Here is a 72,089-nt window from a genome sequence, read left to right as displayed (position 1 = left end):
AGTCTTAAAATGTGTCTTTTTTATGCTAAATTATATCCAACAGACACCACTATTCCAAACTCACTGCAGGAGGTGAAGATACCAGTCGTCAGCAACAGTGATTGTGAAAATGCTTATGAGCGATTAATTCCAGACAACATTCTGTGTGCTGGACCAGCCGAGGGGGGGAAAGGCCCATGTCAGGTAAGACATCAGTCAAGGTCTGTTTACAGATGCTTAGCATATTGGCATGATGTAAATGTGAAGTGCTTGTCTATGCAGGGAGATGGTGGAGGTCCACTGGTCATTAATGGCTCCAGGTGGATTCAGTCTGGAATTTCGATTTTCGGTGTAAACTGTACAGCACCCAAGTTCCCTGGTGGTTACACCAGAGTGTCTTACTACCAGGACTGGATCAGCTCTCAGATTAAGAGTAACCTGCCTGGATTTATTAAATGCAGTGGATTCAGAAGCTCACCTAGCCTCCCCTTATTTTCCCTTTCACTTACATTTTCCATCTTTTCTCTCATCATCTTCTCTCTGTTTTGTTAAAGATTTAGTCACAATAATCATTGATATTAATTGTTACGCTTAAATGATGAACAAGATATTTTTATTTCCTTTTCAATGTATTTTTCACTAATAGAAACATGAATGAAGGAAAACACAACACTCGTAGGAATGTTATTAAAACATAATTTTGACAGATTCAGAGACAGAAGATTTTATGTGTATTATGTGGACTTATAGTAGCATAGAGGACAACACCTGTACTTGATTTGATCAGTTTTAATTTTATATTAACGAAATAAACTAGAAAAAAAAAGTTTTTCTGCTTTATTCCCTGCAAAGAGCTACTCTCTTCTTCCCTCTGTGTGGCTTTCACCACTATCTGAGTCAACCCTGACAAATATAAATGTATAAATACACAAAGTTCACTGTGGGTTTGTGTCCCCAGTTTGCTCAAAGGCTGCATAGTTAGTATATATAAAAGTGTTAATTGTATAGTGTGAGTTTTTTCTGCTAAATGATTTGAGTGGTAAACTGCATAAAGTGGCAGTAAAAGTAAGTTCCTTGATTATTACGCCGGAATGAGAGAATAGTTCCTAGCAATATCAGCCTAGAAAATTGCAACTTTTAATTTTCCGTCGGACATAGTACACAATGTAACTACAGAAGAGTCAAGTTTTAATTAAGAAAAATATAGACCAACTTTTTGGTCATTTTTGAGTGAGATGCTAACGGTCTTATCAGATTCAATGATCTATGCTAATCTTTGGGAAGTCGTGGCCTAGTGGTTAAAGAGTTTGACTCCTAACCCTAGGGTTGTGTCTTTGAGTCTCGGGCCGGCAATACCATGACCGAGGTGCCCTTGAGCAAGCATAAATGGCTGCCCACTGCTCTGGGTGTGTGTTCATAGTGTGTTTGTGTTCACTGTGTGTGTGCACTTTGGATGGGTTAAATGCAGACCACAAATTCTGAGTATGGGTCACCATACTTGGCTGAATGTCACGTCACTTTCCCTTATTAAGCTAAAAGTGCTACTGCCAGACCCGGAGATCAACTCGGTAAAACTCAACTGTTTAACTCTAGGGGTTGTAAAATTGTAAAGTTGTAAAATGAGCCTTTTTTATTTTTTTAAAGTGGAGTGTTCCTTTAAGACAAGTCAGGTCACTCGGCGGCCATCTTTGAAATGCCTCTCGGGCATCCAAGTGCAGCTCCTATCTATTTGAATGGGGAAACATACAATTCTCCAAAACTGTTCACTAAGTTTAGGATTACATTTCATATTTGAAACCAACAAAGAAATCTGACAACAACTGTGTAATAAATGTTTTTTTTGTTCAAATAGTGTTATAAAAAGCTTATTTCTCAGGCTAGATCAGCCAGTGTGTATTCCTGAAAGCACGTCTCAGAGAGCTTCTAACGGCAGCCGCAGTGACAAGCTTACTTTACCGATTAGCGATTGGCTCTTTCATTCAGAAGGCGGGGCTTCCTGCGATTCAGCGGCCATATTGAGCCTTGCATTTTTCCCCATTCAAAATTATACGAGTGACATGTCTTCGGTATTCTATAGTCTTTGGGTAGACACACCTCTCACAGCAGAACAGAATTCTTAAGAAGTTTTCAGTCTTTTTCATAATGTAAGTGAGTGCTGTGGAATTGAGAAACATAAAATTATACTAAAAATGAAAAGGTTAAAATCATAGAGTCTTAAGACATAACAACAACCACAGTATGCGAGTATAGTAACTTAAGTTCTTACATCTTTCAGTGGCCAGGGCCATATGCCCAGGAAAGAAGGAGGGGCTTAAGGACGGTTGAAAGGACTTTTCTTTGAGATCTTCTCTTCAGATTAGAAACTTTATTGTTTTGTTGCATGGCATCTCTTTTGTAAGAGTTATCATTTCAGGTCTTAAACAGATTCTACTGTTTTACTCAACTTTCAATTGCAAAATGTGAACATTGGTCATAAATATAATAATCATTCCATAAAAGCATGACAAAGAGCTAAATAAACAGAATCATAAACATTTGAGTATTTACTTTGCAAAGATTACTTGTAAACATTTTCACACAAAAATAACATTTGTTCCTCAACTGTGGCAACATTCCCACCAGGCAAAACAACAATTTTCTCCCTACATAGAGCTCCTCTTTAAAATGTGGTACTTGATTACCGAAAGGAACATCAATGAGTATGCTAATATGAATGATGAGATGTGTAAAGAAATAAACACTTTTTTTTTAAAGACACATTGAATTTTAGTGGCTATTTGATACCCACTTCTTCTCCCCAGAAAAGTGAAGTGCTTTTTGTGGAATGTGTTATCTTCCTTCACTAAAAAACATTCACATGCCTAGGAGTGAACAGTTAAAAAAAATCATCCTTCTTCGGATACAGTGTAAAGTTGAAAGAAAGTTTTACAATTATACCGTTATTGTCCCGTTACGATTACAGTTCAGAGGCGAGTGTGTGTATCAGTGTCATGGCAACACACCAAATACAAGACCACACTTGAGTCATTGGCAACTACATTTTTATATTTTATAATCCTTTATCTTCTATGCTATCACCAGAGCTGATGATGATGATGATGATGTCAATGACAGACACAAATGAAAATCTAAGTCGTAAAATATCTCTCTGCATCAACTGAATATATGAATAAGTTAACCGTCTCTCTGACATGTTTTGCCACTGTGCATCCAGGACACATTAGAGAGGGTAAGACAAGAGGAAGAGATTTAAATAATTGACCTAAAAATTGTATCATTTACCTATCCCCTTCTCAATCCAATCTCACAGGCCTTTTAGCTATAAAATAATAAAACATCTTCATAAAAGTATCAAACAGTCCATGTGACTCGTATGCTATATTCCAACATTCTAGAAGTCATACAAAGGCTTTGTGTGAAGAATAGCCCACAATAATGATAATAATAATAATTAAACTATTTTGACCTTAAAAAAAGAAATGGCACATTCAGTCCTGTCATTGACATCAAGCAAGGTTCTCACTGTAGATCAATACTGTAATAATAAAAAATCCATAATCATCGGGAAGAAGGAGGCGGGAACCGGCGGACAATCAAACAAAGACTTTAATAACAAAATAAACACAAAACAGCGCATCACGGGGACCGCTCACGGGGACCTACGGGAACCTGGGGGTAGGACAGACGAGGCGAGAGAAAAGGAGATGGAAGGAAGAGCAACAGAGACGAGAGAGGGGAGAGTTGAGTGTCAGTCCAAAATGATACAAGTTATTGTTTTGTGTTCTTTGTGTGCATATAGTTTACTTTGACTACTACTACACACACACAAAATGTTTGAAATGTTAATGTTTCCATATTTACCATTTTATGTAGAATCAGATCAATATGGTTCAACAGGTGGAGCCTGGCATTTACCATTATTATTACCCACCTTTGAAAATTCTCTGTTGCCCAGATTTGATGCTGTTTCCTCATTCCTTGACTTAGGGGCAAGTTGTGGCCTAGTGGTTAGAGAGTTCGACTCCTAACCCTAGGGTTGCGGGTTCGAGTCTTGGGCTGGCAGTACCGTGACTAAAGTGCCCTTGAGCAAGGCACTGAACCCCCAACTGCTCCCTGGATGCCGCAGCATAAATGGCTGCCCACTGCTCTGGGTGTGTGTTCACTGCTGTGTGTGTGCACTTTGGATGGGTTAAAGACCCCAAGGGTGCCTTGGGGTGGACTCTGAGTACTCTTGGACTGGACTGGAGTGGACCCTGATCTCTCCTGGATCAGAGCCCACTCTGGAGGGGACTCTGGTCGCACCTGGACTGGAATGGGCTATGGAGTGGATTTTGAAAACTTTTCGACTGAAGCAGACTCGAGTAGTCTCAGCCTCAGACATCACACCCACGGACCGTTGACTGAATGTCTGATGCATATGGCACACAAAAGTGGAAACCCTTCTAGAGTGTCGAAGTTGTCATCAGATTGGTTGTTGATTGCAGTCGTGATTACACCTATGACGACAAGCACTTAAAAGGATCAGCTAAACACTGAATCTCCAAAGTATGTGAAATATTGATGCTGAACGAAACAAACTGTGATTGGTTGTTTGACATGTTGGTCAAATGGCCTCATGGGCATTCCTTGGCCAATGAAAGCTGCCATGGACACCAGACCTTCAGCCATCAGTCTGCAGGTCTGGCTATGAGAGAATAACTCTAGATTGGACTCTTGACTAGAGCAGTTTCTGTAGTGATCTGAGACCACCCACGTCGGGTCCACCAGGACCACTGGACTTGAGTTCAGTGTCGGATCCTCCTGAACCACGAATTAGGAACCACTAGAGTCAGGTCCTCCAGGACCACCAGACTTGACTTTACCTACCTCTTCCTTCTAACCCTCCTCTTCTCAGTAGCTGTAGGAGGGGCAAGACTGGTGGTAAAATCCCTGCGAAAGGGTTCTTGTTGACCTGGTTTAACCCACTGAACTCGCTGAACAAGATACCAGGTGCAGTCATAAAAATTCAAGGTCTCAAGTCCCTTCTTCTCCCAATGGGACAAGGGATTGTCAAGGCATCCATTAAAGAAATCCTTAAGTGCCCCGTCATTGAATCCCAGTCTCACCAAGTAAGTCCAGAAGAGTTAGGTAAAGAGAGAGAGAGAGAGAGAGAGAGAGAGAGAGAGAGAGAGAAGAAACAAAAAAAAAAAAAACGCAGCTGGATCGTGAAGTGGCGTCAGTATTCTGTCACTGAATGCTCACACAAAAGATCCATTAGCAGTTTGAGGCTAATGAGTCAATGATAAACAGCTGGCAGTAATGAGCCAGTAATGAGTGCAAAGGGTTATGGGAAACGCAGTCCAGAACACACAATGACACAAAAAGAGTGCCCTCTGGTGGCTAAGCTGCGACAACGGCACTCTGACAACTGGCTGTGACAACATTAGTTCTAGTCTATTGTTGTTTATATTTTGACAAATATATTCCCCACCTATTATATTGTTTCAGATGATTTATATAGAATAAAATCATAATATTACTAAGATACTCTGTGTGTTTGTGTTGTTGCAGCTTTACAGCTCATTCAGAGTGCTTCAGTCTGGTTTTTGATTCTACTTCATCCTTCGATATTCTACTTCATCATTTAAAGTAAGATTAAATAGTTCAAAACATTATTTAGCCAACTAGTTTGTCAGTTACTGACAATGATCCACACATTAGCTTTTAACATGTATTAATTTGCTCCGGAGTCATTTTGCTATCTGGGTATAATTTCACTTCCTTTCAGCTGCGAAGCTCACTGTAATATGTAGAGGAGAGTATTATGAGACATGGACCGAGCGAGAGTGATAATGTTTTATTTATTATATTTTTTTTTATTGGGGTGAATGGGTGTCCCTTATTTTGCCTCGATTGCTCGATGGCAACCCTACTACAGCACCTAATAAAGTCACATAACTCGGCATGCCGTGAGAGGTTTGGGGTGACATTCATGTCGGGTGTACCGATGAAACATGCTACCTATCAGATTGTGCTACCAAAAATATATAGTTAAGGGTAAGTTTAGGGTAAGGGTAGGTGTGGACGGGTAGGTTTATGGTAAGGGTAGGTATGGACATTAAAAAAGGACTCAAAACACATGATAAAACAGATGCTAGCACAATCTGATAGCTAGCATTTTTCACTATCGATTTGTGTCACCTATCTTTTTAATGGGAGGAAGCACAAACCGAGCGGGTAGCACAAATCATCAGAATTAAAGTACAATTCATATTTCTTTATTGAATAACTTACAAAGTAAGTTGAAAAACTTTATGTCAGACATAATTTTACAAACAGCGTGAGTGAATCACAGCGCTCTCTCTCTCTTTTCGTCTTACAATGCCAAATGGCTTCAGATCACCAGATCGCATCTGCACTAATTAAGTAAATGTAGAAATAAATACATAAATAAATACATAAATGTGGAATTAAATAAAAGTGGAAATAAATAAATAAATAAAATACAAATATTTATAATTTTGTCAGGTTTGGCATTCCATAGGTAATATCCACCACGGTAACTCAATACAATGATTATAGACAATGGTCCATATCACAATGCTTAACTTTGTGTGTGTGTGTGTGTGTGTGTGTGTGTGTGTGTGTGCGTGTGTGTGATGACCAGCAAGCTATAAACAATTTTATATCCATTACATCCATTATAAATATATAAATATTAACATACACATAATTAAATGTGATTACAGTTTAGATGTTGCTGTGTATAGAGAAACTGTTGTGTAGAAATACATACACTTACCACAGAAGGGTGTGTGTTACTCGAAGTTCACTCATCTACAAACCGCTTTTAACTCTCAGTCACATGTCTTATGTGTCTGTTAGAAGAACGTGTGTTTTGTAATATAGTCTTTGCCCTTCACTTGCAGAAATTGTGCACTGTCATCACTTAGACCCGTGCCCTGTGTATACAGACACACACTCTAACAGTAATGTAGAAGCGCTTGAGCAGTGGTGTGGATTACAGGCTCTGTGTGTCTGTGCAGCCTGTTGCTGTGATGACTGATATATCTCAGATAGATCAGATCTGCCCTCTTATGCAATATAATTCTCCACACCACATCATTTAAACGTGCACTTTTCCATTTGGAGTTAAAAGCACGTGGAACTTTAATTTAAAGAAACAGAAGTCATGTTGTTTATCTCACTAGCTCTCTAAGGAAAATGAAAATCAGTTTTAAACAGATGCACTTGTACTCTGGATTTTTAAAATGCACTATGCAGGAAACATCACAACAACACTCAATCTCTAAATAAGTGTTTATCTGTGTGCGTTGCCATGCACTGACTCATAACACCTACTGGTTTTGTGGATTATCTTAGAGCTCAAGCACATTAATGATACTGGCACATAATGGTGAAGATAGTTCATACCAATAAGCCTCCAGGAGACAGGCGGGGGTCAAAATAAGATCAGCTGACAACCCACCCACCACAACTGCACATGGACACACATGCTCTTCAAGCTGATGATTAAAACAGGATGAACATGATGTTCCAATCATTCTTCTGTTTCCTAGAATTGTGTTGTGTAAATTTATATAGACTTGGCCAAATTCTAATTAATTTTATTAATTTTGTTTTTAACTCTGCTTAAAATGTGTTGAGGCCTCAAAGCATCAGCTCCTATTATTATTTTTTCTGGCATGCAGCTAAAAAAAAGAGAAAGTCTTTGCACTATAAATTGCACATACTGTATGCAACTTTACTTGCAATTTGTAATTAGAATTTTGAATTTCTTATAATTTCTTCTTAATCTCACAAATTACACCTGAAAAAACTAAGAATTTCTAGAATACAATGTACAATATCATGCCAATATAATCATCAATTGCAAGACATAATGTTCCAATACTCAGAAATAAACTCAAAGAGTCTCCAAAGCTGATATACAGGGAAGAAATGTGGTGACATTTGCAGCAGCTGAAAAAACCAACAGGAAAAATAACGAGAACAGGCAGGATTAAAGGATCAGTGGAGGGGTGCAGAAGCCCCCCGTCACCACCACCAGCGCCTCTCCTCCCTCTCGTCCTGATAGTCTCTCGCCCTTTTGCTCTGTTTGTTTAACTATAAATATCTAACAGCCTTCAGCGTGACACCAGCACATACAGAAAAGTTACCTTGATTATGACTGGAATAAAAGGATCGATTTTAATTAGTCCGAGGAAGAGACGTCAGTAAGAGAGAGATAGAAAAGAAGCAAAGATATTGATGTGTTCGAACAAGACAGTGTGTCCTCTTGATGATGACATTTTTGGCACAAAGTCACAGAATGCTGAAGCAGGCAGCATGTACCAGACTCACAGCACAGCTTCACCCTTCTGTCCTTTCTGAAGCACTCTGTTCTACTACCGAATGATTCTAATGTGGTTTCTTATAGACTAGATTTGTTTTTCATCAAACAATCCCAGATACCTTTTTTTGTTTATTTCAGAACTCAATTATTTAGTTGTTGTTTTCTCAAGTTGAAAATACTGCACCTTTTAACAATGTAAAAATGGCCAGGGTTTTTTTTTACAATAAAATAATGAAATCAGTGCATTTTCTGTCATAATATACTACTGTAAAAAACAAAAACATCCAGACTGATAAAGTTGAAACATCCATAAACTGAAGCTGAAGACTTTTAAGTGTTGCTATAACAAACTTTGAGTGTAGAGATGCCAAATCTGTTCTGACCACTGACTGACTGCCTCTTCACATTCCAATCCATACCTCAGAAAACATGTTACGGGCCCCCTCTCCCTCGTTGGGCCCTTGGAATCAACCTACCTTTCACAGGTGAGAATGAAAGAGAGAGCAAGAACTATAGATATAAGGATTGTGGCATCTTCAAATATTCTTTCTTTCTTTCTCATTAACATTAATAAAAGCAAAAAATAAATAAATAAATAAATAAAACAAAACTGATTTTATACTAATAAAACTTTATTGAAGTGATGTAGGTAAATAGCAAATATCAATTATAATTCCGACAACAAATACCAGCTGTCAGTAAATAGTGCAAATCTTTTTAGCTTTAACAACAATAAAAGTTTTTCTGTTTTACTAAACAATTATTTTGCATGGCAAGCCTTGGTGGCATGTTAAAAACACTAACATGAGCTCAAAAAATGAACCTGTGCACATCCAATCAATGGCAACCAAACAAAATGTGCTGCATTTTAAACATGCTCAATACAAAACAAGCAAAAACTACAGTATTTACAATTCAAATTCACTATACATAGCATTATCCTTGTTGACAAGATCATTATCGGTATCATCAGCTTTCTTTTTCCCATCATGAACATCATTTCAATCAATCATTTCAATCAATTGAGAATTCACTATCCCTAAAACCTGTTTCTACTTGCTCACCCCCTCTGTTTCATTCTACCTTTTGTCTCATTATTCAAAATAGTCCATACAGTCTTTGACTCATATTTGTCTTTCTGCTTTTCAGCCCCTCTGGGCTTCCTGAGACATAGATCGGCCCAGGGCTCTGGGTGCTTTGGCAAACTCCATTCGCATGGGTTTGACGGGCGGCAGGTCCCTGGTGATCTGTGCCAGTGGTCTCTTGTCTGGACAGGCTCCGTCGAGAACCCGGGCGGGAGGGAGATCTTCCAGGGTGTGTGGGGCTCCGCGGCCCAGGCAGACACCCAGCTCAGCAGGCTTGAAGATGGGCAGGGGCAGGGTGTTCCTGTAGGGTAAGAGCTGGTGCTCCCTTACACCTGTGTCCACAGTGCCCATCCTGACAACACCCGATGGGCAGGCCTGATTGAGAGGACGCGCCTGCCAATAACGGGACAGGGACTCCCGGCGAGAGTCGTCTGACATCAGCATCGATTGACTGCAGAGAGAAAAACAGAGAATTCAGAATGAATGTTTTGACATTTATTGGTGTGTTTAAAATTATTTTATGGAAGATGCACTGCAAAAACCCATATTATTATAACAATAAATATTAATCATAACATTATTATTGGTTAAGCATTTTTGTCTGTAAAAACATCAATGATGAAGCCATACAGATGAAGACATATTAATTAAATTGCATAAGATATAAAGATATTAAGACTTGTTTTCTGAGTAAATATCTTGATTTAAGTTTATTTATTTTCTTACTTCATTCCCTCCCCTCCCTTCTTTCTTTTTTTTGTGTGATAAATTTACAACATTTTGTGAAATTATGCTTTAAACAAAAAACACATTTGCCAAATGTAATTCAAGATATGTTATCTGAAAACAGTCAGTTTTTTTTTTTTTTTGTTGCAGTTTTGCATTTCGCTGCTCAGGTAAATTGACTATATAAAATCAACACAAAATGAATTATTTAAATCATAAGGAAAGCTATTTGCAGATGCAGAACGCTTTAAAATAGATTCTTTACATTCAATTCAAAATGAATAATTAAATAAACGCTTAAAAGCATACATAAAAATCTAGCTTCCATCTAGCTTTAAGTGAATGTCTATGCACTCACCGATCCTCAGGTCGAGTCTTCATATTGATGCTGCGCCAGTTAGCGGTGTAACTCTCTTTCTTAGTTGGATTTTCCTCCTTCACACTGCAGCTGAGCTCGGCTCCAACCACACATCCTCCTTTCTTCTCCAGGACTGTGCACATCTGCATCTTTAACTTCTGTTTGTGAGCGGCTTCAAAACTCAAATGACAGTCAATGGTCTTACCAGGATTCTTTAGTCAATACAGTTTCGAAGATTTGTAATTGTCTTTTCTTGGTTGAGTTCGAGGGAGGACTCGTTTGTCTCTTGCTCTGCCTGCCAGTGTGTGCCAGACATTTATACGGCTCTGCTGCTATTTCTGTCCGATGGAATCACTCCGTACTTTGTCTACAATGACACCTGACACTCACACAGCCACATATCAAAACAGTCTGTCTATTCAATTGTATAAGCTTAAAATCTCGAGGTATTATCTAAATAGATTCTGCTGCTGAAGCTCAAATGCTTGATCACATTGTATCAGCATGACATTGTTCCTCCCCGGGTTTATTAACAGACATCAAAAGGCTATGAATGGAAACTAAACAGTGTTTAAATCTGGAACCAGACGGGAGATTATAATCATGTGGCACCAACTGTTTTGTACTGGTAATCTTCTTCTACACACAATCTCATTGGGTAACATTGTTTCACAACATTGTTCAAATTAATTATTACATTAAAAAAAAAACTACTATGCTGCTGTTTTTAAATTTGTTTATTTATTGCTGCAGATTAAACAGATGTAGCTGGAAAGTTGCAGAAAAATAACACTGGTAATTAATCAATTACTTAAAATATTTCAATAAGTAACTTTTTATATTGTGTTTTTTCAACAAACAACCACTATAAAATATAGTTCATATGGAAAAGCATGGTCATTGCATGTGGTCAGTGACAAACCAAGTGAGCGCTGGCGCTGTATTCACTCATCAGTTGTGTGGACAGAGGTTATGGACAGTCATATTCTTGTGTTACACATACATTCCGTCCCCTGTCTGTCACTGACTGCTCTCTCAGTGACGCACTGAGCGATTACAGGAACTGATCTCCCTCTTGTGCCGTCCCTCTCCTGCAATGTGGCCACTCAGCAGAGTATGGTATGGAAATGTAACGCCATGTAGTGTTACACAAGCATGAGAACCAGGAAATGTCACATCACTCCAGTAATGAAGCTGCTCCTAGATTATGGCATGCACACAAAATTTGTTTCCTTATTCATACAGTAGCCACAAAATGTATTTGGATGCAAGACTGAAATATAAATAAATTACAAATGATAGAAATTACATTTTTATTTTAAAGCAAAGTGCTTTATGGTTCAAGAAAAAAATAAAGATTTTGTAGTTTTATATGGTAGTATACAGTGTCACTGAAAAGTAGTGTATATACTTTTCAGAAACACTGCATACTGCCCTATTAAAATGTTCACAGAATCAAACTTTTAATTCATAAATTGCAATAATTTCGGGTTTATGTATTATTCTATTTTTGTATATTAATAAATAAAAATTATTATAATATTACACTATTAATAGGCAAATATAGGCATATATATATATATATATATATATATATATACACACACACACACACACACACACACACGCACACACACACACACACACACACACACATTACAAACAAGAATAGGTAACTATGTCCATCAGTCAATTTCTTTTATTGTCAGCTATATCAGACATCTTACCAGACAAGCAACATTCAAGACAGGACAAAATACACTGAGCCATTTTAACCTATGATTCAGTTAATGGACAGTCACCACATCAAAATTTTATTTTTATTTTACAATATTTTGTATCCCAGTTCCATAATTGTACATTAAAGAAGAACACATCTGATACATCACCTATATAATATGTTGATTGTATAGTAGCTTTCCTTTTTTAGGAGTTTCAACAAGAAATAAAATAAGAGAGAAAAGTTTCCTGACTCAGAAAACAATGTCACTTCCTAAACAGAGAAAGGATGAACATCTTTAAATGCAAAGTACACATTTACTATTATTATTTTTTAGATTTATTTTCATAATAAATTTATAGAGATATTTTGTGTACTTGATTATATTACATCTTTGTCATTAAATAAAAATATGCTGGTTTTATATATTTAGGTACATAACATTGTTTTTAGAATTTAATAATAATAATTAAAGAAGTTAAGAATTTGCTGAGCAAGAGTTATTACAGTAACTGATCAAAATTTAAAAAAAAAATTGAATTGAAATGATAAAAAACTCATTAGCATACAGAATTATGAATAATATTTTCACAAGTGACATACTGGCATACTATGTATAATCTACATAATGTAACACAGTCTGTACATTGAGCACTGCTGTTCAGTTGGCTCGTTTGGGGCCAAATTTATTTTTTAAATAAATAAAACTATGTATTTTATTTGGATGATTTTTTTAAATCAGATTTACTAATGACCAATTATCTTTGATCACAGGCAAGTGATTTCTTCTTGGAATTGTAAAAAAAATAAAAAATAAATAAAAATAAAGAATAAATAAAAAACAGGGGCTACCTACAGCATTCATTGGATCTTGACTGGATCAATTTACTCTCTGAGGGTGTGTGCATCCATGTTGGGACAACAAAATTCGCATTTCTGATTGGCATTTAACTCTGTATAACTTGAGAGTGCCATGAACTTTATTTGTCAATTAATTGTATATAGCGGGACAAATGAACCCCCGTACGTCTTACAGCATGAGAAATACAAGCTGTGGCATGTGAAGTGGTTGAAATGAGTGTCTCACAGGGAAAGCGTGAGGCTTGAGAGCCCTGTATGCTATACAAGCTGTGCATAAGAGTCCAAATACTGTATATATGGAATGTTGCCTTTCTGTAAAGAAACAGACCTTAAACCTTAAATAACACAATCACAGCTGCACATAATCATAGCTGCACAAAAATAAATCAATTCAAAAATTCACTTTAAGTATTTTCAAAAAAATTTCATTCTCTGTATTACCATTCAGTTTCTCTCTTGGTACGCTCTATGCCAACAATGCAGAGACTGATCTAATCCCAGACATGATATTTTTCAAAATGATCTTTTAAGATCCTTGGACACTGACAAAATGGCAGCAGAGAGCTATCAATGCAGTATCTGCTCTAGGTTAAGGGTTAACGAAATCTTCTGTAGCACCTACACTTTACGAACATAGACACTGTGGTCTTCAGAAGCATTTAGTTACATTAATATTGGCCAATATTAAGCTAATTTCTATGACTGATTTAGGGAAGGTTCCATCAGTTTAGTTTAGATTTATTTTCACAAAAAAACCATCCAGGGTTTGCTCAGGATGGACACACATCTGTAGACCAATCAGTTTGATCATCCCCAAACCCATAAACCCAAAAACTGAAGGCAAAAATCCAGGTGGCAGACAAAAAAAACAAAAACTACACCAACAAGGGGTTCTTATAGCACCAAACAAACCCCTGAATTCCTGTCAGCCTGCTTTGGCCCCCATATTCTATCCCAAGTGCCCAAAATAAGTTCCTGTTTGTCCTTTTCAAATACCCCCCCCCCCCCCCCCATGTTACCCAGTCAGCCTTGCTGGTTAAGGCTGTTGTGTACATTCCTATACCTGATCTTATTAGTCTTGGTTCTGGTATCCACCAGAGCCGTCATAGTTAGCCTCCATGTCAGCGTTGTATCCAGTGTACTCTGTGGCTGCAGCAGGTGCTCCTGCAGGATCGTGGCTGGGATCAGTATAGTCCTGAGAGAAGAGAGATGAACTAGCGCCTAACTTGTACCTCTGGAATGCGAAAAAAGCTTGACCAGCCTTTAGGAAAATGAAGATGCCAGGAGGAGGTTTAGAGCGTGGGATCAGGGGGAATTGCAATCAATATTAAAGGATTATGGCAACAGGAGAGGAGGACATTTCAGTTTTGATGGTGAATAAAATGGTATCAGTTAAGGGAATCAAGTAAGAATTAAATGAAAGGAGTTGATGAGAATGACATGAAGGGACAGAGAGAGAGAGAGAGAGAGAGAGAGAGAGAGAGAGAGAAAAAAACAGAAAAGCATTAGTTTGATTAAGATAAAAGATTTAAATGGTTAGTCAGCTTTAAGCTTAACTGAGTCCTGAATACATTTGTAGCTATAACCTTTTAAACCAAACTATTTAAACATAGACTTAGAAGCCTAAAACAAAAACAAAACATAAAACCAGAACTTGAGACAAACTTAAGACAATTTAATCAAACAACATCTGCCAGTATACATTATAAGATCTATCACAGGATAAATATTCAACAAAGATTTTAAGCAACAAGCTAAACTCAGCTCAACTGTAAACAAACGTTTTAGAAGAAGATCATGAAATGCCAAGACAATAACAGAAGTGAATGAACGAGTAACGCAAGTCAAGGTCAACGTATCCAGCCATGGATCCTGTAGACAATCTTGCATAATGTTACACAACAATTCTGTGAAGAGCTCAGCTGAACGAAAACATGTGCAACTGGTGCCCCCTAGTCAATTAACACTGTAACTGCAATTTAAAAACTATCATTTAGTCAGGAAAACATTGATTTTCTGGCACACCAAGAACAGAAGTTTGGGGTTGGGAAGATTTGTTAATGTTTTTGAAAGAAGTCTCTTATGCTCAACAAGGCTGCATTTATTTGGTCTATTTAAAAGAACTGTTTTCTATCTTATATATATATAATTTGTTTTGGCATGCAAAGCTAAATTTTCAGCATCATTACTCCAGTCTTCAGTGTCAAATGATCTTTTAGAAATCAGTCTGATATGCTCATGTGCTGCTCAATAAATATGTTTTATTATTATTTTGTTGAAAACTGTGATGCCTTTTATTCAGCATTATTTGATGTATAGAAAGTTCAAATTGACAGCATTTATTTGTAATATTAATATTTTCTAACTTTATAAACACATTCACTTCTATGTTTGGTATGTAATTCAATGCATACTTTCTGAAAAGAGTATTAATTTCTTCCAAAAAGTCTCAATGAACCCACATTTTTGAAAAATAGTGTACCTTTAACCCCACTCTTTATGACAAATGGCGGAAAAGACTGAAAGGTGAAAATCATATCATCTTACTGTAGATCATGTTGTCATAATTTCATAATTCCAAGTAGATATGTGTTTAAAACTCTTTCCAGTTCATACAAGGAAGTTCAGGGCTTGATATGGCACTGTAATAAAAAAAAACCCATCCTGTCTTTATTGGTATCTATGAATGTAAGATTTTTGAAGGAGTGCTTCTGTAGTTGATGTCTATGGCATAGTTAACAAATAAGAATGTGTGGGGTAAGTGTTAGACAAATGGAGGTGGAGTATGAGGGGTGAAAAGTTTGTCGTATTCCTCTTGAAATGAGACTTTCTTTAGGCGCTCCAGGGCCAGCAGCGCAAGAACACCCTGAAGAAAAACAGATTGACCAGAGCCAACGATCAACAGAAGGAATGATGGGAAAAAAAAAACATTTCAACAAAACTGGGTTAATCTTATCAATGCAGCTGGGTGGTTTCTGTAAGAGAAGTGATTTGAGGAATTATAGGTTAGAAGGAAAATCTGCAAACAGAGAAAAACAAACGATTACTGGGCTAAATAAGTCAATTCTCTGGAAAAGAAGCTAGAGAGCAAAGTACAGAAAGCAGATTAGTGAATGAAGCCATGTGGATCAGAAGCACAGGCCATGTACAGCGGCTGATGTTCACAGGTCAGTTATTGAGAAGAAAGCATGACATGCATGTATTCTAATAAAATTTAATTATTAGATGAAAAACTTAAAATGCTTTAATGAAGATTAGAAATATTACCTTGTCAACTAACTCAAATACATAAGTTAAAGTACAAAAAAAATTAAAACTATAAATGAATAAAACCTTAAAATATAAGAAAGCTCATTTGAAATATTAATAAATAATATTTAAGTACTGGTTCATCATCACCAATGCAATCTGGTGTAATAAAAGGCCTTGGGAAGATCATTAATTTCTGACTGAGAAGAAAATGTAGATATTGAATCTCGCAAATCAAATATGAGTCAGATCAATTCGATTTTGTAGCAAGCATTTACTTTGGATGAAAAATTACAGAAGCATTATAAATAATTAAGTCAGTACAGACCCAAGTAAATATGGAGAAGAAGGCAAAGGTGATGGCTGCTCTGGCTGCGTCTCCACCCGCTTTGAGAGGGTTATCTTCTGGTTTAGCCACCTGCCACTGATTAGCCAGGAAACAGAATCCCACAAACCACACGAAAGACCAGAAAGCTGGGAGAAAAATGGGAAAGGTGCAGAATTTCAGGTCAATAAACAAAGAAATCAAAAGCAGAGTGATAGCATAATCTAACGGTGCTCTGATTAAAACAGTCAATTTATATTTACAGGCATAGATGGTTCAACTGCACCACAAATTCAGCACAGCACTGTAGTAAGTCTACATTTGACCAACAGAGGGCAGTGTAGGTTAAAGTAATGCTGTGGTAGCAGCTCTATAGATCAGACTTTAGAAGTGCTTTTGAGTCAAAAAGACCTTAAAACCAATTGTATATGGGAAACATCACCTTCTTAAAGTCATATAAAACCATTCATAGGTATTCAAATAAATAAGACATAGTGTGTGGTTTGTAGAAAGAGTGAGGCTGATTCAGCAGGAGGCTTGCAATTAATCTATCATCTTAGGGATATAAAATATTGATGTACAGTAATGTATGCATTCTATCAGCAGTTTACCTGAAATGCCAATATCAGCTAAAACAGCCTTCTTGCGGTCTTTAACACTGCTTATCTGAGGAAAGTAGACGTCCAGTGCCATGAAAGCGGCACAGCAGAGGAAGGCCAGGGTTCCCATACCCACAGCATAGTTACAGGCATTCTGGTTACGGTTAAAGATGCAATGCTCCTCCACCTCGTCCGGACGGTTCACATAGCCCTCATTAGCAATGCATCCAAAGATCACAATGGAAAAGATCTGAGAAGGGGAATAAAAAGGAGAACATAAGAGTTTGTGTAAAGGTGATATGGACATACCACACTTTTATTTATAACCATGGGTTATTTTTGGTCATACTTTACCCTGGATAAGTCAACACACTTAGGTAGTCAGGTTTTGGGATTTCGTACTTTACATGTGTTACAATTATACACTTACAAGTCACTTTTATCCAAAGTGACTAGGAAATGATGAACATTTCCTAAAAAAGTATCTATAGTACACAATACCAATTTTAAGTGTAAGCTAGATTAGTACACAGGTTGGAGAAGAGGTGAGATGCAAGGTACCAGGTTAATACAAGCGTTCAGCTTTCCTAATAAACAAACTAGCATTTTCCTGCCATCAAATTAAATTGTTTCTTTGCAGCCAAAATGTTTTCGGCAGATGCATTCTATCATCACAGAAAGCACTGAGCATGTGTATGTCTCACTTTGTTGATTGTTGTTACAGGGTTTGTTTTCTTATAAGGAAGATTTGAGACTTCCATAATAATAAGTGCCTTTTTGTTTTCAGATGAGCCCATGTTCTCTTTTTGGCTCCAGAGGAATAGTCAATCAGGAGAATGGAGGCAATTTTTTTGCAAAGGATGGTGTTTTTAACAGCTGTGCATCTGTCCAGTATGTCTGAATGTGTGAGAGTGAGAGAAAGAGAGAGAGAGAGAGACACTTCATTACTCCACTCATGCAACTACGTTAAAATGCTCTTGGCTACCAGAAAACTGTTCCATAGTCATTCCCTAATTGCCAGCTACAAGCCCATGATTTAATCCAGAGAATCAGCTTTATATTAAAACTTACACTCTTAAAAATAAAGGTGCTTCAAAAGGTTCTTCAAGCGATGCCATAGAAGAACCATTTTTGGTTCCACAAAGAACCATTCAGTCAAAGGTTCTTAAAAAGAACCATCTCTTTCTAACCTTTTTATAATCTGAGGAACCTTCTTTCACCAAAAAGAAGCTTTTGTGAAACAGAAAGATGCTTATGTTAAAGGTTCTTTATGGAACTATTTAGACAAAAAGTTTCTTCTATGGTCTCGCGAAGCACCTTTATTTTTAAGAGTGTATGTCAAGGGGTTTGGCAACATCAAATCAAATAAACACTGAATCTCTGAGATACAGGTTCAATGGCTCATTCAAACCTTTAACTTTATCTTATTAAGCACATATAAACAAGATATCATCATGGCTGACTTATGGTTAACTTAAGGTATAAGCAAGCCCTATAGTATAATATAATAATATAGGACTTTCAGCTCTGTTTATCTTATTTTAATGTTTAAATCCATTGCATGGGATTTACCTCCAAAATTTCCTGCATTGCATTTTAGAAGTAAAATTTAGAAGAAGAAAATAGAGTTATGAATTGTGAATGTAGAATAAAAAAAAAAAAACTTCAAAAAAATGGCAAAAAATGTCTTTCTATTGAGTTGTTTTTACCAGATGAATGCAAAAAGAACATTATGCAAACAATGGTGCCAGATTCACAAACTAAGGACACAATGTCTTTTTTTTTTTTTTTTTTTTTAGTTTATCAGAATCATAAAGTATACCCAATGTATTCCAATTCATGAATAACTGACTCTTTTGAACAACTTATTTTTAGTGAATCAAAAATATATACAGCATGAACAGTGTAGTCTGATTCATGAACAAATGACTCTTAAGAGCCTGGTTCTTTTTTAGTGAATCAAAAACAGGTGGACAATGCAGTCTGATTCATGAAAGAATGACAATTAATCAACATCTGATTTCAACATATAGCCTTCAATATCTTCATTTAGTTTTTTATTTTGCCCTCCCAATCATCTAAGTGAACATGAATATGACTGTAAACACATGATTGTTATGTTAGAGATGATAAAGCAGTATCATTGCATACTGACTGTCCACTTGACGTGTTGCTAAAGACATGCAAGACTACAATACATTTCTCTCTCTCTCGTATGGTCAAATGATCTGCCTGCCGTTAATTAGCTGCCCTGATCACAAGGCCCCATGGCTAAGAGCATGAAAGCAGGCATTGTAACAGGCAGCACGCAGGATCTGGATCTTGTGATCGTCAAGAGCAAGGCTTCACGTGCTCCGTTTCAACCTGACTGGAGTGTTTTAGGCACATGTCTGTGAAATTAGCAATATTAATGTTTAACACTTTGTTTTTTAACCGTGGGAAAAAAAATATTAAAGTGTATTGGTAAAAAATAGTATAAAACGGTTCTTTGTCCTAGTTGTCATCTTGTTTATACTGTGACAACCAGGTTCTCTAATGTCTTTAAATGAAAGCATAAGCTGACAAACCCATTCTTGTACATTTTCTATAGCTAACATATATTCCATCATACACCCAAGCACATTTCTTACTTTTCGCCTGCTAATTCTGTACATTATTTTGTACAAGCCTTGTCATGTTGCACATTAATATTACAAAAATATTTGACTATATTTTTGTATCGATTTATATTGTGCTGTATTATGCTGCATTTACTTTTATTTTCCATTATGTGATTTTTGATTAACGTTTTGTGTAACACCTCAATTCCCCTCAGTGGCTTAATAAAGTGCCACCCTATCCAAATTATTACACATAAGTCACATTTTGTAGAGTTTAGCACATCCCACAAGGTCAGTGTGTCATATTATATTGATTTTAATTGGTCTTCACTGTAATTTTTGGTCCTTCAATCATTCAGACATATCAGCTGGGGCTGGTTTGTGCTTGTACCATTTTAGAGCCAGCAACTATGGCTCACCTACCATATAAATCAATCAACACCTTGAAAGAAAGAGAAATCCAGCTATTCAACAGGGCTCTTTACACAAAGCACTGAGTCCGCTTGTGTAATGTTAGACAGAGGGCAGGACAAAAATGACAGGTTCAAATTAACCTACTATAAAAAAAGAGCAATCATTCTACTTCACTGATAGTCTGGATACTGGTCGTTTTTCGTATACTGGTCTTCATTTCTCTCTTTTTTTCTCAGTCCGTTACATGCCTGCCTCTCTTTGCCTCTCTCCCCACCTCCCCCTCCCCCTCCCCCTCCCCCTCCAATCCCTCGCTTTTAATCTCCCTGACCTTGTGCTCACTATGGGGGAAAGAGAGATCACGAGAGAGGGAGAAAGACTGAGTCATAAGACTACAGATGAAGACCACCTATATACATCTGAAGTGCTCCCCCACAGAGCCAACCTGACCACTGCTTCACAGCATTCAGAAATCATGTGTCTATGACTGGAGTCATATGTAGAGCAATAGATCTGCTGTGGTATAAACGGGGAAATTAAATTAAACTGCTCTGGTACATTGGTAAATAGCATATTTCATGTCATATATATATATATATATATATATATATATATATATATATTCTAAAACAACTGATTCCAGACTCAGTGACTCTATTATATGTTTTATCACTCTAAATGTTAACTTTAGCCTCCCTGTTGAGTGTTCATGTGATAAAATATTTTAATAAAAATAAATGATAGTCAACACTATTTGTATATATTTCTGTGTATTATAATATTGGTGCATATGAATGAACATTATTCCTTTTTTTCCCGCTTTAGAACATTTATGTTTACCTATTTTACCTATTAGGCTTTTGAATCTAAAATAAGAGTGCAAGACAAAATGCTGATTAGATATGAGACACAGTGCATGATTAAACACTGAAACACTGCCACAATATCACAACCGAACAATGGAAGATCCTGCCAGGAAATAAATCAATCACAGCCTGTATTATTCAAGGGATAAAGAGGCTCCGCAAACAATATTTTCACTCTTGACATAATGACTGTGCAGGAAAAAAGGTGGACATAATGGAGAGAGATGGAGAGTATGTCACCCTGCAGCAGAATACAGCTGTGCCATTAGTCCAAGAACGGACTACAGTAAAATGACCGTGCTATATTTAAAGTGTTACATACACATTGTAGAGGACAGAACAGGAAAATTATGTGATACTCTAATACGGTTACAGAGAAACAGACTGCAGATAGATGCTGGATGAATACAGTGTGGCAGCTTGGGAGAGTAAATGAATGAACTATTTTTTAACGCCCATGTTTTCAAATTCTGTCTGTGAACTATGTGTCAGTGAGGGTTCCTGTGGGAAAGAGACTACTTATGCAATTCAAAAATCCAAAAGATCATCAATTTTAAAGCGAGAAACTGTTTATAAACAAGAAATGTGGAAAGACTCTGAGTCGGAATCAGACACTATGCATCATGGTATCTACCAGAACTGAATCATGACTAAGTAGTTCACTTCACTCATGTTGTAGTTCATAGAAAGAGGAAATAGAAAATGTCAAATGACACAGGTTCAAATCCAGAAATATTCTAGTGGCAATCCCATTAATGCCTTTTACGGTTCATTATTATTATTTTTTTACTCAAAGTGAGCCTGTTAGTATCCAGCCTGAAGTCTCCGATAGTTGTCATGCCAACGCAGAAGCAGCGCTCATTCAGCCAATCAGATTATGAATCAGACGAACACACCTACAATCCACCCTGAAGATTCCACACAACACTAACATGCAGGCAAATCAACAGTTGGATGCCTCTTGAAGCTGAAGGGTGGCATTTCTGTGCATACAGGAACTTATAGGAGGAGGGAAAAAAATGTGTTTCTCTTACTTAATAATGTGATTTAGTAGGAACAGAGATGGTGAAGCACCTGGACAGTTCACAGACCAGGCTTGATATAGGACTACAACTAATTGTGCAATTTTTAAAGGACATGCTCAAATTAGGGAAGTCGTGGCCTAATGGTTAGAGAGTCGGACTCCCAATCGAAAGGTTGTGAGTTCGAGTCCCGGGCCGGCAGGAATTGTAGGTGGGGGGAGTGCATGTACAGTTCTCTCTCCACCCTCAATACCACGACTTAGGTGCCCTTGAGCAAGGCATCGAACCCCCAACTGCTCCCCGGGCGCCGCAGCATAAATGGCTGCCCACTGCTCCGGGTGTGTGTTCACAGTGTGTGTGTGTGTTCACTGCTCTGTGTGTGTGCATTTCGGATGGGTTAAATGCAGAGCACAAATTCTGAGTATGGGTCACCATACTTGGCTGAATGTCACTTCACTTTAAATACAGGACATAACAAAATGATTAAAACATGAATAAATATACGATTTCAATGGGTTTCAGGGGAGCTTTGTAGAGCATAACCAGAGAATTGATTTATAAACATTTCAATGTCTTTTAGCATTTTGCTAATTTCTGTTGCCAACGAATGCAATTTTTTATAAATGAGCAATGAACTCTGAGTCAGTGCTCATTTGATATATCAAGATCCTTATGTGTAGATTCTGACATGTAGATAATTTCAATTGTCGAATGATCACTCGACGATAGCATAGTTGTGGTTTAATCACTGATTCAGACACCTGCCCACCCCCCCCCCTCTTCTAATCTCCCTCCACCCCCTCATCACAATGTGTCTCTCCACAAAACCTTTTTATTAGCAAATAGTGCATGCATGCGCATTCATGCAAGAGTCAAATGTTTAAACAAAATCAGGAGCAACTGGCTGAATAAAGACTGAGGAAATGATCAAAGAAACAAAGTGTTAAATATTGTTTAGTTAGACAGAAACCTCCCCTGTAAAGGTAACAGGGCAGTAGACATTGCCAGATCCATCGTGAATATTGAGCTTCTTAAGAACTGTTGTTTTCCAAACCTCTACATGCTTTATTCTCTATATCCATTAATGGTGTCTGAGCTGGGGTTTTCTTTTTTTTTCATTTTAGAAATAAATATATTAAATTGGAATTACTATTTTACACTAGCTTAAAATAGTATAATAGTCATATTATATCAGCTCTAGTCAGGGGCGTCGGACTGGGGGGGTAAAGGGTACCGAGTACCCAGGGCCCGAGGCAGGGGGGGGGCCCTTAGACGTCAGTTTTCTATACATACATATACATGCACTAACATTTGTATAGCATTTATGTACAACTAAAAAAGTTCCTGTGCAAAACTAAACTTGTAGTTAGGCGCTGGTTTGGTATAAAAAAGTCATTTTCATGCTGTGCAGGGCCCCACACCCCTCTCGAATCAATGCAAATGGTACGACCCGCAGGTCAGGTGCTTCTGCTGCGGACCCGCGGTGATTGAATCAGTTGATGAGACAGGAGCTGGAGTGAGCCGTGAAGAGTCATGTCTCTCCTTAAGAAAGGAAAATCAGGGGCTCAAAAACGAAAAGAGAAGCAGAATAAAGAGAGAAGGGCAAATGAGGGCAAGCAGTTGCTCACAAATTTTTTTGAAAAGAGAGGTGAGCTCCAAATGCATCATCAAGCATTGACATTGTTTTAACATAAATATCTACTCCCGGTAGAATAGCATACATTTATGTTTGCATTTATGAATAATATACCAATACTTTATAGTATCACACCCTTCATAGCAGAGGTGGAAAGTAACGAATTACATTTACTCGCGTTACTGTAATTGAGTAGCTTTTTTGTGTACTTCTACTTTTTAAAGTATTTTTTTTAATCTGTAATTTTACTTTTACTTAAGTATATTTTGTTTGAAGTATTGTACTTCGCTACATTTTAAAACACATTAATTACTGAGTAAAAAAAAAAAAATCGCTCCCTGGAAGCTATGTCAGTAAATAATGGGCAGGAGGGCAAACTGGCGCTAAAATCACAAGAAAGATGCAGACGGACAAAACAGGCGTTAGTGGTGCAGACACCGCTGAAAACGAAACCCCGTCATATTCTGAAGTTGAACTCGAAGGAAATGAAGTGAACCCCTGGCCATATGTATGCTCTATTATGCTGTGCTTGCCTAGGGAGACCAAACTAGCAGTTTATAAAATCTCGACAAGACATCAACCCCACGTAAGCATATAGAGGTGAGCTAAATAATTGCGTCATTGCATTGGTGGTTAAAATGATGCTTTGACATTTTAGCAAGAGGTTTTGCACAAATTAGCCAAAAAGACTGGTGCGGAGTGTGCGATATATATTGTCTGCGATAATATCATAATTGTTGTTTTAATGATGTACACGCGCATTTAGAGTGTTCTTTCACTGTGTGATTCAGTCTGTTGAAATGCATTTAGAATGAAATCAATCAAAATCATTTAGAATCAAAATCACACAAAGAATGCTGTCTTGTCCTCTAAAAATCATAATCACACACACACACACACACACACACACATATATATATATATATATATATATATATATATATATATATATAGTTAGATCAGTGGGGATTTCTTTAAGACTGTAAGGGAAGCTCAGCTTCCCCTCTATTGTAAAAAAAAAAAACCCAACGGTCAAATATGTACTATTGTGTATTATGTATTGTGTTAATCAGCTACATGTCGGCTGACTCGATTTTCTTCTCATACATTCCCGTAGCGTCACAGTGCATTTCCCTGTTGAAGCCGAGCGTCCATTGACTTCGATGGGGCTGCTTTGAACAGTTTTTTTCAGTGCTCCGAAGCTAGACGGTCATTGGATAAATGCTGCGATTATGTCCCGCCCACGGACGCTCAGCGTCTCTGGAGGTGAATGAAGACTGGGCTTCCGCGTGATGATTGGAGGATCTGTCGATCTCCTTTTGACTGACAGCGGTCTGCACCATAAGAAGTCGGTGAAGTTGTTTCACGCTCAGTCCCATGATCGCGGATTTCTCAAGTGTATTCGAAAGACAAACTGCGGCAATATTTCTTGATATTTGTAAAATGCAGAACCACCACAAAATTAAATTGGTAACTAAGACAGATTGAAAATCTGCGCGCGCGCGCACACACACACACACACACACACACACACACACACACACACACACACACACACACACACTATAGCCATCTAGTGGTTAAAGTGATTTATTACAATTTTTTAACTGAATTTCCCCAAAAATGGGCAAAAATCTTACATTAAACCTTATAAAATTATCCATGGTATCCCCATGTATGAAAGTTAGAAATCTGGGTCTTTTATGAAGTGAATTTTACCTGAAATGCTTTTTTCTTTTTTTGTAAAAAAAAAAAAGCCTATTTAAATAAATATTTATTTATTTATAGAAATGTAAAAGATTTAAATCCTCCAAAAACTGTACAAAGTTTAGTAAAAACATAAATGAACAGAGTAAAATTATATTTGTAAAAAATTTTAATATTTTACTATTACAAAATGAAATGTTATTGTCTGGGGTCAAAAAGACCCCGAGTGTCACTACAAATGAAGACCATCAGAGGGTTATAATGTAGGCCGAAAATGAGCTTCCCCTCTTTGAAAGACCAGCAGCCGCCACTGATATATATATATATATATATATATATATTTTTTTTTTTTTTTTTTTTACAACAGGACAGTAAACTAAGAGACTTGCGTTTTAGACACCATATTGCCATTGTTTTTGCTCTATTTCTACAACAAAAATTTATTCCAAACACAGCCACCAAAGCAAAATTTTGCATCTCTGAGCAACATGACAGTGTTTCGTTTCTGAATGAATCAACCGTTTAAATGATTTGGTTCAATCGCAATGACTCACTTATTAACAGTGACTTGCTGACACATACTGGCCATTTTAATTTCACATTTAAAGTATCTTTTGATTTTTTTTTTTTTTATAATTAAGTTTTTATAATTTCAAATGAGTATTCAACATTTTATGTCTGGCATATCAAAACATTATTCATGCATTTGTAACTGCAGGTTAAATGCATTCTTGTCCTGCACTAAACAGTGTAATACATCTAAATGCCACGTCCGATGAAGCTTTTGCATTTCCTCTGTATTGAAAAGATGAGTTTGTTGATACTGATTTGCCAGATAACAGCCCAAATGTTTTATTATTCTAAATAACTGATTCCTTTAATTAAAAACAACTAGTTTGAGATTAATAGACCTATCCCAGGGGTGTCAAACTCAGTTCCTGGATGGCCATAGCCCTGCAGAGTTTAGTTCTAACCCTGCTCCAGCACACATATCATGTAGTTTTCAAATAAACCTAAATGATTAGATTAGCTGGATCAGGTGTGTTTAATTAGGGTTAAATCTAAACTGTGCAGGACTGTGGCCCTCCAGGAACTGAGTTTGACACCCTTGGTCTGTCCCATTTTTGACTCCCTCCCACTGTTAAAATGTAACTAAGTAATTTTTACTCTGAGTAAATTTTAAATGAGCTACTTTTTACTTTTACTTGAGTGGATTTTTTAGACTGGTACTTTTACTTGTACTTAAGTAAAATTTCATTAATGTAATGGTACTTTTACTTGAGTAGAATATTTTTGTACTCTTTCCACCTCTGCTTCATAGCGAGCAAACAATGTTTCTGATTATTACATGGCTTGGCTGAATTCCAATGTAGAATGCGGTCTGTTATTTCTTGATAACAGACCGCTGCGAAGTATAACAGACCGTTGCCATGAAAAACAGCGCGTTGCTATGGACGCGGAACGGACTATTTTCTATGGCGGAAGCAATACAATCGTTTTTAAATCAATAAACTCTTCTGCTGCAGTTCTCCCCACTCTCAGAGTCAGAAGTTTACATGAAAACACTGTATATTTCCCTCCATTGTCAAAATCTAACACCCGCGAAAACACAGATCGTTAGCGCCTATTTTACCGCATTGTTATGCAAATTAGCTCGCACACGCTCTTACATTAAGTACAGGATTGTTCTCAGTATAATAATGCACATCTTAATGATTGAAAAATGACTTATTTTAAAACATAATTCAAAGACTGAATGTCTAGTTTGGCGGTTAGTTTACCCTGTGATTCTATAGTCTGCATTTATTTTAAACAGACAAATAATCATCAATTATCTTGTACTTAGCCTACACTTTAAAAAAAAGGTATTGTGACAATAAAGGATATTTTAGCAACCATTTGAAGCCATATATTTCAGTTTCAGAGTCAGACCCTGCAGCAGCAGGCCCCTCATCATGGCTAGGTGAAAGCAGTGACAGTGAGGTGGATGTGAGTGTGACAGTGAGACAAGGTGAGCTTTTTAACACTTAGTAATTAGTAATTAAGTGTTAAGAGGAAATAAGCAAAATTAGTACATTGTTATTGTACACATTTAAACTTTAAAGTGTAATTACTAATTACAGTTTAAAGTTTACAGTTTAAAGTTTAAATGTGTACAATAACAATGTACCCATTTTGTTTATTTCCTCTTGTAGCAGAGGCAGAAATAGAAGATGAGGTTGATATAAGTGATCAGAGGGAAAGTGAAGAATGTGATGAAGGTAGTCAGGAGCAGGAGGACAGAGCTGAAGAGGAAAGAGAAGAGAATGAGAGACTTAGGGATACTGGAGAGGGATTGTCAGAGGACCCAGGATTATGGCCAACAACTCTTACTGATAAGCACAGGAAAACTATTGTTCAAATGCTAGCAAAAAACTGGACTTTAAAGACCTGATCAGCAAATTTGCGCATGCAAAGACCCGTCAATGGGCATTTAGTAAAAACTGACATTATTTAGTTTGTGTTTCAGACCAAAGTTTTTCTCATTTGGTATGGTCATTTTCAGAACTGCTTTACAGTATATTTGATTTAGTCCAGGTTTGGACCTGCTAGACCTTTTGTCATCTCAGTAAGTAGTACTTTCGACAATAAAACAAAAATATATTAATCAGAGTGTGGCCTATTTTGTTTACATTTTAAGTGTTTTTATGATAAAAATGCAATACCTTACCCATTGGTATCACTATGGTATTGGGGGCCCAGCAAGATGGTTTGTACCCAGGGCCCAAAATTTGGTGCTACGCCCCTGGCTCTAGTCTTATGTTTACAACACAAATGTGATGCACACTGCAGTACGTTAAGGTAGGATGATTGTTTCTCCATATTTTTTCATGTAGCCTACATGTCTGTTCAACTAGAGACCAAAATAAAAATTAAAGCAATAAATTGGAACGCGCAGATTAGAGCGCGAGACTGTGCATTTAGGCGGCAAAGCTTTACTAGCCGTTACCGCGTCATCACATGACGCTCGGGCTCGCTCTTAAATTATGTAATTAGTAGAATCACTCTCACCCATGACACTATGCGTAGAATAGCCTGCGGTTGCTGAAAGAACGTAATTGGATCGAATGTGCCACCAGCCTTGCCAGCCCCGTATGCCTGCTCCATCCTCAGAGGTTCGTGATTTCTCCGTGTCTGAAGCTAATTTTTATTTTATTTTTTAACAGAAATATAATTGACCTTGGTGTCAAATCAATGTATCCACGCGCTACACCGCTCTAGCCCTCGTCTGTCGGCCGATCTTGCTCTTGGATGTCCGTTCGTGGAGGTTTTCTTGTAAAACGATGTCCCTTCCACTCCGCACTTCTCTCATTTCAAGGGAGGAGAGAGGAGCCCGAGTAAACACGCATCCAGGGGAACACGGGAGCGCGCATTATGCTGTCAGGCTTGCGCACTCTCGAGGATACTTAGGCGCGCCGCCGATCACGTGCCCGCCAGACGCTGAGTACTAGCAAAGACTACAGAATACCCCTAAAGAGACTTTAGTACTTGTTACTGTGTTTACGTGGAAAGAAATACATTTGGCATAGGAGTAGAACAGCGTAAACAGTATTCCTAAAATTATGGAAACACATCAAAGACCAATACATTGAATTTTAAAATGACAAATCCATGTAACCTTGTGCCACCTAGTGACTGCCTGTAGCCCTCACCCGGAAAACAAATGCTTATGTAGACACAATATTAAATAAAAATATATTTATTTCGTTTATGGTAAGTAAAACCAAAAATAAAGACAGGGATGCACCGCAAACTGTTCCAAATTCACTTGCCAACAGGCAGTTATATCAACAACTTATTTTACAGGTGGTGATGGACAAATCTAAATAATACTATTTTAATTTATTTATATATTTATATTAAACCGTTATAATATAATTATTATATAATATAATAATTAATTCTTCAGCATAACTTCTTTAATGACAGGAACATCATTAAAGAAAACTATATATATATATATATATATATATATATATATATACATATATATATATATATACATATACATATATATATGTGTTTATATATATATATATATATATATATATATATAAACACACACACACACACACGCACACACACACAGACTTAAAAGAGGAAATAATGCTTCATGGTAGGTTGTCTTTTAGTTTTCAAAATAATGTATTTGCTAATGCTTCACATGTTATAAGGGCAAGGCTTAAAGTCAGTATTACAATAAAATGTCAACTGCTGAATGAAAATAACAGGTACAGTCAGTGTGTTATGAGCAATCTGTCTGGTAACCAGAGGCCGATGGTGAGTAGTCAGAAATAAAATGAATAAGACTGAAGTGAGAGTGTAAATTTACTAGGGTGTTAATTATGAATAAGTTGTTCACAGAGTTAAGTAAGAGTGCTTAATCAAGCAATACTTGTTTTTAAAAAAATACTTGGTACAACATTTTTGTGTAAATTCATCCATGCACATCCGTTTCAAGCACAGTCTGTTATCTTCAGTCACACACAAAAAGTCCATAAATGAAAAAGGTTCAAAATTGTACTTCCACAGTTAAAGGCAGGGTAGGTAATAAATGTATAAACAACTTTCTTCCAAATTTGTTTAAACTTTCTATATATATCAATGCATAATTAAAATGTAAGTAGTCTGATAAAAAGAGTATAAAAATCGAGTGACTCTAGACCGTTTAATCTGTATTAAACACAGCTCATTATTTCCATTTCGGGACGAAACATAGGATTGGCTTAGGCGACTGTCACTCTCTCGCAACCATGGCAACCACCCTTTTGCCACACATGACCTGCCCACTTGCGCGCGCACGTTTGATTTGAGGAATTCAAGAGGCACGGATCCTAGGAATACCAAAACAATGGCAGAGAAACAGCAAGCAAAATTCACAGTACCAGCCTATGCAGTTAGTGAAGGCAAACCAGGCAAAAAAAGGAAGACAGTAACAGTACAAGAAAAGGCAATGAACAAAAAGTCTTTGGATAAACAAAGAAATAAAACGCGAGTTAATATCGTCGTGGCTTTCCATCGATGGCGAGAACTGAGGGAACTCAAGGGGTTGAAAAGTGACTCCTTGATGGCTTTATTTCTGCTGGACAGGTAAATCTTTCTTTTTGTATTTTGATCATACATATTTTTTTGTTTATTTTTCCATGAAGCATGTGTCATTAGCACACGTAGCTGTGTAATATAGCTAACATAACATTACTTAGCGAGCCGTAGTAGAGACGATAAATAATCTATAGGAGCCCAGAAGGGAGGGGGTGGAGTGAATGGAAATAATGAGCTGTATTTAAAACAGTCGTGAGAGGTCTACAGACACTCGATTTTTATACTTTCTTTTTCAGAGTACTTACATTTTAATTATGTATTGATATATAAATAAAGTTTAAACAATTTTGGAAAAAAAGTTTTTTATACATTTTTTTACCTACCCTGCCTTTAAAAGAATAGAATTACAGTGGTTCTGATTTATGGCAAAAGTTCTAATGCACTACAGCAAAGATTAGTGCGAAAACATTTTCACAAGTGTACAAGGCAAGTCAGTCAAAACAATTCCTAATGCTGCACTGAACCAACAGGGAAGGCTTATTCAGAGTACAAATTGTGTTCTGTACAGTAGGTTATACAAGCAGAACTTTTTATTCATATCTAAGAGCAGTTTTCCTAACCCAAACAGTCTCCTTAAAAGAAAAAAAAAAAACTAAAAAAAATAACGCCAACACTAGTTTTAGATAAGTATAAAAGGGGAACTTTTACCAATAGTATAAAATACAGTGTCATTATGTGTCAATCACTAGGATTCGATAAGTCACGTTGGAGTAAACGCACAGATTTATTCAGCAAACATTTCACTCCTGTTTATGAAATATACGATTTCCACACATCTTAATGGTTCAGCTCTACATAGTAATATAAACAAATTAAACGTTTGTGTGAACCACTACAATAAAAGTCATTCTAGATTGATAAAATCATTCAAACCTTACAACAGCCCTCTTTTTCACCTATATCACATGAATATATTTATTTATATTTCTTTTGAAATGAAAAGAGCTCTTTAAGGCTTATGGATTGCTTCCCAAAGTCTAAAGTTTTAAATGGCTCATGGTCATTCTTACAAAAACTGGGTGTCACTCAAGGAAAGCGAGACAACCTTTTGAGAAGACTGCAGATTCAAAGTTATGGCTCCCTCTAGCCTCATGAACTACAGCTAGAACTACATCAGATGTTTCAACCATCTGAAGGACATCTAAAAGGGTGTGAGGACTTTAGATGCTTCTTTACACATGGCATCCAGCGCTAATTCTTGGTACCTACAGTCTTGATTGTTGGGATTATGGCCTATCAGTCAGGTAAGTGCCATGTCTCTTATTGTGCTTTTCATCTGATTCTTTTCCAGCGCTGCATCTTCATAACTAGCAAGCATCTATAAGAACATTTATGTATAGCAAAGACGGTGCCATAACCAGTCCTGGACAGCATGTGTTACTTGACATTGAACACCATGAGGGGCCTCTCTTCACGCTTTTGCCAGGGGCTCTTCTTATTCTCTCCATCATCATCTTTGTCGTCAGCTTCATTGTCATCATCAGGACTGGTGACAGAGTCTCTGTGGACCTCGCTGGTACTACTACGAGTGCTGTTATCCCGACTACGGCCTTTACGAGGGAACGTCCCTCCTCTGGATTCAGAGGTCTCATCAAGCAGAGGCACTGTGGAGTTCTCCTCAGGAGAGTATATGGCTGAATGGCTCTCGCTGCTTGATTCTGGTGTTTCGATAATGGGAAGCTTGGAATAAATCTTTCCATGAGCTTTTCTTTCACCTCCCTCCTTCACTCTGCCCTCATCTTTTCCTTTCCGGTGAGTAGATTTCCCTGAACTCATGGGGAGTGCTTCAGTACGGTGGTCCTGGGCTAGTTTGCTGGGGCCCACGGGTGCACGCAAGGCTTCATTGCTTAGCTCAATGTAGGAGTGTCTTACAAGAGAGTTTGAACGGCCGTCAAGGGAAACGAACCAGGCACGAGGGTGTGGCTTTACTCCAAACTCCAGCAGCTTCTTCTCAGTAATTGCATGCAGCTCTCCATTCATTTGTGCAATGGTGGAGTCATTGAAAAGGACAGGAATACGGACGGGGGCAGTGGATTGTTCCGAACCCCAGTTCTCCTCTGAAGGTCCCTCTGCTTGCTGGCTTGACGACGACTCTTCCTTTTCTTGCCTGGCCTGCTGCTGCTGTTGTTGTTGCTTTTGACTCTGTTGCCACGGCAGCTTCATGCTAACCTGGATGCCCTCCATCTCATGCTGCAGCTGTTGCTGCCTTTCCATTGCCTGCTCCACAGCCGACAGGTCAGAGGGCAGATGCATATAATGTGCAGGGATGACCAGCGTGGGCACCATGCTGTGGTACATGCTCTCCTTCATCTGCTCCATAGAATGACAGAAGATCAGCTGGCCAGGCTGGGTGTTTACGGAACTGGGCCGACTGAAGTGATCCCCTGCCGCTACATAATACTCTGGGGGCTTGCTGTCCCGACTGTGATCCGGATAGTGGGCAGTAAATAGTGGCAAAAGTGGAGGTGGAGACGGTGGGTCTGATGAATAGCCCTGGTTGTCTTTAGCATTATGGTGATGATATCTACGCTCCTCAGAGTCCTCAGCAGAGCTGTAACCTTTGCTACAGTCATCCTGCAGGAGCAGGTCTAGAGTTCCTGTGTTTGAGGAGCAAATGGTCTTTAATGGGAAGCTCTCTCCTCGTTTTCTGTAAGCATTTATCCTGGAGTTGTGCTGTCTCTGGGTGGGGCCATGTGTGAAGAAGTCATCTCGAGAGCTGTGGAGATCACGATTGGAGGAAAGGTCAGATTTGATGCCATCATGGTCTGCGGCTGAGGACGCTGTCTCCATGTGTCCACCGCTGATGAGATTTAGGTGGGAAGTGGATGTGCCCTGGTCTCTCTTCGAGCTCTCCAGAGTGGATGAGGGGTACATCTTACGGCGATGCTGCCGAGGTTTTAGACACCGCCTCCTGAAATATCATAATAATATCTGTTAGACATTATACCAAAAATATACAGACTACATTTACTGACTACAGTTTGACCAAAATAATGACAAATACAAATGTAGTTTAGTGTCTTGCTCAGTTTGCTCATGGACGTGATCTTAAGCTCACGGCAAGTCTTTTGTGTATGCCTATACAAAGGTCTTACTGTGACATGGGTTTTTCAACTTAAAGCCATGCCTAGAAGGATAAGCTATTAATTACTTTTTTAGGCACACAACAAACACACGAAGAGCAATGATACCTGCAGTAGTACAGTAGCAAACACAGCAGAATAAGCACTAGCAGGGCCATGGCACCCAGAATTGCTAGCAGAAAAATTGTGTGATAGGTAGTGATGTCCCTTAGACCAGAGGTGTTCAGACCTGTTCCTTTAACACAAAAGTAAGTATTTTTATTTCATTTACCCATCTCTTACACAGTAATATAATTATATAGATATGGATCAGCCTTTTTTAATTCAATCTTTAAAGTCATTCTGTGTCATTTCATGGTTACTGATCAAGGAAAATGTAAAAACGTAATTGTTTTGTGTGTAAAACAAGTTATTTTTCATACAATATAATATACTATATAACTGCTGCTGGTCTCACCTGAGGTTGAGGGAAATGCTGCAAGCCAGTATCCTAGATTTGGAGCCACAAAACTCCATGTCATCTGAGTGTCCTCTTTTTTAATGTATCCAGCACCACTTCTGACCCATAGACCTGCACCAAACCAGGACTTTATTACAAAATGAGCAGACAGTGAAAAATGCAATGAAATGCATTCAGCTTACAGGAAAAGCTTGACTAAATGTGAATGGGCAGTGCACCAGGGACAGATTAGACCCAAACTGTGCCAAATGACACATTCGATAGATTTTCTTCATTTAAAAAGTAATTTTAGGTCTAGGATCAGTCTAGGTTACCATTCAATATTAAAAATCACACAGATAATGTAATATGGAGCACCAAAGCAGGGCAGTGAGGGACACACATTTTGCAACATACCCTAAGGCCAAACAAAAGAACACAGAGAGTTAATATGTTCTGACATGTCCCTGACAAATACGATTTCAAATGTCTCCCTCCACTGAACACAAAATGCTCACCCTGTGCTGAACTTCCCAATTGGAGTGTGCAAAATAAACCTGTTATTACAAAGAAATACAATACTACATAATGGCAATAAAACTTTCATTGGAATCTATTGTTTTTTTTAATTGCCTGTTAAACTGCTATTTATAACTTCATATTTCACAGCTTTGTGCACTCTCAGCTCCACAACAGAATCGTAAGAACCAGCTACCTACAGCACAAAACTGCTCAAGACTGACCCAGGCAGCTGTATGCAGTGTGTAATTACACACACTAGAAGGTGCTATATGTTCAGCTCCGCTGGGAGACATGTGCTCCAAAACAGAGGGCTTTCCAAGTATAGTAAGCCCCTCCAAAGTACCATGTGCAAAATCATCCACTCTATCTCTATGGGCTATTTTTTCTGTGATCTGTCTCCAAAGCAAACAGGGACTTAGTAGCAAATTTCAATGACACTGAATGTTTTTATAATCTGAACATACTAGGGCATTCAGGCCCCAACCTTTTAAGATAAAGCAGAGGGAGTCTGAGCAGTCAGTGAAATCATATAATATAATGTATGTTGTGTTAGTAAAAGAGACTCAGAGAGCTGCGTTTTCATTATCAAAGTTTCTACAGTCTACAAAGCAACGCAAGAAACAATACAGACTTTTGTGTCTATCACATGGTCAAAAACACACTTGCTGAGAGTTCACAGCTGCCCACCGCTCAGGAATACAGGCCCCTGTTCTCCACAATGAACTATCCTCTTAAACACATTTCTCTCTTATCACCCACACACACTGATTTTTCAAGGTAGATTTTGGCATCCTGGAAACTGGTAGGCACCGTTTGAGCAGCTCTATGTACTAAGCTACCATATAGTTCAAAAGCATTCTTTCTTTGGCTCTAAAACAAGCTCTTGCTTACCTTATCACTCGTGTCAAAAGTCATCTGATGAATGCTTGTCATATATATCGTTATTAATACATGATATATATGTATGAAATTACTTTATTATTGCATTGTCAAATAATACTGAATCTGTTTCAATATCCGACCTATATCAAACAAACATTTTTATAGGGAGAGATACTCTGACAACAAAATATTCTTTCAACAGACGTATCTGCCAGTTATCTTGAAAACAGGGTGGGAAAGGATCAAAGGTGTCAGAGAAGGCTTTCCAGGCCAAATGACCCTCTTAAGCCTCTTTCACACTGCACGTCGGACCCAGCATATTGCCGGAACATTGCCGGGTTGCCTTCTGTGTGAAAACAAACACATCCCGGGATTGATTCCGGCATTGAACCCAGGTCGGGGACCTAGTAACATTACTGGGTTCAATCCCGGGACGAGCGCTGTGTGAACAAAAGCCAGCTCTAATGTGTCGAAGTGATGGCGCACGTTATCGCGCGACTCTTTTACCGGCTGTTTTGAAGGAAGATCAACAATCGCGACAAAAAAATATGTGCAAACTGTAATGAAGCAGAGATCAGTTTGTTCCTCACTTTCCTGAAATCGTTCACCAGCTTCAGTGAAAGTATAACGTGCCTAGCGTTTTCGACTCGTACTACACGTCACGCCCTGATGTCACGTGTAGTTACGGGATCTTTACGGGTTCTGTGTGAAAGCACACACATATCCCGGGTAATCACTGGCAGTGTGAAAGTGCAAAATCTAGCGACCCGGGAACAATTGCCGGAACACTTTACCCGTGTATTTGTCGGAATCGCAGTGTGAAAGGGGCTTTACTGACAGCTATCACAGTCCTGTGGAAAACATATTTGCATCTGTCAAAACGTTACAATAGCAAACCAGGGAGTTTGACTACATTCCCTGACCAATCATTCATTTGCCTACTGTGGATAAAAGGGGAAGCTGGGATTATGTTGCCATAGACTAAGCTGCTTAGTTTAAAATCATTTAAGATTTCTCTGTGGAGCTAAGATAGGTTAAACGAATCTTTAACCACACTTTAGGAAAGAGCTAAATAAGCAGCCCAGACATTAGGGTGAACAGCTGAAAAAATGTAACACAGATGTACAAGATAACCTGGAATGACGTGCAATTATATCAAGAGCAATCTACACAAAACTAAGACCTGAATGTAAAGCCAGAAAGTGAGCCAGTACCCTCTTTTAGTCATATTGATTTCTCCACCAGAGCTGTTCTCTTTATTATGCTGGCATCAGTGAAGGATCTAGGGAATTCTGCAAAGCTTGCCAGGTAATGAATCACATCCTGTTTTGGGAGCTATGTCGTGATGGGGTCAATGAATTGGCAGGCAATTATCTTTCCAATGTGAGGAAGACCTAACAGCTTCTTTGAGTTGTACTGTACACTCACTTCACCTGCTCTCACTTTATCTGAACCTGCTTGAATATCTCTCAACTAGATCTGGAAATTTCACAGTGTCTTTCTCCATATATCTCCTTTATTAACTATTTTTCTATCCTTCACTCTGCTTCTTGTACACTTTTAAACATTTTACAACCCCCTCTCCCAAATGTCAAGTTAAGCCCTTGTCATCTAAGTCCTCATATTCTGACTTAGTTTTGCTCGCATGTACTATCACAGGGTGTCCAAAACCTTTTTTTTTTGGAAGGCCAATGTCCTATAGAGTTTAGCTCCATCATGCCTCGACACACTTGCATGGAAGTTCTAGTATTCCTGACAACCTACATTAGCTGGTTCAGGTGTTTAATTAATAAAAAGCTCTGCAGGATAGTGACACCCCTGAACTATTAGGAACTAGGCTGCTGTAGAATCTGTATCAGCAAAAGGGTAAAACGGACATGGTGTCATCGAAATCGACGAAATCACCCTCCTGGTCACACTGATAAAAAAAGTTTCTAGTTTGAGCCCTGTAAGCAGTAACATAGGATAAAATTGTCTATTTGCATACTGTTGTTTAAAGTTAACCAAATTTTTGTTAAATGCTATTTACCTGTCCTGACCTCGAACCTCCATACTGGGACACTGGTGGCAGCCTTGAGAGGTGAGTCAAAAGGAAGGGGGATGGAGATATGAATGGGTTCTGACACCTGCACCTCAGTGCCGTTGGGCCCAGTGAGCTGAACACACATTGCAGCTAGAGCAGTTAGCTCCACCCAGCTACTGTTGGTTCCTGAATCAAGGCAGACAGTAAGAGCAAAAAATGGATTAAACTCCATGAGGCCACTGTTGGACGCCTCTGTTTACTGCAGTATTCTATGCAATGATGAATTTTTAAAGTGTGTGTGTGTGGGGGTAATGCTAGATGCAAGGGAACTCCACAGAAACATTTTTCTTTGAAGAGGTGTTTGGATAATCTCACCTGTTGAGTTGTTTTCCAAGGCAAGAGGGTAAGGAAACCCCCCAAGCTCATACTGACTGCGGGAAGAGGTGAGCATTGCAGAGAGGGTGACTTGGGAGCTGTTTAGGGGTGGTCGGATAGTTCTCCTCTGAAGCTGTACCCATGGCTGTTTCCGGGATCCTAGACAACAGGGATTTATAAAAGACTTTAAACAATTTTTACAGGTACAGTGAGTATGGATAAATAAATTGTAAGGAATTTATGGTTTGTGACAAAGAATGAAGTCATAACTGTTTCGTAAATCAATGTCTGCCCTGTATGACTGCTGTTCTGAATAAGTTATTGCCAGTTATTACTTCCCAGCCCTAATAATGAGTTGCTCTGGGCTTTGTTGTTTCCGTGTGTTTTACTTGTGAATGCAGTTTTGTAGGATTCTGTCAAAAACCACTTACTTTAACCAATATTGCTGTTATTATGAGTGTTATAGTGATTCATTTCTCTGCTATAGCTGCTTTGATTTACTCTCCTCTCTTGCCTGTCAGAGAGAGGAATTGCAAGGTAACTTTATGTGAAGTCTGTGGGGCAGGGCTAATAATTTCAAGAAACTGCTAAAAATATCTCAAGTCGATCGAGACAATTTTTCCTAGAATGGGGGTAACTATGGAGTTTCTTGAATTTCTTGAAACATTTTGCAAGAAGAGTACAGAGCTCAGAATCCACACTGCAGTAATCCCTTCCTCTCCTCCACTTGGCTCGCTTTGTGTGAAAGAGGCAAATAGGAATAAGGGAATAAGAAGGCCTAAAAATATGAGCGTGCATCTCTCACTGTAGGCTGTCTGCTCCGATTAGTGCTGGGTTTACAGGTCACTGATCAGCCCAGACATCTAGGATAGCATGACAGATCTTGGGGACCACTGAAAGCAGGCAGGCTGTGACACTCCTTCTTTTGGCCATAGTTATTCATTTATTTACTTATCATATCCAGCTATTGATGAGATGTGAAACTAATACAGCGCAAATCATCCACAGGAATCTCTAAAATTAAACCAGATACCATTTGCCTAACCGTCTCCATTTGAGCAACAGGAACAAACATAAATACCAGCATTTAAGACGAGCGTAAGATTCAATTGGGCTATAAAAAGCAAGGATAATGTGATAGCTTACTCAGTGACTAATATCTTTAGGTTTCTGTCTCTTAGCCTAATTGCATACCATGGCACAGGCAGCGATTCACATCTTACATGATGACAAGAAGGGCAGCAATATCTGACCAACAAAGCTTGCAACTGCTCCAGGATTGCACAAGGATTGGGCTGCAGATGGGTTGATCCCCTGTAAACCTGACACTGAAAATGCAGTAAAAGAACGGAACAGTGTAGTTGGGACTGGTGCTTCGATATATGGCAAGCCTCCTATGGAGCTTGGGCACTTTGAATTGCATAGAGAATCCCCTGTGATTGGCCTCCCTGTTGAGACCTCCTTCTATCAGAGAGATGCTCAATGATAAACATTACAAATGTCAGCTGGCTTCATGAATGGCAGGAACATAACTGCATATAAAGATATATCCCCTTCAAATTTACATACGTCATAAAAAGTAAATGGAAAACAATGAATTTCTTATTACTGACCATTGTGTCTCCCCAAACTTCTAGCTTTCCTTTATTCTCTTTTTGTTGGGCAACTGGGCCTACTTTGAAATGCTACCAACATTAGCCAATATAAGTGAAGCAGAGCAAAACCTTTCTGGTCCGAAGGGGAGTGTTCAGTGACTCATATCATTCTAAAGACGGACAGAGAGCTAGATTGAGAAAATGAAAACCCCTGAGGAAGTCAGCTCACCAAAGAGACATACTACTCATGAAAAATAACTAAAGTGCTCTTCCCTCAACTGCACCAGTCAATTTATCACCATTTCCAGCACTTAACTAACTAATACTATTACTTACCTTTTCTTGTCTTCCATATTCTTATAAAATATTTAAAAAAAAAACAACAACCTGGCTATGCGTTCTGTACTAGACTGAGACTTGTCATGGCACTTGTATACTGTTGATGTTCTCTTGTTGATCTGATTGCTTCTATTGTTCTCATTTGTAAGTCGCTTTGGATAAAAGCGTCTGCTGAATGACTAAATGTAAATGTAAAATGTAACAAAGACATAGATGTTAGTAGCATCAGTGGGTCTTTTGTACAGAGGGCCTATGAATGCTATAGATTAGTATTGCTGACCTTGGGGTCAAGCAGTCTGAAGAAAACAATGAGAGTTAATGCTGTTAATGCCTGTTGCCTAATCTGGTGTAGATGCATTCAATTGTGAGAATGGCCAGCATTATTATAGGTCACAGCCAGTAATATAAACCACTAAACCACTTTCCCCTTTTCACACGTGATCAAAGTAATTCCAAACATCGCGAGGCAGACGACATTCTTGGATCAAACATATTCAACTTGTTAACACGCTCCACAGCACCACCCAGTGCATTTAGTTCTAACTGACTTTTAGTTTGCGTGCTTAGGATTTATCATGGATTCCCTGCATTTAAGGCCAGCAAAGAAAAATGTAGTAAAATTCTAATTGTGTTTTTATTTTTCAAATAATATACATATTAAACTATTTGTGCACACCTATATGAAATGGTGTTAAAAATACTCTGGTCATACATCCCACCCCCATATGTTAACAATCAGTCAGTTCATCCAAACAAGCATTTCTTATGTAATCTTTAATATTACATTATTAATACATTAATATTAATATTAAATAGAATGCAGCGGCAGTTTACTGTCAGCTGGACTATTTTACTGATGTCCTTGGTACGTTTCTGGACCTTGTGTTCTGAAGATGAACTAAGGTCTTATGGGTTTGGAACAACTTAAGGGTAATTAATGACAAAATTTATATTTTAGGGTGAAAGTCATATAATTATCAATGTCTGAATTCTATGGAGATCACCTGCCATTTTGTCAATGGTTTGATTTACAGCAGTAAGAATGAATCAATAGATCTCTGTATCTCAATAAGCCCTGTGCCTGGAATCTTTCAAGCAGGTCTCAGGAGATTTAAATTTAACTCACACTCCCTCTTGATTCTCACAAGTTAATTCTAAAAAAAAACACTTCCCTCCCTTTTCACCTAGCCTCCCTCTCTAGTCAACAAAGTCATCCATCATCTTCATTGCACATGTTCTCAGTTACAGATGTGCTTGAGCTCTGTTGGGAGATGGAGACATAATGCCCCTCTTGGCCAGAGAATGGAAAAAATAAGAAGAAGAGAGGACGTTATAAGACTGATTTATGCATAGTTTTAAGATAGATCTAACTAGAGATAGGTCTATCAAAATAAAGTGTTCTTTTTTGTAAAGTGGTTGTAGTCATCAAAAATTGCAATTCGGTTCAATTATTCTAAATTCACATGAATTAAAATGCACCTAAAGACATCCAGATATACAAACACAGCATACAACAGTGCCTAGTCAAACATTCAATTTCACCATTTATATTTGCATGTTGCTAAACAAACCCTGAAGCCCAAATCAATTGAGTAGCTTCTTTTCAGGTTGTCATGCGGTGAACACTAAAATCCACCCACACTACGAGTTTAGGCTGTTTCAGTCTGTACATTTGCTTGACTCACTTTTCATTAAAAATGCTCCGAAAAAACCTAACCCAACTCTGCAAAACATACTCTGAAGGTCCTTGTTTGAACAAAACAATTAAGTCACATGCTGAATACAGGAGGCATTAACAAGCTCTTTACAACAGTGGTCAGCAGCAAACCCTCACTGACAGACAAGCAGATTTCAGATCAGGTTTTACATGACACATTCCTCCCACGCAGCAGAGACAGATATGCAACACTTTAATAATAACCCCTCCTGTTACAAAATGCACATTCTACTGCCACTGCCAAAGTTTCCATGGTAATAGGTTTTGAGACATAAAAAAAACATGCGAGTGTGAGTCCTGATCTCCCTCTACTTCTCTCAGTAAGCATCATGTTGTTCTCTGAGGGTGAATGATGCAGTGCAACTTAAATGGATGCCTAAACATACTTACATTTATTAATTTATATCATTAATATCATATATATCATATTCACATATATCATTAAATAATTTCATATGTACACACACACAAAACGTTCTATTCCATAAATATATAAAAATAATAATACAAAAAAACTTTCTCTACAACTCTATACTTAAACTTCTGCTCTAGTAAATAAAATATATTACAAATATAATATAGCATTTAAAAACATGTATAGAAGTTTTTCATTATTGTCCTATTTTCACAATAGACAAGTTTGTTAAAACTGAAACCAGAATCCTGCAATTATCTGAGACTGATTTAACAGCTGTTATTACTACAGTTGTTTAAAAAAAAAAAAAAAAATAGAAATAAACTACACAAATTTAGTTTTTATTAATTGAAATAAAGTTTGAATTGTAATCAAATCAAATATAAATATTAGATAAAAAATTACTTGTATAAATAAAAATAGTAATACATTCAAAATATTATTAAATTCTATGATAGTTTATAAATACTACAAAAACACAGTGTTTCACAGTGGTTTGACATTTTAAAATAGTTGTTTATAGACTGATTGTTGAGAGTGTTGAAATTCAATTCAAGTTCATATATTTTTAGCTGTGGGTCAACAACTGTGGTATGACGCCACTTCCCGATGACAAAGGATCATAGTTGTGGCCAATTACATTACATTATTAGATATACTGTTTATTTCACTGGCTGCTTAAGCTTTTTTAATTAGATGGAAAGATCTAAAAGAATATGTAAAGCATCTGTGACCTCCTGCCAATTTTCACTGTATCCAGTTTCAGTATCCCTCAAGCCAGCGAGGCCATTTTCTGTGCTGGGCCCAACAAGTTGCCCATTTATTTCTGGAGCAGCTTGGAGACACTGATGGTATTCTGGTGCGAGAGCCTCTTTTACTGAATGTGAAGAGGGAATAAGAGCAAGCTGTTGTGCTGTCACAGAGGAAGAGGGAATGGGAGGACACTGCACCTTTTGAGTGCATGCAACTATAATCACTGAGCACATCAGGGACAACCCTATATGCACGGAGAGATCAAGCTCATTAAAATTGATAAAAATCAGACAGAAAGAGCTGCATCAGGATGCCTACACAAAAAACACATGCAAGTCCGACCCAAATGTTTAATGTCATGATTGTTACCATCTATTTGCATTAGTTTACATCCAGCTGGTCACATTATTGCATTTGTTAGCCAGCAAAGTTGCAGATTTAAAGCTGTAATGTGAGAAAGCAAACTCTGAGCACCAGTCACATAGTTTTCCGTTAAATTACCTTATATTTGTCCCAAATCATAACAATTTCACTCTAGGCTGTAAAATTGTGTATTGTGCATTTTTCAGCAAAATGTTTGTCTTTCTGTGGTTCTAATAAAGTCTGTGTGCTTCATATAGAGAGCTATAATAAATATCGTTCTTTCTCTTTCCGTTTGCTTTGTTATTTTTTTTTAAAACACTATCTATTTTCCAAACTCATTTATGCTACTTCGTTCATTCTTGAAGTACATTTTTGCCTGTTTGGTGACACAGCGTTTGCTGTGGGTCATACCTGATACCTGCAAGTTCTCCTAGATGCAACGCAGTGCTGTGCTTTTGCCTGTTGTATGCTTAACATATTTGTGACGAGTGGGGCGGGGCCGAGAGCCATGGGAACAGGAGCGAGGCCGGTGGAGTGATTGGAGATGAGCTACACCTGTTCGACCCATCGGTCTCGAGTCCCACGGAGGAGATGGAAGAATATAAAACAGGAGCGACGACAGTGAAGGACGAGAGAGGACCAGGCCTGGGTTTTAGTTTGTGTTTTGCTTTTTATTTGTGTGCAACAGTCGTCCGCGAGGGGCTGTTGCGCTGTTTTGTATTTATTTTGATTATTAAAGTTTCATTTGATTGTCCGCCGGTTCCCGCCTCCTTCTTCCCGATGATTAGGAAGGTTTAATTCGTTATAACAATATTATTAGTTATTTTAATTAGATAATCAAAAAAGTGTTTACAAACAATATCCATATGTATGTCATTTCAGTGCTATGGCCTTTGTGTAGATATTTATAGATGATCATCTTTAAACATGATTGTTGAAATGAAGTAGTAACACTTTACAATAAGAGTCCATTGGTAACATTAACTATATTTACCAATACATTTTTAAATTTTAAAGTTGCTTCTGTTGATATTAATGAACTATGAACTAACTTTAATTATCAATATATAATTAATATTATTATTTGTATTCATTTTCAAAGTATGGTTCAGTACTGTTTTTTTTAATGGTAAAGCATTATTTTTGTTTTCGTTAAGTATACATTTGAAAAACTACTGGTTCATTCATCAAGGATATGCAGGGCTTTGATATTCAAGTTTGCATGATGCACATTACATCATACTTAGCGGTCCATTGGGTAAAATCACTTCCCACCCAGAAAACATTTAACTAAAAGTCACTTTCCCAAAACCATAATTTGAGCCATAGCACTCTCTATTAAACACTGACTGGCACTGCAAAACACGCAAGCCACCCAGGCAACAGAGGCAGCACTTTCTCAACACAGGCAGCAGTTGCCAGAGGAAACAACCTCTTTCCAAAGCAAATGTGTCATTTGATCACGCTTGTAAATCTTAATGACATTAATTGAGCGTGCAACGTGGTGAAATAGCTAGCAAGTATTGTGTCCAGTCTCAGTTAAATTGTGTCTGCTTATTGGCCGCTCTTGATATACGAGGTTATAGTGTTAGCCTGGTTATTAAACAACCAACTCAGAAGTTCCACACATCTGCACATGTAACCACCGCAGGATGTGTGTGAATCAATGGAGCTGCATTCGGATCTCAGATTCCAGCCTGGCTGAACTGCCACAGAGTATCAGTAAGCCCATATTAAAGACAGACATAAAGCATAAGTCAAACCATCTGAAAAAGTGTGGTACTCATATGGTTATCATAGGTATGAGCCCAAAGTGTGATGTACTGATCCCTTTCTCACCATAGTAATTCCCACTCTCCTTTTCCTAGCACTATAAATAAAAAGATTAAGTGTGTTGAGAGTTGAGGCTCTTTAAGGCTATGGTTAAAGGGACAGTCACCATTTATTAACCCTCATGTTGTTCCAACACTTTCTTCTGTGCAACACAAAAGAAGATTTTTGCAGAATGCTGGAAACCAAACAATATTTTAGCCCACTGGCTACCACTGTAAACAACACTTTAGATTTCTCAATATCTTCCTGTATGTTCCACAAAAGAAAGTCATACTGGTTTGAAAAGACATGAATGAGAACAAATGCTGACAGAACTTAAATTTCTGGATAAACGGTCATTTTAAGGCTAAAAACAGAAGAAAAAAACCCTCACCTGGGGAACCCAACAGTAACTGTACCACATCGTCAAACAGCAGGAGAGTGGCTGGTCTCTGGGGAAGTAAGTACAGACTTACGGAGGCGTATACTGAAACACAAGTGAGAGAGAAACAAAAACAGAAGCATTAGTACACTAGCTTTTAAATATTTAGGGGAAGTATTCTTTTATTTTTGAAAAGAAATCAACACTTTTTGTCCGCAAGGATGCATTAAATTGGTTAAAAGTGACAGTAAAGACATTTATAATATTACAAAACATTATATTTAAAATAAATGCTGTTATTTTGTACTTTCTATTCAGCAAATAATCCTGATAAAAGTATAACCAGTTCCACCAAATCACATCAACTCACTAGTAGAGACACAGGCCCTATTTACACCTGGTATTAAGATGCATTTTGGTCGATCCAATCACAAATGGATGATGCTAAATACAGGTGCTATTAATGGGGTGTAAAACTTTTTGAGCTTTTCCACTCTAAACCACTTTCAGAGGTAGTCGAATACATTAGATAGAATTGCTCTCGTAATGTGGACGCTCATGGATTCAAACAGCCACAAAAGAATGCCTCGTCTCTGCCTTCTGACCTAAAACTAAAACAATATGGGACGTGTTGTTGAATCATGTTAGCCAGACAGGATTTAAACATTGCCACCTGGAATCGTAAGTTTGGGTTTAAGGCGAATGTTCAATGTTCTCTTACCAGTCCTGATTCTAAAACAAACCTAAAAGTGTAAAACATAATTTTGTCGCTATCATAGCAGAAACAAAAGCTGCTGCTCTTCTTTTCATTTTCTGTTGTCGCCTTTCGCATTTTTATGTAAATTGGGTAGGCTTATTTCACAATATTACATCAAAAGATCAGAAAAAGCCCATACATAAATTTGCCAAAAGACCCTCCCCTCAAAATAGGACAGAAGTGGTTGAAATTGACAGAAGAGATGGATTAAAATGCCAGGTGTATATGGTAATGTGTCTCCCTTGTCTACTTGTGATTCAATAAACCAAAATGCATCCTAATACCAGGTGTGAACAGGATCTCAAAGACCTAAAATGGGTGAGTCAGATAAGAGAGATGTCCAAATGGTGTGTACTGTTGGAGGTATTCCAGGACCAGGGATGGGGTTGTCCTACTGCATCTTACTTTGCATCATGTATATGCTACTGTATTTCCATCTCCATCTACATCAGTAAACCATCCACTCTCTTTTATTTTCAGGCATCACTGACCATGAAGAGCACAAGGCTTTTGTTTTTTTGCTGTAGGAATATACCTCTTCACCAGATGTAGCTGCTAGCTCACAGGTGTGAGACATGACTCAGCACGGGCAAATCCTCAGGTTTGCAACACAGCAGGAACCAGTGATTTCACTTCAAACAAGCTTTTGATAACAGCAAGTAAAACCTGACAAAGCTGTATGACTTCCTGTCGAACACTACCACACCATCAGCTCCTTTGGCCTTCAGTGGATTTAGGCTTTTGACCCATCAATATTTTGTCAAGAGGACGGACATCTAAATGTAAACATCAGAGCCTTTGACATATCATGAGAAGGTTAGCCATCGGCATGCCAACATTAAATATTTCTTTTTTTAGTAGTACATTTTCTTGCACTAAAACTATGGTGCCAACAACATCTTTGTCAGCTAATCTAAATGTACCTCACCCTTCAGTGCTCCTCTATGGGCAGGAGGACATATGCTGGCAGTGCTCCAGAAGACTGTTGCATGCTGGGAGCAGAAATCCTGTGTCCATTTCCCATCTGCTATGGCACATTGAAATCTCCCCCCTGCCTATCCACACCTCATGTTTTACAGTGTTTATTTCATGAGAACATGAAGCTCTTCAATCTAATAGAAGCTTATTAAAACAATAATAATAATAATAATAATAATAATAATAATAAAGATTCTATAGGGACTCTCTGCTTTATATTAAACCGACCACCAGAAGATATCAGGACCCAAGTGCAGAGTATATTACATTTAGATTTCCCCAGCTCTGACATAAAAGAGCTTGTCACTTGAAGGAACAGACTGTGGGAATCGTGACACAGCCGATCCATGCTAATTTACACCCGTGCAGTTATGCATACAAGCACACACACACACACACACACACACACACACACACACACACACACACACACACACACACACACACACACACACACAGACAGACAGAGCACAGATGCCCTGAACAGAAGGGGCTCTGGTCTCTTTAATATTCTGCTTGGTAGGGCACAAAACACAGAGGCAGTGACAACAATACTGCTCACATTGCATTAGCTAGAAGCTCAAAGAAAAATGCGTATGAAGAGAGGGAGGGTCCTGTGCATTAGCATTGTGTGGTTTCATTTTACAAAATTTGTAACTTTAGTTATCTTCTGCAGCATTGTGACAACACAATACAATTTATACACCCCCTGCTTTGATAATACAGAATACAGCCAGAATGATGTTTCGGGATGCACACTATATTGGAACAATATCTGTTATCAACAAAGGTTATAGGGTCATCTAACGCTCAGTTAATCTTTAAAAACAGTAATAATTTAATAGCACTGTTAAATGTAATCTTTAGCAGATCTCAAAATTAATATACATTTTATATGATACTATGCATGTCTAAATTCACTTGTAGCATTTAAATGGACTGATTTTAGGTTTTATTTATTACTGATTTAGATAAAATAATATAGAATTTTAATATCAGGCTTTAATGTTAAGCTTCATTGGTCATAATTTTAAATAGTTGCTGCAGATTTATTTTTTTTAGATAAAATATTTTGTTACACAGAAAAATGAAATGAATTCAGTTTTGGAATAACATGAGGGCGAGGGTGAACTATCCCTTCAGGTATCCAAATGCATTTTTGCCATTGTAGAAGGTTTTAAGCTAATATTAACATGAATCAAATGCCAAAAAAATCTAATTTTGATATCATGAGTTCTTTAAAATAAGTAAAAAAGAGTTATTCAGTTAAACCATGAGATAGGCCACTGGAGAAGAACAAGTGTTCCCGACTTCAGTGGATTTAATCTAAGCTGCAAGCAACTGCTTCATCACTGTATGAGAATGACTCACTCAGATTATCAAAGTGCTGCGGAGACCCTTTTTCAGCATGGCTAAGAGAAAGACAGTAGGAATGGGGGGCAGGTGGCTTCCGTACCAAATAGATCAGAGTCAAAATGTTAACCTTCATTAAAGCTAAATCACATACAGAAAAATGGTGACAATACTATAGAAACATTCAGTATGCAATCTGGGGTTGGACCAAAACACTGCCAGTCAAATGACTGGCATCCCATCACTTTCGCACAGCTGTCACACCACTGCTAGTCATGTTATCCATCTGTCCTGTAATAAAACAACCATCCAGATGAAAACACGAGTCTGCCAAATAAAAGGATTTTGTTAACTAGTAGTAATATTACAGCCATTACTGGCATAACAAGCATGTGTGATTAGCAAACCATATATATATATATATATATATATATATATATATATATATATATATATATATATATATATAAACATTACTTACAAACTGTACTTGCTTTTGACTTTAGACAAGGATCGGCCATAACAGAAGTTTACTGGCAGGGGAACTTTGTCTTTAAGAAACCTAACAGCCAAATAGAAGCACATTAAAATAATACCAAACATTGATTAGTTGGTTGGTCATGTCAAATAATTAAAAAAAGAATACATTAAAAATAGTTTATATCCCTCAGACCTCGGACATAGTATCTTAATCTTAAATTGATTCCTGTAAACTGACCTGAATAACAAACTCCTTCTGATCTGTCATCTACACAATCTTAGTCGTCCACATTTCTGACAGCATCTCCTAATTTGGTGTGACCAAAGGGAATGGGAATGTGTGTAATGCCACCCTTACGAGGCTATTGTCATACTAAAGATGCCTTCATCCACCAGCCCGGCTAGTTCGGCACGACATTTACTGGCTGCCTCCATATCTGTAACCCCACTGGATAAGTGCCTTCCAGCTGCTCGTACTGACAGCTTCATGCTGAAATACATGATTTCACTGCCTTCCTTCCCCAGAGGTCTGACCACATAACTGGGTGGGGTTTGGGTGGAGAGAGAGGCAGCAGAGAACAGGCTGTTGTCCAAATAAACTTAAACCAATTGTAGAGCGAGAGTCAAAAGAGGACATGACTGTCCGGGGTCCGACTCCGAACAGCTGCTAGGTATCACCACGCGGGTCAGCACGCTCCACAGCCCAGTGAGTGTTGTTTAACATTCCTGTCCATTTGTGTGCAAAGCTTCATCTGGATTACAGATCTAGATTGTTCATCTAAATAATAGGATGTAGCCAACAGGTCGCAAATCACTCATTAGATTTGGAAAGTTCACTGAGGCCATGAGCAAAAATGTCATCATGCTAACAGTTGCACTTGGAATGGCAATGTAATAGCTAATAAACCAATAATACATTTACCAAAAATGTACTTGAAGCTGCTTTGGATAAAAACGTGTGCTAAATACGTAATATAAATCAGGGGTTATTGGATACTAATTTTTGTGTTTCTTTCCAAGGTTACTCAAAAGCAACCTAATTAAATGGTAACATTTGGGGCATCTAGATTGAAACCAGAGGCCTTTTAATCTGCAGGCAAATGCCTTATGTATTTTTAATAAGGGATTAACATGATTCCAGAAAAGCCCATAAACGCATACGGGTCTTACTCTAGCAGTTTGACAGGAAGTCCATTTAATGCGTGTGAGTTTCAGAATGAACCCGAATTCTCTGTTTCTAACAGTAAACATGCAGGCTTCCCCTGACAGCATGTCAAAAATGTTCTGTCCTATAGTAGTACAGGAAGTACTCACGTGGGATGCGGCTGGCTTGCCAGGGTGCTGAGTTTGTGACAAATCCGTGCTTTGATGCTGTGACGATGACCCATGTTCCTGGCCGGTACAGGAACGCAAGAGTGACAATCCCATCTTCTCCTGCAAGGCTGGATGCTAAGACCATCTGGTTTCCACATACCTGAACTGTGGATTCCTTTAATGGTGACAGGTCGCTGTTGTCAAATACCTGGACTTTAATCAGCACCTCTGTGGAAACAAGAAATTTAAGGCATTTTAAGCACTATTCCTTTATAAAAGAAAATCATTTTAATACAGTTAGTTATGAATATACTGACACAATTGAGAAAACGCCACTGTGGCTTTGTGCCACAAGTTACCCGAGACTACATCAGTTTATGGAAATAAAGTTCTGTCAAGTCTTTTTTATCAACACATTCGCTGTTTATGTTAGACACCTCTAGACCCAGTGGCCTACATTCAACAGATGAGACAACTATGTTGAAAACATGGAGTGCCTTTGAGCTCTTTCAGTGAGACAGAATGTCTACCACCATGTTCGATTGACACTGGGCAAATGCAGCAAATCTGTCTAGCTGAGGACATGTGCTTACTGTTCGAAATGGATGACCTGGTTCATCCCCCCCAGAACTTTTACAAGGGCACAATCAGAGACATGTAAACAGGCCAGGAAGACAGCAAGTCTGTGCCCTGTTTATTTATATTTATTCGAGGGTCTGGGTACATGTTTTTTTGTTTCTAGGGACATTAAATTCAACATTTTACTGCAAATACATACAGTATAAATCTTCCTATAAAAATTCTGTGAAAAATTTAAATTTTCCTTAATAAGGAAAAGTCATGAACAAGTCATGTTTTCCCAACCAGAACTTTTTTACACTCCATTCATGCAATGCTTGCTTCACGTCCTGTTCGATCGCACGTGCTGCAGTGTCTTTCAGAACCTCTCGTTCTTTTGATTCTAAATGGGTCAATTGATGCACGTTACCATGGATACTAGGGCATGTCAGCAGGCTAACTGTGGGGGGAAAAAATGGGTCCCTTCATTTCCTGGCAAGGGGACACAAGTTTGCTTCTGAAAATGAGATTTTTGAACCAGTCATGCACTGCAGATCTAATCGCACAACAATGATGATTATATTCAAAGAACCCATATGAATCACACAGAGGCAGAATCCACCTGCATGCACAGAAAAGGTCATATTCCCTTAACGAACTGTTTGGCTACCTTGTTTTCATAATATCATCCATAGTAAAACTCAGCAAGAAGGACTAGACCAGAGAAGGACAATATCCAGAAAACAGCTGGCCTGAAAAGCATTGTTGAGATGTTTTTTATATACACACTTTAAACAAATAAGGTGCTTTTTTACAGCAGTATTCCTTTTACATAGTAGCAGTTCAAATATTTCTTATAACTTATAACATCAATGTAATTAAATTAAATAGAAAACAAGCTATTTGTCACTGCCAGGACATTTACATTTTTATAGAAAATAATCTTATAGTTTGTTATATAAAAACAAGTTATGCTCAGAGTCCAGATCCTCAATCATAACATTATAACAGGCAACTTCCTATTAGAGACCTGCACGATCGCGGGACCCATCGCAGCAGAGTGCAGCACGGGACAACACTTGATGTGCGATTAGAGACTCGTGTGTGCGGGATGCAGGAGAATAATTAGGGTGTGCTCACACTAGGCAATCTTAACTCCCAAAGCCTGGTTTGTTTGACTAGTGTGATTATTCCGTTCAGCAGTCCCTGGCTCGGCTAGAAGAGGTGGGCAAGAGCGCGGTTCAGTTATATATAGATCAGTGAGTGTGAGCGCAGATCTTCTGATTCGTGCTGCATGACTGCGTGAAAAATTTCCCATTTATGAAGTAGTGATTACAAGCTCGTTGCATTAATTTTTTGTTAAAAATAACAGTGGTTTGTGATTGTTGATGCTTAGCCTAAATAATTTGATTGGGAGCATCCCCTCCTGTGACCCACGATTTGTCTGTATGTGTATTCAGAGCCAGTGAGCAACGGAGTTTCACAATAATAATAAAAAAATCACATTAACACTGTGTTAACTTGCCCAGCCCTAATATAAATATATATATATATACACACACACACACTACCATTTAAAAGTTTGTTAATACTTTAATAACAACATTAATACTTACCTTAAGCAAGGCAACATTAAAATAATTAAAAGTGACTGTAAAGACAACTGTTACAAAAGATTTATATTTCAAAAATACTATGCTTTTCAATTATTTATCAAAGAATCATGAACTACTAATTATCACAGTTTCCACTAAGAAATAAAGCAGTGCAACTGTCATCAACATAATAAGAAGAAATTATTACTGAGCACCATTCAGCATATTAAATTGATTTCTAAAGGATCATGTGACACTGAAGACTGGAGTAATGGCTGCTAAAAATTCAGCCAGGAACAAATTACATTTTAAAGTATATTAAAATAGAGAACACTCTATTAAATTGTACAAAAAAAACATAAATTATTAAAATCCTTTAATTGAATCACACACAAACACATATATGTGTATATATTAGGGGTGTAATGGTACGTGTATTCGTACCGGACCGTTTCGCGCATGCGCATTATTCTATAGGTTCTGTTCTAGTTGTAGTGATTCACCTGTCAGTCAATGCAGTCTTGAGCCGGAAAGAGAATTGATTAGTTCATAGTTCGGGTCTATCGGGTTTTTGACTCGTTCCTTAATCACGTGACAGCCACATACGCTAAAACCAATGCAATATGAGCCGGAAAGAGAATTGATTAGTTCATCTCATGAGTCTTCGGGTCGGGTCGAGTCATTCCTTAATCACGTGACAGCCCCATACGCTAAAACCATAAACAGTAAAAGAATGCAGTATTGAGCCGGAGAGAGAATTGATTAGTTCATCTTTCGGTTCTTCGGGTTGTTCGTTCTTTTGTCCCGTGATGTGACAACATTGGCTGGAGTAATTATTAAATCAGATTGTCTGTATAAACCATACTTTTGTAACATATGACACTTTATAAACATTAAAAAACACTGTGTACATACTTTTGAATTGTTGTTTATTGTTTATTTTTGTGCCAGAAAAGCTTTGTAACAAAGAGGACAAGTATTCCAAAATAAATCAAAATAATAAAAAAGTAAATAATTAAAAATAAAATTAAAATTAAAAGATAATAAAGCCACAGGGTCTAATAACCTTAACAAATGAACTTTAAAAGTACAATATAAAAAAAAATAAAAACTAAATATTGCACAACAAGCTTTGCTTTTTTTATATAAAAATTTAAAAAGAATACATTTTAAAATAAATAACACTTTTGTGCCAAAATAAAACCTTTATATCAAAGAGGATAACTATTCCCCAAATAATTTTAAACCATTTAAATAAAAATAAATGAAAATTAAGAGATACTAAAGCTACGGAGCCTTATAACAATAACAAATTACCTTTAAAATCACAACAACAACAAAAATATTGCACAAAAAGCTGGTCTTTTTCTAAATAAATAAAAATAAATAAGCTTTAAAATAAATAACACACTGTGGCTATATTTTTAGGACTTGCTTTAAGGCATGTTTGCATTAAAAAAAACAAGCTCCCTGACCTTGGATGGGCTGAGTCTGTTTCTTCTATCTGAGATAATCTGCCCAGTTTTAGAAAAAATTATTTCAGATGGCACAGATGTGGCCACAATGCAAAGTCTTTGTGACTTCAGAAAGGCTTTTGTATACTGGTGAACATCTCCTCCACCAGGCCAGAGGGTCTGATGTGCGGGGTAAGAGTGGCTCTGCAAGGTAGGCCTGCACCTTTATAGCATCTGAGGTCTTAGAAGAGGTAGCAGAAGGCCTCAAGCTTGCTACCCTCTCGTCAAAGTCTTCCCAAAACATGGCCCCTGCACTGGCAGTAGCACCAGGATCTGAAGTATCCTCCTCACTCTGAGCTGGGTTAAAACTGTTAAAGCTGAAGTTATCATAACCTTAATGTTTTAAACTAACATTAATAATTCAAATTCAAAATTTTATTTGCTTTTAATGTAGATGTCATTATGTCCTTTTTTGAGTAATCTTCTTATACATATATCAAACCAATATGTAAAGTCTGCCTAGGAAAAGCAATTATTATACCAGCAAACTCAAAATTGGAGTAAAAATGAACAAACTAGTATAAATACTTTTTATTGTAAGCTTGAATTATTATATTATTATATAGCCTAGTGTTTATTTACCGATAGACAGTCAAAAAGACAAATTAATCAATATTTTATTTATAACAGGGTTTTATTTATTTATAAAATAATAACAAACCACAGATCCTCAACAAACAGTTACAAAAACACAGTGACAGAAATGTCAGAAATAGCGTATGGGTCTGTCACGTGATTAAAGAACGAGTCAATCTCGACCCGAGACCCGAAAGACTCATGAGATGAACTAATCAATTCTCTTTCCGGCTCAAGACTGCGTTAGTTATGCGTATGGGTTTGTCACGTGAATAAGGAACGAGTCAAACTCGACCCGAGACCCGAAAGACTCATGAGATGAACTAATCAATTCTCTTTCCGGCTCAAGACTGCGTTAGTTATGCGTATGAGGCTGTCACGTGATTAAGGAACGAGTCAAACTCGACCCGAGACCCGAAAGACTCATGAGATGAACTAATCAATTCTCTTTCCGGCTCAAGACTGCGTTAGTTATGCGTATGGGGCTGTCACGTGATTAAGGGACGAGTCAAACTCGACCCGAGACCCGAAAGACTCATGAGATGAACTAATCAACTCTCTTTCCGGCTCAAGACTGCGTTAGTTTTGCGTATGGGGCTGTCACATCATTAAGGGACGAGTCAAACTCGACCCGAGACCCGAAAGACTCATGAGATGAACTAATCAATTCTCTTTCCGGCTCAAGACTGCGTTAGTTTTGCGTATGGGGCTGTCACATCATTAAGGGACGAGTCAAACTCGACCCGAGACCCGAAAGACTCATGAGATGAACTAATCAATTCTCTTTCCGGCTCAAGACTGCGTTTGTGCGTTAGTTTTGCGTATGGGGCTGTCACGTCATTAAGGGACGAGTCAAACTCGACCCGAGACCCGATAGACTCATGAGATGAACTAATCAATTCTCTTTCCGACTCAAGACTGCGTTAGTTTTGCGTATGGGGCTGTCACGTGATTAAGGAATGACTTAAACCCGAGGACTCTTGTCAGATAAGAGGTGAGGTGAGCTAATCACAGACTGAAGACCCAGGAAAAGAAGGAATTTTTTTTCTGTATCTTATAGCATTTTAGTTTTGTATTGTTTTTAGTGTGATCAACGTTTGCGTAAGTACTAGGTGTGTTGGGGAAGTAACACATAACATTTTCATTACATTTTGCTAAAATGAACGAAATGAACGAAATGACTCGAAAAAAGATTCGTTCTTTTTTCTGAACGAGACTCAAAAGTCCGAGTCGGTAAAATGATCCGAACTTCCCATCACTAGCGGCAACCTCGCGCTCTCTCTCGTGAAGCCAATAAGGAAGTGACAAAAACTGCAATTCATCGACTGGCCGCAGTCCTGAGGCTGGCTGCAAAAGGGAGTCAATCCCATAGACTCCCCATGTTAAAATGCCCAACTTTAAAGCAGAAAAAAACATGTTTACAGCCTGGTTCAAAAAATTATTTTGGTCTAAATAGCTAATTTTGCCCTTCATGACAACTGTGAGGGGGGTGAATTTATTTTAAACTCATCCATTTAAATTATATTAAGACTTAAATTTCTGCATAATTAAGGGCGTGGCCACTTGAGTGACAGGTGGATTGCCACTGCTGACAATGCCGTCGCGCTAGGTGGGCGTGGCTTCAGCAATCAGCTCCCGCCTTTTTGCCCATTTTCGATTATCCGGGAGAGTCGCGCGGTGACGCGCTGCCAAGATGGCGACGGCCCGCTCTGCACACTTTGCGCTTCAAAACCGCTATTGAGGAGTCTATGGGTGACGTCACAGACACTACGTCCATATTTTTTTACAGTCTATGGTCTCTACACACCAGATTTGTGCCTGACGCGGCGCTGGCGTGCTGCTGCTGCTGTAGGTGACATAGAGGGAGGCCGCCGAGGCGTCGACAGACCAGGATCTTCACGACAACAATATCTATACTTCATGTTGAGCATAAATATAAAGCCTACTGATAAAGGACACCGTTAACAGTATTGACGGCAAAATAGGCTGTTTGACAGGTGCAATATGCCAGTGTGTCACCGGCCTAAGGTTTTCAAAAGGCATCACGTGAGTGTGAACATCACTACAACTAGGAAAAAAAACGATTGTAATTCAAACGCAGCTCCTGTCGGTATTTAAACAGACCTTTGCTCTTAATTCCGATCGGTCCAACGCAATAACGAAATCTGAGCAGGTCTAAAAACTGAAACTGTTGATGCTGCAAATTTACATTTTGAAAAAAGTTATATATATTTTTTAAATATGAGCAGGCCTACAAGCTGGGATTGGTAATGCTGCACTTTAATCATAGTTATTTATTTATATTTTTCATTATATTTTATTATATGATATTGGTTTGAGACTGAGAATATTTTATTTAGTGGAGAACTTTGCAGCAGTATTTTATTTCTTATTCTTTTTTAATTTTATATATATTTTATTAAAAAGTATTTAAAAATGTGTAAACAAATTGTTAAAAAAAGTTTATAGTAATGAACAACCTGCTGTTTAATGTTTCCATTTCTTTCCCTTACTGTACCGAAAATGAACCGAACTGTGACTTTAAAACCGAGGTAGGTACCGAACCGTGATTTTTGCGTACCGTTACACCCCTAGTATATATATATGTGTGTGTGTGTGTGTGTGTATATATATATATATATATATATATATATAGTGTATATAATATTACACATTCAAGATAACTAAGAGGAACATTATCAGTGTCCACTCAACCACCAGGATTTCCTGTACACAATTCCACTTCCTGTCTATTGTTTCAGCTGAAGTGCAAGGTGCAAATAATCCAGGAAACTTTTCTGCGACATAAAAGTTCTGCGCCTCAGCGGAAAAATGAACTTGTGCTTCACTGAAAACAAAAACATATCATTGTCATTATTTACTTGTATTAAGGAGTGAAATCTCTTCCACTCATTTCTGAACACGGTGGCAGTCAGGAGCAGCATTTCCCAGCAGGCTGACTGTCTATGTTACAGGCATCTGATGAGACTGAATGGAGAGCACAGCATTTTTAAATGAAGTACTTAGGGAGATTTGCCAGGTATTTGCAAAGTCTTTTACACATATAATCCTTTCCAAAAACAACAAACATTTCTACCCTGCTGACAGGTCTGAAATGCAATTTAGCAATGCTTAATGGACCATAAACATTTCAAATGCCACAATTATCTATATTAACCAATCAGTTATTTAATTATTTATTGCCTCTTTAGCAGCCAAAATGGTGTTGCTGCTGTTGCTAGAGCTTAACTGGAGGATTTGTGAATCTTTTCCTCTCTCTATCTTTTTAAAATGTGTTCCACTGCCAAACAATGACACCATCGGGTTTTAAATGAGAAAGCCTCATTGTTCAGGCAAGTGTAACTTCATTGTGAAACCGGGGAAAGATGGTCGAGTGGGGAAATCCTACAAGACAAAACTCCAAGTTACACCAAGGCAAAAAGGTTGTCCTGCTGTCACCGATGGTTCCAGACCACCCTGTTGTGTTTTTAGACAGGTGGATGATGTGTTAACAGCCAAGCAGGAATGTCTGCCTGTCCAAAACCATTGGGTTTAGCTGGGTTGCATACAAAGTCTCAGATATAAAGGCAGTGTAGCCGTAGCCTTGCTGTGAGGGCTGAATAAACACAGGCACTGATGTATGTGTGGTTGCAAGGTCCAAAAGTAACACTCACTTAGCACCAAATGCAAGTAAAGGTTTGGCCAGAAAATAATACATACATAAGGGATAGCCTAATACATAGTTAAAGTTGATTTGTAAAAATAAAACACCTTACAGTTGCTGAAGTGCACTATTCAAATGAACATGTTCACATAAGTCACCCAAACAAAAATATAAGAATCAAAAGTATGTGTCATACACATGATTTTGTGAATGATTATGTGGGTAATCACAATGATCTGTGCTATAAAAGAAAGAAACTCCAAAATAATATACACAAAATAAAATTACATACATTAAATCAAATTAACAATCAGATTAATTTCATAATACATTAAAATTATGTTATAATAAAATGTATTAACATAATGAATAAAATGACTACAAAAATATAAAATAAATGTACAAAATATAAAACACACACACACACACACACTGACACACACACACTGACACACACACACACACACACACACACACACAGTAGCCTGTAAGCAATAAATGCATAAATTTTCATCTGCCATTGGCAGGTGTGAGAAAAGTTGCCCTCATTGTGTCTGCATCTGTGTTATGAAGAGCAAACTCTCACCTCTCCATCTGTGTAAGACAGTTTGGAGAGTCCTGGGTCAAAGATATAGAATAGCTCATAAATAATTTTCAAAAACCTCACCCTTTCTCCAGCAGCAGCTGGACGACGTCCTAAGCCAAGGAAAACAGGAAAACACTTACCCAGGTCCTGCAGCACAGCAGGACAAAACTTTATGCAATAATCAGACAAAAAAAAAACATCTAACAAAGAGCCTGCTATTAATTCCTCAGCTAAAACTAGAGCACATCTACTCTTTATGTGATAAAATTTGAGAGGCATGCAGTCCCTGTCTCCTCTAGGCAACCTCATGAGATGATTATAAAACAGGATTCTGGAGCTTTTGCAGATATTTGCAGCATGTTGGATGTTATGTGAGGAAAATAACCAAGCAGCAAGGGGAAATGCTGCTTGAATTTGAGAAAAAATCCAATGTAAGATCAAATAAATCAAGGTCTGACTCTGTAAATATTTAACTCGAGGAATCTTTACAGATTTTAAAGCCTGCAAAAACAAAACAGTCATCCAGAGTGCAAGATTTTGCTGGAAAGGAAAAAAAATTGATTGGTATTGATACAACCCCCGAGAGGAAAAGCACAGCAGAAATATGTTGACTCAGCTCTAATGAACCCATTGTTCAGGGAATTTATAGACTTCTGCAGTTTGATGAGAGGAAATGTCTGAAATGTCGAGTCTGAAGTTAACAAGACTGGTCACTTTATCGGTCAGTGTTGGGCACTTAAAAAAATATTTTTCAAGTAAAACAATGCTTCTACAAAAAAATTAAATAAAAATAACTATCAAGAATAAAAGCAAAAACAGGATTAAAATTTGGACCCAAGTATGAAATTTAAAAATCTACAAAATAAGCACTAAGGCAGAACTAGATTTTGGTTTTGCACACCCAAACATGCAACCTTTTCTAAAGCCTTATCTAGATTAATGTTTCAAGACATCACCAAACTCATATCAGACACAATAAACTGAGCAAAACAGACTTAACATTATAAGCAAGCCTCCACTGCTGCACTAGATGATGTCTGGCTGGTTTGTGTTTTTTGAGCATTGGGCCATTACGTGTTTAATGTAGATGGTGTAATATCAAATTTTTCATGTGTTCTTTTCCTAAAACTTTTTATACCAACTAATCAAAATATCTGGACACATTGTGATGATGTGAAGCAGGATCTCCTTAGAGGTCAGGTTTACAGGGGCTCTGCTGCTGATAAATCTCCCGTTTCCTCTCAGCGTTAGGGTGTCTGGTGTCAACAAAGAAATTCCTACCTTTGAACAGCTGCCCGGGGAGTTCATGGTGGGCTGATGGCCAGACACACTCTTTAAAGTTGTGATTGCCCATGTAACCAGAAAATCCTGCCAAGCTATTCTGTACCCTTCCGCCTACAAACAGCCCATGCTATAAAGAGCCTTAAATAAAAGATCGGCTTGACATGACATGACATCACCTTAGAAAGCCCTGAATTTGCAAATTCAGACAAAAACAGAATTCAATTCACTTTACATCTATCTAATGGTGGTTATATTGACAATATATCTGCTATATCTGTTGCTTACCAAAAAAAAAAAAATATAAAAGTGATGTACCCTTGAAGTCGGTCACTCTCAACGCCACGTTGGATGACCAGTGATTTGGGATTCCTACCAAAGTGCCATGGATGCTGCCCCTTCCAGTGCCCTGTGCGAGCCACCTGCGCCCCTTTCTGGTGTAGGCCACAGACAAAGAGCTGAGCTTTGTGTCCGGTCTATGTAGCATCTCAGGGCTCGGACCGGACAGAGCAAAGCTAGGGCTGGGACTGCCTCCTCCGGCGTCAGCGCTTGCAGGCTCACCACCTGATCCCTGAAGAGAGTAATGGGAACCTTGGGCACAAAGCCAGGCCAGGACCTCATGATTACCTGGGAGACAGCTGGCCCAAACTCTAGGCACAAATCGTCGACCGAAAATGCATGCAGGTCCCCTACCCTCTTGATGAAGGCCAATGCAAGCAGGAGCAGAGTTTTCAAAGAAAAAAACTTTAGCTTGACTAAGTGCAAGGGCTCAAATGGCCCCTGCTGTAGTGTTTTAAGCACCAGATACAGGTCCCAAGAGAGTATGGAGGGGGGTCGGGAAGGATTTAACCTCCTGGCTCCTCTAAGGAAAGGAACCTGATGACCAGGTCATTCTTACCTAGTGACTGTACTTTTATGTAAAGGCCATGATATACTTCAAACAAAATTGAAGAACAAACTGATATGATGTCAATTCAATCAAAATCAGGACAAAATGAAGTTCATTTCGGCAGCTCGAAACAGCTGACCAAAGCAAACTTTCTGGGGGAGTTAGTTTTGGCTCCTAAATACCTTAGAGCTTGCATTGGTCCATGGCGGTTATGATATCATTGGGTGTGTTCTGAAACTCCACCCTCTTTGACTTGAGAGGTTTTTTTCCCGGTTCGTTTCTTATTCAGCAGAGGTCATTCAGGAGAACAACATCTCTTAGTCACTAGCAACATGTATACACTGGAGTGTCGAATAGATGAGCTGCCACAGACATATCTGCACCTGTACAATCGCTAGTGGAGAGACTTTAAAGTTTCAGAGAAAGCATTTAATTCCTAGAAAGAAATTTCAGCGAAGCTTGGTGCTGACGACCCGGAGTTATGCAAAAAGCGATGGAGGGAAACATCAGATGCAAGTCTTTCCAAAGCCATGAAAACAATTAAAGGAAAGAGTATGTATACCAATATATATGGTAGCTGTCATGGTGCATGGTGCCTTCCCGTCTTCCCCTGTGGTCTGTGTTGTCCTATCATGTTCGATAGCTCGTGGTCTGGACAATCAGCGCTGATCGTGGTGGGGGTGCGCAGATCAGGAGCTGATTCTTCCCCACTTGTCACTCACTCCCCTACTCACTTATATGTCTCTACCTTTCTGTCTGTCATTGTGAGTAGATTGTTTTGTCGCTGCCCGTGTTTTGTGTAGTGTGCAAACATCAATGTTTGACCCTCTGTTCTACTGTCATCAAGGACTCGTAGTATGGAGATCCGGCAGCTTTTTCCGCAGTGTGCCGGCCAGCTCTGGAATCTCTGTTCACCCAGGCAGCATTTAATTATTGTTTATGTTATTTTGTGTTTTGTGGTGAGAATAAAGATTCTCCTTTTCACTACTCTGCATCTGAGTCCTCTATCTATCCCATACCCTGACAGTAGCAAGTACCAAATACATGTTTTTCAAATAAATGTTACACCGTACTGCTGCTGCTGCTGCTGCTGCTGTTGTTCTTTCATAAGCGAATTTAAAAGGTATACAATAAATGAAATGTCAAAATAAAATACAATAAAAAAACTTTTTTTTATCAAATCATGATGACACCACATAAAATATAAAAAGGTGTAATAATTTATCCAGTTTAATCAAATAAACAAACAGGTTTGTGCTATGAGATGACTCCAATATCTATTCCACATCATGCTAAAGTTTCCAGACTATGAGACATTCACACATCCCATAAAGGACTGATTATGGAAATAGAATTGTTCTTTTGTATTACAAACATGATACTTGACTCTGAACTGCTGCTAATCATTATTCTTTTGTCTAAATTGATATTTCAGCAGCGCGGGGGTGTTGGAAAGTTCGGAAAACAAACTTTGTTTGAAGTATATCGCGGGCTTAAGTGCCGCTGCAGCTGTCATATGCCCCAGGGGCCTCTGAAATAGTTTCAGTGGGACCACCGTCCTACCCTTAAACGAATTCAAAGCAGGTCAGTACCGACTGCGCACGTTCCTCTGTGACGTGTGCTGTCTGTTCGACCAAATCCAACTCCATACAGAGAAAAGAAGCACTAGAGTAGCTATGTGCCCCCGAGGGTCGGTTCCCTGAGGGGTTTGCCACTGCTTTATTCATCAGACCACCCGTGCCACTGCCGGAAGTAGTTCTGTCCTGTCGGCCGCCAGAACAAACACTAGATTGCAACCGGGGCTGATATTTCAGCTACTTTTCTGTATGTCCATTCAGTGTTTTTTTTTTCTAAATGAACACAATGATGAACTATTATCTTTAAAAATAACTTTATCTTTAATCTGAACATGATGTGCATGTTAATTAATTAAACTCATTAATTTGAGATTAATTGGTACATTAAGTAATTAAATTTATTTTTTATAATCGCTTGACAACTGCATGCCAATGTGCATTGGCTCGTTTAGATTACAATTGAAGTAGATTGGTCTATCGAAGCAATATCCCAAAAATGTCGGTCATCCGATGTGACATCGAGAGTGATTGACTGAAAGGGAACTGTAGTTACTATGGACAACATACAAATAAATATACTCTATCACATTAATATAATTTGCAATTCTTTATGGGAGTAATCAGCCACTAAAGAGTTTATTTGGAGGAATTGTTTGTCACAATTCTTTGATTGGTGGTATTTTTTTTTCTTTTTTGCTGAATCAAAAATTTAAATAATGTGGACTGTAGGCTTCAACGAAATCATATACAATCATTCAACAACACAGTAGGTCAGTCTTTTAAGGTTTAGATGTTAAAAAATATCAATCAATTAAAAATCATTAAAAGTCAATTCCCCATAAAGAAAAAATATATAAAAAAGATATATTTGTTACAGCTGAGGTAGTGCTAAACGTAAAACAAAGTGAGAGAAGAGGATCTGGAACAAATAAGGAGTTTACTGATGACGAGGGAGGTACAGACTGTATTAACAAGATTACATTTAACATACATTCAACAAACACATCAACAATCACGGACCAGGAGGAACTGAACAGAACGGGTATTTATACACACAGAAGGTAATGAGGGAACAGGAGACAGGTGAGGATCAATCAATTAACTAAAACAAGAAAAGGAAGATGACCAAATAAGGAAACGTGACAATATTCTCTTTGATCTTGACTGCTGCTCTCTATTATAAACTGACCTATGATTGATATGAAGTCATACAAGTTCCAAAATTCAATGACATCTAATAAAAGCATCATGCAGCACAATGCTGCAATTGTGTCCCAAATAAAAGCATACAGTGGCAAGCTGGGGCAGCACTCAAACAAGCGCTGGCATGTTAACCCTTGTTAATGCATGAGAGGAGGAGGATGTAATACACCCTTAAGGGGAATCTCTTGAAATCTACTGGAAGTTGATAAAAGCATAGACTAATTATGTGGTGATAGGACAGTATCCTACACAATCATGAATGCAAGATAAAAGAGAAGAGCAAAACTGCTTTTTTCAAATGTTTCAATTAAAAAAGTGAAAGTGACATACAGCCAAGTATGGTGAACCATACTCAGAATTCCTGCTTTGCATTTAACCCATCCAATTTGCACACGCAAACCGTGAACACACACCTGGAGCAGTGGCCAGCAATTTATGGTGCAATGGCCGGGGAGCAGTTGGGGGTGTGGTGCCTTGCTCAAGGGCACTTAAGTCGTGGTATTGCTGGCTCAGGATGCGAACACACAACCCTAGGGGTTGGGAGTCAAACTCTCTAACCACTAGGCCACGACTTCCCCCATTAAACTGCCTTCTTCCTGACTTGAATATCGGCTCAAAACCATTACTGCACACAGCTGTTTTTCAAATTGTGGAAAATGGGCAGGGTCAACACTTGCCTAAAGGCACGGACTCCAGCAGGAAGATCTCCAGCAGTCATTTTGCATTAGTGTCTTGGCTGGCTTACCCTCACCAGGCCTTTGTCCCAAATCAGAGTTGGCGGCTCTAGGTGTCAGTTTGATTAGGATGGTGATGTGCATGCTGTTCCACTACAAAAACCCATCAGGATAACAATATTTCACGCTCTGGTAGATACTTTGCACCATGTTAGTAGCAAACATCTGATGCCTCAATGCGATTCACACAGTCCTTTAGCTCACAGCTGTTAAATGATGCTGCTTAAAAAGATGCAAGATAATGATAAATATGTATGTTTAGAAAAAAAATTACTATAGGTACTCAAAACTGCATGCAAAGATCAGTTTCCTGAACATAAAGATAAAACTAAAGAAGTAACAGGAAATGGCCCTGCCATCCACCTATTGTGTTTAGATGATGGGTTGACTCTCAAGCCAAGTCTCAAATCTACTTTATTTATAGAGCCCTTTCCACTACAAAGTAGACCAAAGGACTGTACAGCAACATAAGATAAAAATAGTAAAACAAAAACAGAAAAACAATTAAAACAATTTACTTCTTACAAAGTCAACAATTTAAAGCCATAGAAATCAAGTACATATGTTTTCAAGCTAGATTTAAAAACATCAACTGAGGGTGCAGATCTGATGTCAGGTGGAAGGGTATTCCACATTCTTGGGCCAGCAACTGAAAATGCACGATCCCCCTTTGTTTTAAGGCACATTTTTGGAACTGAGAGCAGTAAGCAGTTAAATGATCTTTGAGATTTACCAAAGTTCAAATTAATCAGGTCCGTAATATATTCTGGGGCCATATCATGGACAGCTTTAAAAACGTACAGCAACACCTTATACTGAATCCGATATTTTAACCCATATTTCTTATTTGGGACTGCAGATTAGTTGTCCATGTGCCTAACACATCGTTTATGTCACAGTCAACCTTATTTGGGGAATAACCTTATTGGGGGAAGTTGTGGCCTAGTGGTTAGAGAGTTTGACTCCTAACCCTAAGGTTGTGGGTTTGAGTCTCGGGCCGGCAATACCATGACTGAGGTACCCTTGAGCAAGGCACCGAACCCCCAACTGCTCCCTGGGTGCTGCAGCATAAATGGCTGGCCACTGCTCCGGGTGTGTATGTCCACTGCTGTGTGTGTGCACTTTGGATGGGTTAAATGCAGAGCACAAATCCTAAATATGGGTCACCATACTTGGCTGTACATCACGTCACTTTCCCTTTTTTTTTGGCCCAAAAATGATTACTTCAGATTTACTCACATTTAGCTGTAGGCAATTTTGATCTAAACAGCACTTTACCTCCTCAAGACATAATAACAAAGATGAATGAGAAGTTGACCCGCCCAGATCTAATAGGCAAATAAATCAGAATATCATCAGTATAATGATGATAAGACATAATGTGTTTTTTTTTTTTTTTTTAAATAAGGCCTAAAGGCAACAGAATTAGTGAAAACAGAATAGGTCCCAAAATGGAGCCCTGAGGTACTCCACTGTCAATAGAGACTGAAGAAGAAGAAAATTTCCCAAGCTTCACTGAAAAGGATCGTCCCTTCAAATAAGAAGAAAACCATTTTAAAACAGTCCCTCTCAGACCCACAACATGCTGTAAACATTTAATAAGGATATGATCTATTAGATCAAAAGCTGCACTAAGGTCGAGCATAATCAAAGCTCCTAGACTACCCAAGTCTGCAATAAGTAACCAATCTTTGGGAACTCACAATAGAGCTGATTCAGTGCTGTGTCCTGCCCTAAAGCCAGACTGAAAAGCATCTAGCACATCATTATTAGCCAAAAAAGAGCTCAGCTGAGGCAAAACCACTTTCTTTCAATATTTTTGAAATACAGGACAGCTTTGAAATTGGCCGATAATATGTAAATTCCAAAGGGTCCAGAGCAGACTTCTTAAGAAGGGGCTGAATGACCACATGCTTAAGACATGATGGAAGAAGACCTGTAGAAAGGCTACAGTTCATAATAGATGTAATACTTGGTCCAATAAAGTCAGCTGTTCCACCAAGCAAACCTGAAGGCAAATCATCCCAACTGGTAGCTGGGCGTTTCAAATGAGCAATAATATGACTAATATCGATAGATGAAACCAGATCAAATTCATCCAAAGTGTTGACACTAGTAGAGTTTTCTGCTACCTTTCCATCCAAATCATGAAACCTAGATCTAATGTTTTTTGTTTTTCCAGAGAAAACACTTAAAAACTTCTCACAACACTCTGTAGATGGAGGTATTGTAACAGTATTTGGATTAAAAAACCCATTAATAGTTTGAAAAAAAAATGTATGGTTAGTTTGAATGCTGCAATATAATATTTGAAAAATAGGCTGCTTTAGCATCCTTTACTGATACCCAAGATATGAGTCTCGTAACATCTGATGAGAGACCAGATGTTTATTTTTCTTCCAAGCCCGTTCTGCCTTCCTACACTGCTGTTTAAGAATATGAGTATGTTCATTAAACTAAGGCTGACGATTTACCTTACAATGCTTAATCTTGTAAAGAGCAACAGAGTCCTTCAAGACTCCAGAGCATACATAATTAAAAACAGTAAGTAATTAATCTGGATCAGCCGTGAGAGGTGCAGACTCCAACCATGATACATCAGAAAAGGTACTAAAAATCTCACCAAAAGCCTGTGGTGTTGATGGAGTAATTGTACGGGAACAAACACAAGAGATCCGACTGGCTCTCATTTCATTCGGTACATTTACACTGAAAGTAATATGATAATATAATATGAAAGGCATATGATCTGAAATGCAAACATCATTAACATCAACATCAAAAATTGAAAGCCCTAAGGAAAAAAACAAGGTCCAAAGTATGTCCTCTCTCATGCGTAGGGCCGTAGACATGCTGAATAAAATTAAATGAGTCCATCAGGATGAAAACTACTTAACCAAAGGCTTTCCAGGACAACACAATAGAATATTAAAATCGCCCATAATTAAGATATAAGCAGACGATAATAAAATAGAGGATACAAAATCTGAGAACTCCTGGATAAAAGCTTGGCTATACTTAGGAGGCCGATAAATGACCACAGCCAAAACAGGCTTAAAGAACTCCAGTTTTAACAACTGAACTTCAAAGCTTGAGTATATCAGGGTCGATAAACAGTGAAATTTAAACTGCTGTTTGCATACTATACTCGGATTCGTAATTCTTGAATCTGAGTAGAAATTATTCATTTAAACTTGACACTTTTTGTTTTTTAAGTATAGACTTTGGAGGAAAGAAGCAGGATTTAGAAATTCTAAGAAAATGATGCTGGAAAATAAGTCATGCTGCAATAATTAGCTGCTGTCTTCCCAATCTAACAGCAATAAATGATCATAATTTTTCATAATAATTGACATTTAAAAACTCTTGGGTCAGGTTTAAAGGGCACATTTGATGGTGCCATAACATGATAGATAGAGAGATAGATAGATAGATAGATAGATAGATAGATAGATAGATAGATAGATAGATAGATAGATAGATAGATAGATAGATAGATAGATAGATAGATAGATAGATAGATAGATAGATAGATAGACACAAACTATTGTGTTGCATAACATTATCTCTTACTGGTTAAGACAAATCGTGTCTGCTTCCCAAACAAATTAATTTTCAGAAACAACTTATTAATATGCTTGACACTTAATATGTGCAAAAAAAGATTCAGTACATAGAACAACAACAAAAATCTGTAAGGAGAATGATATTAAACTTTGGTGCTTGTGCCTTGATTCCTTTATCTGTTCTTTGCTAACAATTTATTTATTCATATGTCTATATCTTGGGGGAAACCTTCACATGCTTTTGACTGACTCTGACTTAAATGTTTCCTATCAGCGCAACAATGAAAGCTTAGTCAGCAGAGCCTTTTCCAGTAGACAGTAAAACATTGATTAAAAAGGATCCCAGACTTTTAAAAATGTCATCCCAGGTCCTTCTCAGCTCCAGAACTGGGAACTCACACACAGCTTTATGATGTGGCTTCACCTTTAGGTCTCTCTTCAAAGGGTCCCATTAAAGGCTGGAGTCCAGTAATGAACTTCTGATGTTGGTCAAAAACATCTAATGACTTTGCAGGATATGTTACTAACCACAAAAAGACTAAACAAATGCTGACAGTCAAAGTTTCAAAATCAGTATACAGACTTTCTTTAAATTTCTCTATTTGAATGGTTCAGATAAGGCAGAACTTAGGCCAAAATGTCTGTGGTTGACTTTTTGAGCTGTTTATTATGAGCACCAATGGAGTGCATAACAGAAAAAAGCTCCAAACTCACATTAATATGCATTGGAAGTGGCTGAGGAAGAAAAGGGGGTTCACAAAAGAGTTTGCACAAACAGCCCCTAAAAGACCAGTTAGGTCCTGTGGCGACAAACTGCCACCAGACTAGAGTAACAAAACTATAGCAAGAAAAAACATATATATATATGTAACATATATATATATATATATATATATATATATATATATATATATATATATATATATATATAGCGGGCACTTACACAGGGAAATTACACAGATGTTTGTTTTTCTCTTAAATGCAATATTTGTTGGCCAAAACAATGTTTTGATATTTGTATATGCCACATTTTATATTTTAATCTTGCTGTTTAAAACTCTGCTGACAAGTCGACATTATATTGTGACAGGGTCCCCTTGGGGCATGTTGTCACAAAAGGTTCAATTTTAAATAACGTTTTATTTCTTGGCGTAACAGTTACATTGAAAATAATAGGCTAATAATAATAATAATTGCAACTTCCATCAGTCTCCCCTATACTTTTAAAATAAACACATAGTTTATTCATATAAATAATTATGAACTAACTTACCGAGGTTAAATAAACCGGTAGATAACGGTGTATCTCTCAGTGAACTACTTATATTCAGAAATAGCAGTGTGGGTGGGCTTAAAATACAAAACGATACTAGCTTGCCTGTAGTCTATCATAAGATAACGTGCATTCTTGAATCAAGATAGGAATGAAACAAATGCCACATGTAACTGTTTTTCTGAAACTCATGGCCCGTTTAACTAACTTCTTCACTTTACAGATACACGGCGGGCTCATCTGAGTTTGAAATCCTTTGTTTCCAAACTGTAACTCCCAAAAGGCACTAAAGTAAATGTGCACAAAAGCTACGGCGCGTGATAAACTGCTGGGAGCGCAAATGCGGCAGTTACATAATAAAACCTGGAGTCGATGTTCCGATCTTCACGCTACACAAATAACACATTCAAAGACGGATGCTACAGTCTCAAATCAAACTCACCGACTGGTCCTGGGGTCTGCAGTGATTTAGCCAGCGTCCTCCAAGCACTAAAGAGGAAAAGAAAAAGAAAAAAAGAGCGGGGGGTGTGCGTCGGACGCATTCTTAAAGCGGAATCGTCAGATCCTCCAGCAGTTCATCCATGTTTCGTTGCGGGATGGCACAAGACTGACTGATCTAAAGAGCGGTTGCCACGGGTGCCCAGTCTGCCCACTCCCTTCCCGAGTACGACTGCTCCGCTTCTTTCAGTCCTGTTGTCCCAAATGGGAGGGGGCGATTTTGGAGTGCAGTGCTCCCATGAGCCCTCTGTCGGTCGAGGCTCATTAGCAACTTTTCACGTTTGGACCATTTGAAGTTTGAAGGCCGTTTCCAGCGTTTTATTGATTGAAGGAATAGTTAACTAAAAGATATATATATATATATATATATATATATATATATATATATATATATATATATATATATATATATATATATATATATATATATATATATATATATATAACGTCCATCCTGTTATCCCCTCACATCAATATCCACTGACATATTTGTAGAAGGGTTTCTGACTGTTTTTGTTTGTAAACACAGTGCTTGATTTTAGCATATTTCTGTCCTGATTCAGACAAGACAACTTTTTCACTTGAGAAAGCAATATTATGGATAGTAAAGGACTCATATTTCAGATGGAAGCAATGGTTTAAAATCCTTGATGGATTTGTTTATTACAAACATGCAGCTTTTCATGATGTTAACTGATGGACAGGAGTCATGTGGATTAATGGTGGATTATTGTGACTTTCATTCTGATGGCACCCATTCACTGCAGAGGATCCACAGGTGAACAAGTGATGTAATAATACATTTCTCCAAATCTGTTCTGATAAAGAAACAAACTCATTTACATATTGGATGGCCTGAGGGTTAGTACAATTTTCAGCAAATTAAAATACTTATACATACACGGTTCACTTTTTTTGCCTTAAATTGTGCTCACAAACAAATGTTTAATTTCTTCTGTGCAAACTGTTCAATGAATGTGACATTTTACACAACAATGCCTGGTTTATAAAGCTCAGGGTTCATGGTCTGTTCTAGAGCTCAGTGTTATCATTACGACAAAATGGATCATCACCAATCTGAAATACTAAGAATGGTACTAACAAGGGCAGTTGGTTGGAGACTATGCTCATTTATCTACATTCCTTAACATGAGGCAAGGCAATTTATTTCTAAAGCATGATTAAAAACAACAAGTAGACCAATGTGCTGTACAGTTTCTAAAAACATAAATAGGCAGACAACATATACACTAAATAAATAAATGAATAAATAAAAAAAAAGTCACAAATAACAACATTTCACTGAATAGCATTGTAGCAAGTTCGTTTGGAGGAAAGGAAGAGGACAAAGGGGTCGGCTGGACTGCTGACGTATTTATTTAACAAATATAAAATTAAAGTTCACAAACACCAACTGGTGACTTTTATTCTGACACGTCGGCACCACACTTTCGGTTTACTCTTTCCGGTTTGGTTTCCGGTTTGCGTCAGCAGTCCGTCTCTCTCTCGCTTGCTTCCGACTCTCCTGGCGTTTTATACTCTCTCCACGCCAATTACTAGAACAAGAAACCGGCGATGATAATTTTCGCCCAAACCACTCACTTACCGCTCGTCTCCTGATTCTCTCTCCCGCTGCAGACTTTGCTAAACCACGCCCCCCTGCCACATACCCCCACCACCCAACTCAGGCCGGGGAGCCATCCGGCCTGCAGCCCCCCCCAATAGTGGCTGTCTTATCAATTTGGGGACGCACCTGCCCATGCCCCAAGTGGAAGCCCAGATACCTTACTTCCACCCGCCCAATCGCACACTTCTTTGGGTTGGCCGTGAGCCCCGCTCCCCTCAGCGACCTCAGGACAGCCCTCAGATGCTGCATATGCCGCTGCCAATCATTACTAAATATAATGATATCATCTAGGTAGGCAGCCGCATACGCAGCATGGGGCCGTAGAATCCTGTCCATGAGGCGCTGAAAGGTAGCTGGGGCCCCGAACAAGCCAAACGGAAGGGTAACAAATTGGTGTAATCCAAACGGCGTTGTGAAAGCTGTCTTTTCTCTGGACAATGGAGACAAGGGGATCTGCCAATAGCCCTTTGTTAAGTCCAATGTCGAATAAAAGCGAGCCGTGCCTAGCCGATCAAGCAACTCGTCAACCCGCGGCATTGGATACGCGTCGAATTTCGACACAGCATTCACCTTGCGGTAATCTACACAGAAACGGACTGAGCCGTCCGTTTTTCGGAACTAAAAATATCGGGCTCGCCCAGTTACTATTAGATTCTTCTATTACCCCCATGTCAAGCATAGCGCCTAATTCAGCCTGAACTACTTTTTTCTTGTGCTCAGGTAAACGATACGGCCGGCTGCGAAC

The 72,089-nt window shown here is 38.1% G+C and overlaps 4 protein-coding genes across 7 annotated transcripts in view; 1 reads left to right on the top strand and 3 right to left on the bottom strand.

Annotated features, from left to right (window-relative positions):
- Nucleotides 1–531, top strand: part of LOC132148735 (serine protease 30-like) — a gene marked incomplete at its 5' end in the record, with an annotated part of 1,614 nt that extends 1,083 nt beyond the window's left edge. Inside the window, 2 exons of the mRNA XM_059557434.1 lie at nucleotides 44–183; nucleotides 262–531. Of these exons, the coding sequence (XP_059413417.1) occupies nucleotides 44–183; nucleotides 262–531 (410 nt within the window). The remainder of the gene's footprint in view (nucleotides 1–43; nucleotides 184–261) is intronic.
- Nucleotides 532–8,925: 8,394 nt separating this feature from the next.
- LOC132148563 (telethonin-like) lies at nucleotides 8,926–10,796 on the bottom strand. The gene is made up of 2 exons (XM_059557255.1): nucleotides 10,484–10,796; nucleotides 8,926–9,850 (listed from the first exon to the last, which is right to left on the bottom strand). The coding sequence occupies exons 1-2, from the start codon at nucleotides 10,630–10,632 to the stop codon at nucleotides 9,460–9,462; spliced, it is 540 nt and encodes a 179-aa protein (XP_059413238.1). The 5' UTR covers nucleotides 10,633–10,796; the 3' UTR covers nucleotides 8,926–9,459.
- A 3,277-nt stretch (nucleotides 10,797–14,073) lies between these two features.
- LOC132148967 (synaptogyrin-1-like) lies at nucleotides 14,074–28,920 on the bottom strand. Of its 2 annotated transcripts, none has more exons than XM_059557808.1 (4): nucleotides 28,531–28,920; nucleotides 17,250–17,487; nucleotides 16,642–16,787; nucleotides 14,074–14,325 (listed from the first exon to the last, which is right to left on the bottom strand). In XM_059557808.1, exons 1-4 carry the CDS (start codon nucleotides 28,624–28,626, stop codon nucleotides 14,137–14,139), a joined length of 669 nt encoding a protein of 222 aa, XP_059413791.1. In that variant the 5' UTR covers nucleotides 28,627–28,920; the 3' UTR covers nucleotides 14,074–14,136. The 2 variants fall into 2 exon arrangements, with proteins under 2 accessions (XP_059413791.1, XP_059413792.1); XM_059557809.1 differs by lacking the exon at nucleotides 14,074–14,325 and adding an exon at nucleotides 14,719–15,930 and having other exon boundaries at nucleotides 28,531–28,919.
- Nucleotides 28,921–31,203: 2,283 nt separating this feature from the next.
- Nucleotides 31,204–69,891, bottom strand: LOC132148964 (protein FAM171A2-like). Of its 3 annotated transcripts, XM_059557804.1 has the most exons (9): nucleotides 69,662–69,724; nucleotides 50,364–50,431; nucleotides 50,204–50,281; nucleotides 45,334–45,426; nucleotides 37,946–38,104; nucleotides 37,577–37,756; nucleotides 34,162–34,275; nucleotides 33,813–33,939; nucleotides 31,204–33,532 (listed from the first exon to the last, which is right to left on the bottom strand). In XM_059557804.1, exons 5-9 carry the CDS (start codon nucleotides 38,019–38,021, stop codon nucleotides 31,999–32,001), a joined length of 2,031 nt encoding a protein of 676 aa, XP_059413787.1. In that variant the 5' UTR covers nucleotides 38,022–38,104; nucleotides 45,334–45,426; nucleotides 50,204–50,281; nucleotides 50,364–50,431; nucleotides 69,662–69,724; the 3' UTR covers nucleotides 31,204–31,998. The 3 variants fall into 3 exon arrangements, with proteins under 3 accessions (XP_059413787.1, XP_059413786.1, XP_059413785.1); XM_059557803.1 differs by having other exon boundaries at nucleotides 33,813–33,933; nucleotides 50,204–50,431; nucleotides 69,662–69,891; XM_059557802.1 differs by having other exon boundaries at nucleotides 50,204–50,431; nucleotides 69,662–69,886.
- Between the last annotated feature and the right edge of the window lie 2,198 nt (nucleotides 69,892–72,089).

Source organism: Carassius carassius, chromosome 9 (genome assembly GCF_963082965.1).
Source record: "Carassius carassius chromosome 9, fCarCar2.1, whole genome shotgun sequence".
Lineage (NCBI taxonomy): Eukaryota > Metazoa > Chordata > Actinopteri > Cypriniformes > Cyprinidae > Carassius > Carassius carassius.
The sequence above is the reverse complement of the archived record's forward strand: the minus strand, read 5'-3'. Positions and strand labels throughout refer to the sequence as shown.

Excerpts from the sequence above, each read along its gene's own strand:
- LOC132148563 (XM_059557255.1), bottom strand. The coding sequence starts at position 10,632 with ATGCAGATGTGCACAGTCCTGGAGAAGAAAGGAGGATGTGTGGTTGGA. Across the intron at positions 9,851-10,483 it reads AAGACTCGACCTGAGGATCG|TCAATCGATGCTGATGTCAG; the intron begins GTGAGTGCATAG and ends TTCTCTCTGCAG.
- LOC132148967 (XM_059557808.1), bottom strand. The coding sequence starts at position 28,626 with ATGGAGCAGGCATACGGGGCTGGCAAGGCTGGTGGCACATTCGATCCA. Across the intron at positions 16,788-17,249 it reads AGCTGATATTGGCATTTCAG|CTTTCTGGTCTTTCGTGTGG; the intron begins GTAAACTGCTGA and ends TTTTTCTCCCAG. Across the intron at positions 14,326-16,641 it reads TCTTCTCCATATTTACTTGG|GCTGGTCAAGCTTTTTTCGC; the intron begins GTCTGTACTGAC and ends ATTTTCCTAAAG.
- LOC132148964 (XM_059557802.1), bottom strand. The coding sequence starts at position 69,761 with ATGCGTCCGACGCACACCCCCCGCTCTTTTTTTCTTTTTCTTTTCCTC. Across the intron at positions 45,427-50,203 it reads GCAAGCCAGCCGCATCCCAC|TATACGCCTCCGTAAGTCTG; the intron begins GTGAGTACTTCC and ends CTTGTGTTTCAG. Across the intron at positions 38,105-45,333 it reads GTTACTGTTGGGTTCCCCAG|GATCCCGGAAACAGCCATGG; the intron begins GTGAGGGTTTTT and ends CCTGTTGTCTAG.